The sequence below is a fragment of the Serinus canaria genome, chromosome 3 (assembly GCF_022539315.1).
Source record: "Serinus canaria isolate serCan28SL12 chromosome 3, serCan2020, whole genome shotgun sequence".
Classification (NCBI taxonomy): domain Eukaryota; kingdom Metazoa; phylum Chordata; class Aves; order Passeriformes; family Fringillidae; genus Serinus; species Serinus canaria.
In genome coordinates, this window is record NC_066316.1 from 43803313 (window position 1) to 43875401 (window position 72089).

The 72089-nt window shown below is 41.1% G+C and overlaps 2 protein-coding genes across 2 annotated transcripts; one reads left to right on the top strand and one right to left on the bottom strand.

The window, feature by feature from the left end:
• The first annotated feature begins 1033 nt into the window (after positions 1 to 1033).
• On the top strand, positions 1034 to 2919 carry LOC103818515 (cytochrome c oxidase assembly factor 6 homolog). The gene is made up of 2 exons (XM_009092852.4): positions 1034 to 1323; positions 2396 to 2919. The coding sequence occupies exons 1-2, from the start codon at positions 1180 to 1182 to the stop codon at positions 2489 to 2491; spliced, it is 240 nt and encodes a 79-aa protein (XP_009091100.1). The 5' UTR covers positions 1034 to 1179; the 3' UTR covers positions 2492 to 2919.
• A 549-nt stretch (positions 2920 to 3468) lies between these two features.
• On the bottom strand, positions 3469 to 35246 carry TARBP1 (TAR (HIV-1) RNA binding protein 1). The gene is made up of 30 exons (XM_030235544.2): positions 34409 to 35246; positions 34218 to 34315; positions 33353 to 33422; positions 32390 to 32538; positions 31636 to 31688; positions 30616 to 30713; positions 29405 to 29540; positions 28293 to 28389; positions 27359 to 27448; positions 26658 to 26796; positions 25044 to 25140; positions 24577 to 24752; positions 21472 to 21569; positions 20657 to 20818; positions 18865 to 19058; positions 17907 to 18162; positions 17634 to 17822; positions 14182 to 14381; positions 13964 to 14035; positions 12691 to 12811; positions 11764 to 11874; positions 11056 to 11205; positions 9972 to 10058; positions 9213 to 9409; positions 8633 to 8714; positions 7152 to 7320; positions 6714 to 6905; positions 5657 to 5781; positions 5044 to 5180; positions 3469 to 3866 (listed from the first exon to the last, which is right to left on the bottom strand). The coding sequence occupies exons 1-30, from the start codon at positions 35244 to 35246 to the stop codon at positions 3701 to 3703; spliced, it is 4749 nt and encodes a 1582-aa protein (XP_030091404.1). The 3' UTR covers positions 3469 to 3700.
• Between the last annotated feature and the right edge of the window lie 36843 nt (positions 35247 to 72089).

Sequence of the window (72089 nt, forward strand, 5' to 3'; positions counted from 1 at the left end):
AAATGTCACCTTTCCCAAAACTGCACTATGTTACTATGGGAACGTGTGCCATAGCTTTCAAAACTGCAAAACTGGTCCACATTTCCAGGTGGGATTGATGCATAAAAGGAGACCGCCAACTCTTCGGCAAGCAGGAAATGTCACCGAGTCCCGGATGAAATAATGAAACAGAGTGTGCCTCTGGATGCTCTCTACCAGTGCTGCAGAGAGCACCACCTGGCTGCCCCCAGGCTTCTCTTGCTCTTTTACCACCATGGCTAGGGCACATTTTCCCTTCACTTTCAGCTTGATTCCGTGACAGAGTCTGTTCCAAGAAACTTTTCTAGAGTGGTTTGTGCACGCTGAATGCAATCAATGGACCAGCTCTCAGGAGGAACCCTGCTGCAAGGAAAACTGTCAAAAATGCATTATATGGATACGCTATCTTTATCAGCCTTCCACCCAGTCACTACCTTACTGTCATGCTATTTAAAGCACGGCAAATTTCCAGTGCTGTAAGTGCTCTCAGATTCCCCCCCCCCCCAATTCATTAAATTAACAAAGCCTGAAGTAGCTCAGAGTACTTGCCATTGCTCAGCATTACTGGAACTTGCGTTCCAACTCCTGTGAGCTGGCTTTATGAACACCACATGGAAACCGGTCCCGGCCCCAAACATTTTACGCCGTGATTTTATCCAGCTGTCTTTCTCATGCGTCAAAAAGGAAAGCAGCGACACTCCGTTTCTGTGAGCAGACAATCCCCTGGGGCACTGCGCGGGACTCACGGGAAGAACAGTTCTTTATCGTGGGCTACACAACAGAGGGCGACACCGGAAAGAAATTAAGAACAGAAAAGCACATCAGGCAACTGATACTTCCGAACATCATCTGCGACAGGAGGTACAGCAGCCCTAAAGGGACGAGAACGGGGAGAACCCGACGGACGGCAGCTCTGTGCGGGATAGCGGGGTGGGACTGGCGGCAGGGCGGGACACGCCGGCACCGGCCCGCCCCGGGAAAGGGCCGGGATCGCTTCCGGAGCGCGACCTTGGCGGGCGGGAGGGTGAGTGGGGAGTGCGGGGCCGTGCGGGCTGTCCCGGGCTGTCCCAGCGGCGGCACCGGCACCGCCTTCCCCCGCAGCCGCGGCACGGCGGGCAGCGCTCGGCCTGCGCTCGGACGGCGGCCTCGGTGTGTTCAGGGATGGCGGCGCCGACGATGGCGGAGAGGAAGGCGTGCTGGGGGGCCCGGGACGAGTTCTGGCAGTGCCTGGACAGCCACGGGGAGGACGCCGCCAAGTGCGAGAAGCTGCGCCGGGCCTTCGAGTCGCGCTGCCCGCAGCAGTGGGTGAGCTCCGTGCGGGGTGCGGCGGCTGCTGCTCGGGCACGGCAGCCCGGGCTGCCCGCAGTGCCCAGCCTGGCAGCTCCAGCTGCCCGCAGTGCCCAGCCTGGCAGCTCCAGCTGCCCGCAGTGCCCAGCCTGGCAGCCTGGGCTTGCCGTGCTGCCAGGCAGAGCTCGGTTTGCACATTTCTGGCTGGCCTAGCGCGGCCCTGACTGGCCCGGGAACTAAGAAAAGCAGTGTTAAGGGTATAGTAGGAAGAGAAAGGAAAATACAGTCTCAAACTTCCAGATAAACACACAGGGTTATTGTTGTAATTAAAAAACCAAAATGTTTTAGAAGCTTGTAGAAGTACCCAGAAATTCCTGTTTAAAGGCCGCTACAGAAGGGAACTGCCTCACAGGCCGTGCAGTGCATGGCATTTTAAAACTGGCATCTGATACCTCGTGCATAAAAATGCCATTTTTTCCTGCAGTGTAATTTCACAGTAATGCACCTGCCCCACATGCAATCCATTCATGTGTTTTTTAGTCTCCTGAGCTCAAGATGTAATTCTTTTGTAACAGGCACTCTGAGGGTCTGAACAGTTCCTGTTGCAGGTGGTAGACTGAAGGCAATTAAAAAGCCTGAGTACCTTCACAGCTGCTGCACTGACTTACACTTTGAACAGCGCAGTTCTGCTCTTTGTTGTCTCTAGGGATGATGGTTTCATCTGCAGGGCTTTGCACCATGCACATCAGCAGCTCTAGACGCTGAACTCAGAGCTTACATAGGCTGTGACACCATGGAAAAGCTGCTGGACTTACCTTTGCATTACAGTTTTTGTTCAGAGCAGTGAAAAGAGAAAAGCATATAAGATCTTCATGAAGTAACAGGTATTGAACTTAAAAAGACCTGAAGTTCAATATCAAAATGGTAAAGAGCCCCCAAAAACTTAACACACCACTCTTTAGTCTTCAACAAAAGAAACTCCTAACTAGTGTATTAAAATCCTCTTTCAGTTCAGTGATCAAAGACTTTACACAAAACCCCTTCCTCTTGCTAGTTTCTTATAATAAACATTGTTTCTCTTTTTAAACAGGTTAAACACTTTGACAAAAGAAGAGACTTTTTAAAATATAAAAAGAAGCTTGAAACAGAAGGGTATAGTCCTCCAGAAGCTGCTGGAAAGTCTTAGGAACTCTGCTCTCAAATCAAGTCAGAGTAACTACAGAAGAAAGAAGCCAGAGAAAGCAACAGAAGCTACTTGAGTGCAAGAACTGGTAATGTAGCAGTCTCCCTGAAATGCAGGCTGCTCTTCTTGTTGCCAGGTCTCAGGTGTCAGCTAAAAAAAGGGGTCATGGACAGCTTTCTGATGAGTTTAAGTCAAAGAAATATGGGGCAGGGCTGTTCACAAATTTAAGGGTCTGAATGTATAATTAGTAAAATTGTTTTTTCACAGGAACAAATAATCATTTAATACTGCTGTGTACATATTCGAAAGAGAAAATGAAATTGTTTTTCAGTAAGTGAACCGTCTTTTTCCTAAATTAAAAATGTCCATTCCAACTTGCCTTTCCTGTCGAAAGCAGTGGGTTGTATAATAAAATTTGTATTTGTCATTTACCAAGTATTTCAAAGTATTTTAAAATACAGTTTAAGTCAGATATTTATTTATTTATACAACAGGGGTCACTAGAAGACCTAAAGCATCCTGTGCATATGACATGTAGTTTTCTGTTTAGAGTATGCTCATTTTTTATAAGCAATAGGAATTTCATAGGAATTTTTACACTGGTGATAGGTTTTCAGTCAGTATCTCTACTAGAAGTATGTCCAGTTATTTATGACAATTCTCACATTATGGCCTTTTGTAGAATTGAATTACCTTAGTGATGCAGCTTTATTTAAAGGTACAGACTGTTTAGAGCAAGATTAATAAATGTGACTCTAGAAGGCATTTAAACAAGGAGCAGCATTGAATGTAATTATGTAAGTGGAGTTACCTTCCAAAAATCATATAACCTAGTATATCTAAGGGCTGGAATCATTTAATACAATGGTTAAAGGTACAACTTCAATTTCAGGCATAGTCACCACAACTGAAGTTCCTGCAGTAAAAATCCTGTGTTTTGAATTTGAGCTTGTTCACAGTACTATACTGACATTCAGCAGAAAAAACACACACACCACTTGCAATATAAATAGCATTTATTTCCAATGCAACAATTTAAGGAGGTAAAGTATTAAGGCATTTAAAAGTCACTCTGAACACTAGAGAGAACAGAACATGCAAAGTTAAGAATCCTCGTTCACCCTGAGTTTGCATCTCATCTATCCAGAACCTCACGTGGTAGCACCATAGGAAGCTGTCCAGCTGTACAGTAAGGCACGAGACTCTGGGCAGTCACTGCTGCTGTTTTTGCTTGATCACTTGTTGTCTTGTGTACTCCCAGATCAGCAGAGCTCCACTCACATGGACATTGAGTGACCGGATAATGCCCTGCTGAGGAATTTCCACACAGACATCCAGGTGGTGAATCAGGTTGGCTGGGATTCCTTCATGTTCATTTCTAGTAAAGAAGAAACAGTAACTTGTATCTGAGAGAAGAGCATGTGTGTTCCAGAAAGCAAAAAACACAAATGTCAAAATAGCATCCAAATACCTCTTGACAAATGGTGCATCTGCCTGTGGGGTAACTGATGACAAGAAATGAAGTGTTTAAAAACATTAATACATTACTAAGTAAACATGGAGAGAGCTGACTTAAGTTTTGATGTGAAAAACCTGGTGGAAGACTCAGTTTTCAGTTCATTGGTCCAGCAATCGCTGAGCACCCAGTATAGAGACTCTCATGGTGAAATCACCATGGTATGAAGCTGCTGGCACAGCAGGAAAGCTCAAATGCCCACTTTACATGCAGGTCTTGGCATAAAGGAATGTCAAAACTGAGCACACCAGAGAATACTGAAGTATACTGGTAATTAAAACTATTGTTTTTAATTAGAAGAGAACAAAGTGATTACAAGCACTCCACTCTGAAGACAAGCTACGTGTAAAAAAGTTGGAAAAAATCTTTGTCCTAAGAGGATAGCCAGGCCCTTCTTCCTGCTCTCACTCAGTAGCCCTGCAATGCCAGGAGCTTTCTCACTCCTATGTGCTTTACTGCAGATTTCTTTAAGTAGCCTTCCCACCTTTGTATCACATCTGAGGCTTGTCTGCTTACAGAAACTGGTAACTGCTTTTCTCTGAAGTTGTCCCATGTTCTGCTGGTACTGCAAAAACTTGCTACTTCATCTTGTGCCTCTCATCCTGAACTCTTGAATCACCTCCCAGCCATGCACACTCAGTCTGCTCCAGCCCTCCTCACCAAGCTCAGCAGGGCAAACACAGCCTCCTCTTCACTGAGCTCACCACAGCCCACACAGACAGGGCCCCAAACAACTCAACTCGACAGATGGTGTCTTGAGCACTCCCAGAAAATACAACCCAGGCTGTTGCTACCTTCACTCACTTATTAAAAGGTGTAACAGTGTATGCATAGGTTATTAAATATGAGAAGGATCATTCAGTAGATGTCAATACTTCGTGGTCTTTAGCACACAAAGCCAAGGACTGCTCATTCCATGATTATTTTCCATTCCAGAATCACCTTTACTGGTGTCACTCGGTTTTCATGTGACCAAACTCTGACTAGAGAAAGGGATGGACTGCAAGAGTTAGGTTTACAAAACAGTGTGTGCTCTTACCCCAGCAATAACAGTGATTTCTCTGGGAAGCAATATTCTGTAAGATCAAAACTTTTAGCTGTTTGCTCCACACCAATAATAGTGTAGCCTTCTGTTTTTTTCTGCTGTAAATAATCAACAAGCTGAGATGGTTTCACCTATGCATTAAAAGTAGAGAGAAATATAAAAATATATTAATATCACCTTTTGTAAACTTCAGAAATTATTGTTTAAAAAAACAAACCATTTACTTGGACACTTTTTAAGATGAATGACTTCCATCCCCAAAGACTCTGTCCATAGATATAGCTTAACATTTTAAAAGCTCTTCAGCAGTAGCACTAAAATTTAATGGCACAAAATACCCCCACCAATACCAGGAAGAATGATGTAACAATTAAAGCTCACATAATCAGTTTATCACAGCAGTAAGAAATTGCAAGTATTTTCTAAATTCTTTTTTATAAGGTTGACCCAAAACATACAACATTAAGTGTCAGAGATAACAGCAGGAGCTTCCATTAAACAAAAAGATATTTTTTTCAAGATAAAAAATGTAAGGCTCTGAAGTATGCATCTGACAAACTAAAGATTCTGAGCACATTTTTTTAGCCATTAAAATGTTTCCATTCACCTCGACAAGGGGGAGCCACTGCTCTGCAGAAACACTCAGATGCTGAAACTGCTTATCTTGTATATAATGAAGACTGCCAACAACTAGTGCAGATGCCCCAAATATTTCACTTGTACGACATAAACCTACAAAAACAAGAAATAAAGTGATATTTGTGTAGAAAATAAACACCAAGCCAGAACACCAAGTGAAAATGACAAAGAATGCAAAAGAGAAATGGCTACTTTAGTTATCTATTTTTAATTAGTATCAGGTCTTCCAAGCCACACCTTGTTCCATTTAAATTACAGGAAAAAAGTGTTTTGTAATTTAGCAGAAAGATAAAAAATTAGACAAGCACTGTGTCTGGACAACATGCTTTTACAGTATTAATTATACAAAGTGAGGAGTTAAGTGTCCAAGCCTTAGCAAGAATGGATTGTTTGACACATCCACACACAAGCTTGAGCTTTAAACCCAGTACCTGTTAAATGAAAGAGGATGACACATAACAGCATTACAATGCAGATAGCACTAGCCTGTGGGTTTCTCATTACTCACTGCAGTTACTGAAACTGCTGACAGCAAATACAAATGGCAACAAAGTATTTGCATAATTTATTATGTCATAGCTGACACATGGGGAAGGCAGTCTTAATGGGGATATGGGACCCTGCTGTCCAACAGACATGAGAATCTTGTAGGTTTACAAGATTTGGTTTAATTGTTACAGAAAAAAATGCAAAGGCAAATAATTTCCTTTAATTGCACACACAGCTGGAAAATCAACTGCAGCAAATACAGAATTAGCAAGAAAGTGAGCATGATTTACAGCAACATTCTACTTAGTTAATGCATGCTATGTGTTAGTACTTCTTTTTGTTTCCTTAAAATGTAACTGTAGAAGGAGGTAGGATTTTCTTTGGCTACCAGTTTCTTTCAGGATAATACTGATCTATTCTTCTGAGCAGTACTTAAATAATTTTTTAATTATCAACATAAAATGAAATTAACTTCTATTCTCTAAGTGTGCTCCAAGGTCTAAAATAAAAGTTTGACTAAGTGCAATCAACCTTACCTCCTAAATTGGTAGGTTTATCAATAAGTGAAGCCACCACAATCAATCTGCTGTTTGACTTGCCAAGTTTAGCAGCACGATCCTGAAATGCCATTTCCAAGTCTAAACTAGGAGTACTGTTCTTCCAAGGTATAATCTTCTTTTGAACATCAGTCCACTCTGTCTGGCTGTCTCCTTCAGCCAAATGTGAACCTGTAACAACAAACTGCATGTTCATATGGATATGCAAGTGGGAGTGAAACCAGTGCTTCAATAAAGAAGATAATCCAAATGGTAATACTGGGGATACCATTCATGATCTACTGTTATTTTATGGGACATGTTCTGCTCACACAGATGCAAGTTTACTTCAGCTGAAAACCAGAGGTCAGACTGAAAACATGTACACAGCTACCCCACACAAATAATTACAAATACTACAGATTGGCTCTATTTTACCCATGTCTTGCTGAGACCAGTCACTTGGTTTCAAACCATGAAGCTCCGTTCGGGAATGGCACTGAAATGCTGCTGGCAAAGGAATGTCAGTGAATCTGTCAAATCTAGAGAGGGAGATCCATTCATCCTCAGCCAGCTCCGAAAGGCGGGGAAGAATGTAAAATATTGTCTGCAATGGAACACAGTGCTATCAGCAGGGAGGGAGTCACTAAAGCAAGCAAAAATAGATAATTAAGGAACATGTCCACTATCTAGCCTCCTATGCTTTTAATACTTGTTTTTTCTTGGTACTTAATACAGCTTACCAGTATATATCTCTCAATATTCATAACTTTACTTATAGTGCTATCCAAAACTTCCATTAATCTGGACTTATTCTCTAATTTAACTTTTCCTGAGGATCTGCACTGATTACTGTACTGAAATTCTAGAATACCAAAGAATTAACACTATGCTTCTCAGCACAAGGGTCTAGAGGAAATCTTGTATGTGTAACACTGAAGAGTTGTCAAACACTCTTAGAACTTTCTAGCAAAGGATGCAGATTTATTTAACGTCAAAAGAAAAACAGTTAAAAGCATTAATATCCAGTGGTAAAATCCAGCTTAGCACAACCAATACATCTAGCTAACCATGATTTATCAAGGAGGAAAAAACCCATATCCCAAGGGAAAGACTGAGTAAGTCAAAGAGTTTAAAACCCAGACTTTCTGTTTATCCCAATGTGCCCTCCAAGACAAAGGTGAAGATGCACCCTGGATACATTAAAATGCTTCACAAATATTAGTCTTTCTTTGTTGGGTTTTTTCCTCCTGTTAAGGACTTTTACTTTATACCATTTAGCATATTTGTGTTCTCAAAAATATTTCACAGAACAACAATTAAAAGAAGAAAAAAATTCTTCTGTCAAAGATGGCACTGTTTCTGCAAAAACATATACCCCATTCATATCTGTGAATATCTGTATTTTGACCTTAGTTCTTCTGTCTCTTCTATTTATCTGCATCCTTATTTTTGCCTTCCTTCCATTTTCAATGATGAAGATGTTTATTCAGCTGTTAGTTATTTGAGCTATATCAAAAAAGGTGGCTGAAAAAGGTGCTCTGGAAGTGATGGATCTCTATCCCATTCACATCAAACAATCCAGTTAAGCAACCTCAAGTAAGTTCTGGGAATAGATGCCTTAAAAATCCTAATAAATTACCTCAACTAAGTAGATGCTCTTCAGTTTACTAGAATGAACCTTTCCAGTCACAAATATAAAACCTGATTAATTCCCACAGATAGGCACATTCATCACACATACCTCCTCCTAACTGACCTGGGTTTTTGACACAGTATCGAGTCAAAAAACTAAGATGCAATCTCAGTCTAAAGCCCATCACAATCTGGGTGAAGCTATTTTGGGGATTTGATAATTTCATCCCCCATTAGAAGATACCAAAAAAGATGAAAAAACTAGACAAATAGCGTGGTCTTGCCTCTAGACTATAATCCTCAACTGGATGAAATGTTGCAAAGAAGAAGTGATCTTGGATTCGCTGCCAGTTCCTTCTGGCATTCCTGCAAATGCAGAAAGTAATGTAAGATACATTTAAAAAGCAACGTAAATTCAATTTAAAAATTCAATCATAAAATTGGCATAATTTATTTACTGTATCTTGTATAGGAAAGAAAATACTTCAACAATTAAGGAAGGGCCCATTTTTAAAAAATTACAGCATTCAGAAAATAAGCTTTACTTATATTTCAAGAAATGCCCAAAAGACAGACACATCTCCAAATTCTATTATCAAAAGGAGTGAGTTTGGCAAGAAGTATCCCATGGAAACTGGGTACTAGCCCATGGTTCAGTGTCAGGTTTTAGCTGTTAAAAAAATAAAAAATTACGTCAAGACTCTTCCCTTTGCTGCTTTTTTCTGTATCATGTCTCCCCATACCAACTTCTTTTTAAACAGAGATTAAAACCCCCATAAAAATTATCTAGTGCCATTTTAGAAAATGTAACTTGCTGCAAATGGCTCAGAAGAACAATGTTAAGCTGTAAAGAATATTACTAACCCTGTGCCGTGCATGTTTTCCACTTGTTGAAGGCTAGATTCAATAACTGGTGTCAGAGCTTCAAATTCTTCCACATGCAGCATTCTGCACATACCCCAGATTTTTTTAAGGGCAATTAATGCATAAAGTCGAACACTGAAATTATGGCTGAAGCACCACTGCAGAACAACTAGGAGGGCTTTCTTCAAAGCTGGCTTCTAAAGAAACAAAGACAAAGAAGCTTCTTTCATGTCAAGTTTTAATGTGCAATTCAGAAGTTATGAGTTGCCCAAGAAACAGTTCCTCAAAAGATACCCTTTTAGAAATCACAAAGATTTAAAATTATATTAATTTCCTTCTTTCCATCTCATCAGGACAAAACTATGGCCTCACTTGTTCTTTGAAAAGGTAATAATTTGCTTTAAAAATCATTATTTTGCCTACAAGGAAACCTCTACTTACTTCTGATTAAAAGAGCAGCAAGAAAAACAAACCCAGGTGCATCCACATGTTTACATAAAACTGGGGTAGCTATTCTAGAAAATGTCACAGGTAATCAGGCTCTATGTATCCAGAACACCTGCTAAATTAGCTCATTTTCCAAAGTCCAATATTTTACAGAGGTGACAGGAAGAGTTGGTGTTTTGCATAAGAAAGGATACCTTCGTAGGAAGTAGGTATTAAAGAGATACTTAAACATCTTGGCAGTCTGTTTTCAATTCAGAACTCTGTACAAGCACTGGAAGTTAATATAGAATGAACACTCTTAGGGAAATGTACCTTCTCTGAGGTGTTTTGAAGAATGATGTCAAAGTGGGCCAACACTGATAAAAATGTGCAGATGCTTTTTTTAAGTTTTTCTTCATCCTACAGTAAAAAAGTAGCAGTAAAAGTATGTAGTAAGTAAAAAAGAATGTAACAAGAGATATGCATATACAAAATGTTTTTATACTTTATGCATTTTCACACCATGTTCTACACATGCAATAATAATAACACCATTAAATATCTACTTGTTTCCACAGCCAAATTTCTGAAAATACAAGGTCACTATTAGGATTTCATTCTTCCTAACACCTTATTTGCTTTTTACTAACACATCAATCAGAATGAATTATATAGTGGTGTAAGTGAGCTAAAATTGAACCCAAGTTCACTGTATTCCCCCAGGAATGCAAAAGGTCAGCACCATTCCACAGCCTCTTGCCCAGGGCTCCTGCTACCCAGAGCTCAATCTGCAGCTCACACTGCAGCTGCACAGGAGCCACCTGCACTAAATGTATTCCTCAACACCAGGAGAGCCTGTGGAAGTGCAATCTGTATTCCTTTCTCATAAATCTCTGTGTTTTCTGCTTGCTCTGATGGTTTGAGTGGGTCCACTGTGATAGCACATTTGTTATTATCAGCATGAAATCACTTTGATCCAACAAATTATCATCTGCTAAAAGGACAGCAATTCCAGCAGCCCGAGCTTTTGGAAGGAACTCTGAAATAGTGAGCTCTCCTCAGTCAACCCAAGGTGGGCTGTGGAAACCACAAGTAACTTAGACCTCCAGACCCAGGGTCTAGGGCATCCTTGTGGTGCTGATGGCTTTTATATTGGACTACTCTTGACTCCCAATGCCAGCTCCACTCTGCCCAGAATAAAACATCATAAAAGGAAATCTCTCAACAGGAAGAACTGACTTTTCTTTGGCCATTTTTAGGTGTCTCAGATTATTGCTCAGACTCACAAGCTAAACTGCTCAGCAGCCCTCTGCTTTTAAAGGAAGACTGGAATACACAAAAAATAAGGAATGGGGTAACAAACTGTACAATCTTTGTTCATATTACTCTTCAAATGAATGCCAAAGGTCTTACTTACATAGCAAAAGCAGTCCCAGAATTTATCAAGGAATTGAGGATATTTATGTAGAGTCAAGATAACAATCCATTCTATGAGGTACTTCACAGATGCCTGATTATTACTGAATCCAGCCTGAAAAACTCTGTCAAGAGTTTCACACAAAAAATTCTGAGAAAACAAAATCAGGCAATCCTTTAGTATATTATTAGAGAAATTTCCTTGAAGAACAAAAAAATTAAATAAAAGAACATTCTCACCTTTATCATAGTATTAGATATATTTTTCAAGATGCAAATTAAAACATTTTAAAACCATCTAATATCTTTAATAGACTTCTCAAATATTTATTTATGAAGCAGCATTTGATGAAAGTAACACTTGTCTATTTCTTGACAGTTCATAAACTAGCAATTTAGTTTTTACTTAATGAAAAGCTTTCAATCAGATAGTCAACACAAACTTTTAGTTAGCTTTAACAGGAACAATCCAGCCTCCTAAAATTCACAAATCTAAGAATCAGTTTGCAATGACCTCTAGAAATGCACAATAAATCCATGATTTCAGACAAAGAATTAAACTACACAAAATTTCTACAACACAGAACTTTCACATCAGCCACGGGTTACATGCCTTTTATACCCTGCTGTAATTTAACATACACACCTTGCATGTCACCAAATTAGGTACTTAGTTATTTATTTAAAAATTAATTGTAAAGAGCAATACCTGGTTAAGCTTTGGGAGAAGAACTAGGAGTGTCTGCCATACCCTGTTTTTAATTCTATGCTGCAAAGAGTTTGCATAATAGCGTGTTCTAGACCTGGACACCAGTTCATCCTGAAAGAAAATTAAAAGCTTTATTGCCTATTCTTCCTTTAACTTTGAATACATGTAAATACACTTTTCTGTACTAAGAAAGCAGCATCTACTACACAACTAGGATCAGCACTGAACATAAGCTTAGGAAAATATATTTACTAAGAATTAAATTCTGAAGCTTATAATTAAACAATAAAGTAAGCAAATATCTACTAAAGCTCACTTTTCCCCACTTGGTCGATCTCACAACACAAATATTAATCATTTCTCTGCAGCACTTAATTGAGAAGAATGAGGGGCCCACCAATTCCTGCTTCTTCAGACAAAAGCAGGATTCAACAGTACCAGAACATATGGGTGATGCTCTAATAGCAGCTGCAGTAATTTACCACTGACTTTAGACTCCTGCCAATGCATAGGCAGCTATGATATAAATGGAAATTAGACCCCAACCTTCTCCATCATTTCTATCTATAAAGGTATTCTATGGAGACAGTAGCTCTCTCAATTTAAGAAAGAGTCTGCAATTGTTAAAGTGAAATGCAGTGCTTCAGAACACAGCCTAAAGGAGATTCTTAATGGAACAATGATTAAAATTTGGATAATGTTCCAGGGAGCCAAAATATCCACTAAAAAGAGAGAAATAAATACAAGATGCAATTTTTACTATTCTGGTTGAATTAACGTCTGTCTCATAACGAAGAAAAGTGTATTTCTCAGCAAATCTAGAGAGGTACACAAACAACCATAAATGCATCCTGTCAGTTGTAAATATTTTGCATTTTACTAATTGTACTAACAGTGCATTTATATACCAAGAGAAATTAATTTTACCTTATCAAGTAGTTTGATGAAAATGTCTTCCATAAATGTCTTATGCAAGATATTTGATCCATCCAACAAGCACAGAAATTTAACAGCACAAATGCGAACAAAGTGATCATCTCGATTTGTACTGTAAAATATTAATTAAAATCAAAATCAAACTCTACTTGTTTAGTCATAAAGATAATTCCTAAATTATGTAAAAAGCACCAAACATCATCTGGAACATAGAGCCATCAAGCTGTCTACAGTGAGACAACATGCAAATACCCAGAACTGGAATTTTAAAATCTGTTTGTCATTGGTGATGAAAAAAATCAGTGAGTTCAAAACCTGACCCTGAGTCTATCTAGTGTTCTTTAGTAACATCTAGGTGTTTAAAAAACTTTTCTATAGAAAAAGCTGCATCAGAAGGCTTTTTAAATTTTGTGCCTGTAAACTGTAACCTTTTAACAACTCATTTATGCTTACAGTTTGGTCAGATATGTAATCCCAAACAACACTTCATTCCTCTTAGTTAAGTACAGACATCCAGAATAATTCATGGCAAGAGTAAAATTAATGACATTATAGGTTGTGACAGCTGCAGAGCATCACAAGAAAATATATGATGACCAAAAAGCTCTTGGAGAAAATACAGGAGTAGTGAACTTTTGCAGTAGATTTTTTTTTAGAAGTTCAGGTTTTATAAACTATGGACATTTCTGAAAACAAGGTGACAGAACTTTTTCTCTGACTTTCTTCCACTGAATAAAAATGGGAGTGAAACTATAAAAAAATTCAACAATCCAGTAGCAAACATCCCCATTTCAAAGGCTGGAGGCAGAGCCTTTGGGCAGTACACACAAGAAAAAGGCTTGCAACCAATGGTAAAAAAGAGCTCAAAATCTGGCTGCATTAAAACCTGAGTTTCTTAACTGTCTTTCTTATAGTAACACAGTATATATTACCTCAGCATCCTAAAAAGTATTACTTTATTGAGGTGAGACAATGAGGAAGTAGTTATTTCAGCCACAGTCAGGTAAACAAGTGAGATGTATTTTCCTGAAAATCCATTTTTCTACAGTTTGTATTTTAATTATGAATATAATGTGATGTACAACCCTTTTACCAGTCTTTTAAAAGTTTGGAATATATTCCTTGGGTCCCTTCCAACCCATGATATCCTATCATTGTATGATAAGCAGCTGACTTCAAAATCAGCATCCTTCCTCTCAGAGCATCAACCAGGACAAAGACAATTCACACCAAATACTGCCAGATGTATCCTCAACAGCATTACCTTTCTGTAGCAACATTTGCTGCACATTTTTCTCCAAGATTTTCTATGAAGGCATGCACATCCTGAATGTGTCTTCAGAGATGAAAGAACACAAAGCAAAAAAATTAGCAGAGTAACATACAAAATCTGTTTTCAGTTTTTCAACAGTCATCTCAACGTTTAAAAGAAAAAAAAAATACAAACATTTAAAATATAAATCACAAATATTTTTAAAATACCTTTGATCTTTCCTAAATACAGTTCCAAAGACACAAGCCTCAGTGATAAGTTCACTATAATTTCCAGCATTTAAGAAAGCATTTGTCAAGGCACTTCTCTCATCAACAGTGGGAAATATCCAAGACTGACAACAATGACTAAGGACTACATTGAAGACTCCAGTCTTTGTAGTGGACAGATCTATGAGCTTGAAAATTATCTGAAAATAAGAAATAAAAGATTCAAGATCTAGTTACTAGAAGTGCCAGATCTATTACAATAAAATTGCAGTGATACTATTTTAATAGGTCTCATGGTCTTTTGCATCCTATCTCTACTCAGGTTAATGCTGTCTTCAATTTGTTTATAATTCCCTGATATAAGAGCAGGTGAATGGGCAACAATTGGCCTAGTATATACTTATAAACCAGAATTGATCTTTGCTTAAACAGATAAAATGCCAGATGCTTTCAACAAATCTCCTGGTAAGTGGAACAAATGAGCCAGGGCTTACTTCATGAGCACAAACTTAGTGTTTTAATCAATCCTTACCAATTTAGAAAAAAAAAAAATTAAACATTAAGCAAAATTTCTTACATAAGTTGCCACATCACTAGTTCTGTTCTTTAAAGAGGATTATATTCATGTCAAAGTTCATATTTAAGTTAAATGCAAAAGTGTCTTTGTACCATTTTTTTTTGTTGTTTTTAAGGAGGGCATATTTATGATATTTGAAAATGCTATCTAAAGCTTCTCCAAAAAGAAAAACAAAACAAACCAAGAAAAATGGCCCCAAGATATTTCTTTCCCTTCCTTAGGGTAAGTGCAAGAGTAAATTTCAATTCCAAAGTAATTTTTTTTTTTCTAAGAAATTGCAAGCATCTGGGAGAGGGCAAGGAGATGCAGAATGGACAGTAGGGCTTTGTAAGAATTTATTTTTTTACATCAGTTAGAGCTGTCCAAGAAAATGGTTTTTCAGAAGGTGGAACAGCTTCTAACAGACAAAGCTGCTTTGCTTCCCTGCATTGAAGTGACAGTTTGATAATGTGTAAATTCCTTGACAGTAATTTTGGTTTATAGAGAAAGTTGTTCTGAATTGCTAAGCATTAAAACACCAAGAAGCTCATGGAGAACTTAAAACTGAAATACTGCAATGCAGTCTGGAGAAACACTTGCTGGAAAGAAAGCTCTACACTAGAAGCATGTGGGGTTTTTACCAAGAATTCAAACCTATTTTCTAGAGCAAAGACAGGCATTGTAACTTTCCTAGTAATTCCAAAATTAAGTTATTGTTTCACCTGTAGGGAAGCAGCACAGCATTTACTATGCATTTCTCAACCCTGAAATTTTTTCCAACTATTTCACTAATATAATAGATGTTCAGGACACACAAAAGCAATTTAAGATATTTAAATTCTAGCATAATTAACATAAGAATAATCACAAAGAAAAAAGAAGAGTGCATCAGAAGAAATAAGGCTAAAGAACACAGTGCCCTGGGCACCTTCTGTGGAAGCCCTTCTTGGTATTACCATAGCAATATTCCCTTTTTTGACTCAAAAATACCCCTTTGTTCCACCCCTTTCAACTATTAAAAAGACAGAGTGCACTGTGGTAGACAAAATTAAAGTTGTGTTCTGTGACAAATCAACATCAGGCAGGTTCATATATTTTCTTCTCTTTAGCTCCAATTGCACAACCATTGCACAGCGGGACAATGGCAACAGTGACTGCCAAGGACTGGAATAAGAATACACATAAGTAGGCACTTGCTTGGGAACTTTATCTTCATTTTCTTATGAAGGGACAGAAGGTGGCTCGACCAGAAGCCCTTTGTTGAGTATAGGAGACCTTCATTAGCTCCTTGATGCCTGCTGTCATGGTATGTCCCACTGCAGACAATGGGATAGCTGTCACACGGACTCAACACTCTCAACATTGGCAAAACACACCTTAGACAATGCTTGAAATACTAATGCTGAAGTTAAGGCAGTAACTAAGAATTTAAACAAGTTTTAAGATGAAGAAAAATAAAATACTAACTACAGCTCTTTAGTTATTGCAACACTGAGCATACAATGAGCTGTTACAGATAGTCATTAAAAGTAAAAGCCAACCAACTTCTACAACAGAAGAGATAATTTACCATCTTTACATACATTTCTTATTTTGGCCTGGGTCCACAGGGAGACCACAAATGCAAACATTTAAAAGAGAGAATGGTAACATTCACTTGAAGCAAGTTTAAGAAAAAAAAAAAAAAGAGAGAAAATAAATAGGACTACATTTCAAGGTAATTAAGGCTAATATGGATATATCACAGCAGTTTTAAATAGCTAGGAAGTGTCCATTTTTCTGTACTTTATTAAAAACAATTTTGGCCTGTCTGGGCTGAAAATAAATTTAAGACATTTGCTATTACTTACAGTTTTGAGTGTGACACCAGGACAGGGCTACTTATGGTGACTTCAAAGGAAAAGTGCAACCCTTCCCAGTGTGATTGTTGTGCTAAGGGCAAAGCAGCACATCTGGTACTAAATCTGAGCAGACAAATATACTGGTAGATAATTCACAATGTATTACTGCCCTAATTAAAGACTTGCACTCACTGTGGACTGCACAAATATTTAATTAATGCTTAGAGAGGGAAAAAAAAAAAAAAAGAAAAAAATCCCCAAGAAAGATTATGTAAAGAGAAACAACTTTGCAGTGTATAAAGCCAGTAGGAACCAACATCCCAGTACTGAATACAGTTTTCTGGACTTAATCAAAAAAAGAACACCACAACACATGCAAGAACTCTCAAGTTCTGGCAGCTGCACAAATCTTACTAAAGAAGAATAAAGATTGTATTTTTCTTCTTAACTCTGGAAGCAGGTCTATCATGCAGTATTAAACTGAACTCTAAGGTGACTGTGTTTTTTGTTTTCTGCACCTGGACCATCAGAGGAAAAGAAGCCTTTAAAGAAGCAGTAACAATGCTTTATCCAAGAGCATCTACAAAATTTTGAACTGTTCTAGCTTTTCATCTAAGACACTGTTTTCATAAAGAGTAAACTATTTGAAAAAGGCATAATTTTCCCAAAATATTAATAGTTTATGACAGTTCAGGTGTCAAATCCTAAACAAAATAGTCAAGAGGAAGAGGAAGTTTATTTTTATGCAAAAATAAAATAAATGAAAAAAAAAATTTACTGCATGCAGAAGATTCAGATCAGTCCAAAAAAAAAAAAATCAAAGACACATTTACTTTTCATTTTCTGTGCCACAAGATGAAACAATGTATTTGTTAATCTTCAGTCTTATTCTCAGGTCTTATCTTAACACTCTCAAACCGGGACCTTTTCAGAAATGAAAAATTCACAACAGTAGCTAAAGGGAAAATAAAACATTTTATAATCAAATACATTTTTACATCCACACAAAATTTATGTTTCCTTCTCATAAAAACAGAAGAATTCTTGAAACTGACCTCTTTTATTTTGGTATATGCTTGACCTTTTGCACTTGCAGCAACAGCTAGAACCTCAGTATCAAAGATGAACTGAACAAAAGCTTTCAGATTGGCCCAAAATATTAGCTGTGTGTTGCTCAAAGAGGATATAATTTTCCAAGCCAAATCAAATGCTTCTATGCAGAGAGCCTCTGATGAGCCCAGAAGCTATAAATAAAGAGATAAAAAAGAGTTACATTTAACAAAAAAAACACCCCAAAACTGTTAATACTCTGCAGGTTAATATTTTACCTTGGGAACAAGGACTTTCATGCAGTCAAATACAGGTGAAACTTGGTCTGAAGGAAGAATAGACAGGGCTTCCAATGCAGACTGTAAAATTTCTTTTGACCTTTCAGCTGTGGACAGTGACATTGCTGAAGTTTCTTCACACCCTTGAGCCAGGGTTGCAGATGAATTTAAAACAAAACGGAGGCAAATCCACTGGTCACAAACAAAGCGCGCAACAATCTTCCCCCATCCTTGAGATGTCGTTTCTTCCTGTAAGCTGAGAAAAAAAAAATACTTTTCTGAAATAAATATTGTGTTAAGTTTATCCTGCACATTCCTACTCCACCAGGAAGTGCTTAACTGCACAAACTCACTGTACTACTCACTTGAGTGCTCACTGTACTCAAGGTGTTAAGTTTTATACAGTTCAAGGTAAGAGCAGACAAGTACACAGAAATCTAAAAATGAAGTGGTTTTTAAGAGAGAAAAATCAATTATGGGCCTAGTCAGTCTCATTAGTCAAACCCCTGTGAGAGTATTCAGTGGAAACATCACTATGTGCTGGCTGTATTTTTTTTGTTACCCAAGTATTTGGGTTTTGGCTCTCTGGCTTCCTCTGAGTTTCCCTCCCCAACAGTAAATAATTTACATTTAAACTTGCTTGTGTACATGTCATGGCTTACTGCAGTGTACATATATTTAATCTGGCCTAAGGGTAAGCAGTGTTCATAGCTAGCTCTGGCTTCACAGAACTAGAGGACTTAAAAGAACCTTTGGTCTGATCAATTATGGCTGCCCTAATGTTCCAAAACCTGGATGTTAAAACAAAAGAGCAACTGAGCGAACAGTTTGTGTACAGAATTCTTCCTTTGTATCTTGGCAAGAAGCTGTTAAAGAACAGGAAAAGCCAACACCTTAACCACTGCTTCACATTAATCAAGCTTGCTCTAGAGAATTACTGAAGCTTTAGCAGACATACCTATTTTTTTCTTCAACATAAGATGGCTTCTTTAATACTTCATTGAATTGAGAAAAGGAAATGAATTTCTTCAGAGCATCCACAGAAGGCAGAGATTCCAGGTGCACTTCCAGCTCTCCATCCATTATCTCACATACAGCTGCCAGTGAAGCCATGCCTGCTACTTTTCTAATTTGCTCCTTAACCTTCGGCTCCTAAGTAAAAAAAAATCATATGTGAACAAACACACCAACTTCTCATACAACACAAATAACTACTAATAACATACTTCAAATAATCCTCCTCTTGGCATCACCACAGACATCATAAGGTAGCAGCTCTGCATCCTTCTACTTCTGTATTTTCTTCCCCTGAGCCTAACACAGCTTGGCTTGGGCTGGGTCAGCACAAATGCTCACAAGTTACAAGCACATAAATCTTCCAAATTACAGCCACTTGGGCATGAAGTGCAGGCAGTGTGGCTGTGATGGAATACTCCTATCTTGCCAGTTCACACACATTGCTGGAGAGCAATTAGAAAAAAAGGTGTGGGTCCAGTTAATCAGAAACCCAACACAACAGCTGAAATTTGGAATACAACACACTAGCTGCTCCAAGCATGCAAAAGATCACAACCATGCCATGGTTATTTTGTGTGATAAACACATAAAAACATATATACATTCAAAAGAGGCATGAAATTAAAAGTCTCATTTAAAAAAAAGCCAAGAAGAATATAATGCTTGTACAGTAAGAAAACTTTGATGTTATTTAAATATCTCCAAGTTACACTTGGCTGTCTAGAGCACAGGAAAGACTTTTTTCATCTGTTATTACTCAGCATTTTCTTCTTCTGAAACTGAAGCAGCTAAAGAAACCATAATGAAAATATAATTCCCCTAAATTCAAAATAGGATAGTAAAGGCCCCCAGTGAACATTAAGTTTGAACCAGAAAATGTTTACTTTGAAACTACTGGAAAAAGTATATAATTCACATAAATGATAGAAAAAATAAAATTAATTAAGTATTGTTGTCTGTTCCCTTAAAACACAAACCTAGCTAATCAAATACTTACAATCTTTTAAGGTATTATTAACTGTTCTTGAACAAAACAATGATACCAAATAATAAGACCAATGTTTATACTGCCCAACAAATCTTAATTTAAATCTCCTTTTTGTCATGGATGTTATTAATGTCTCTTTACCTTTTGAAAATTTACCTATTTCAAATATAGTAGCCTAACACATAGAACTATGGGACAGTCAACATAACTATATGAAAATGCCAAAGCAATGCTGGGTTCTGGAGTTTCTTTTTCTCTGTTTGAAGCCAAACAACACTAAAGATATTTTCATTTAACAGTTACTTGATCACTAATATTGGTTCATGTTTGAGGAAAAAATCTTTGAGTACATAGTTCATGATTACAGTAAGAATTTTACTTTAGCTATAGACTTCTAAATAATGCAATAAAAAGAAATCAAAGTACCAAAAATCTTAGCTACAAATATTATACATTCATGTTACACTGCCAAATAAAGACATGTGTGTTAAGGAATATATATGCACATACACATTCACACAAACTATTTAACTTCACATTAGATATAATAATATGCATTATAACCATCACAACAGAAATAAGTAATTGTATGTTAACTTATGTTTATAGTATGTCTATATAATTATTAATAGAGAATCTAAATTTTGCATATTAGCAGAATTATTAGCATATTGGCTTGTTTTATATTAATATTTATTGGCTTGGTTTATATCATTATTTATTGTTGTAAAATGTATTAAATTACCTTTTCAGAATTTCTCTCCTGAAGATTACGAATAGATGCATTTATCAGGGATGAAAGGAAATTCTTGATAGATGACATTTTCTTCAAGTTGACTTTCAAGCACAAATTCATTATCTCTGGAATTAAAGCCAAGTACAGATCACAACGATCCAAGTCACCAACCTAAAAGTGAGGAAACAAACGCAATCCCCATCAGTAAGAGGGGGAAAATTAAACTGTAAATCAGAAAGAAAACTACTGGTAACAATGACAGCAGAAGGAAAACTACAACTGTCATTGCATTGAACAACTTTTAATTTTGGGGTTAGTTTGGGGGAGGTTATTAAATTCTAAATCTTAAAAACGGACTTTTAGATGGCATTCCATTGATGCAACTCTTTTGATTTGCTTAAAGTCTCAGGTTTCTTTGGGATAGGGACTTAGAAAACACTGGGCACAGCAATGAGAAAACAGTTTAAGTTAGTCAAGTAAGATGATAACCAGGCCAAGTACTAAAAGCCTCCAAACACCTAACAACTTACATCCACAGCTAAACTAGTAGATATTAAGTAGGACATGGCTACTCAGGATTTCTCACTATATGATTTCTTTAGATTTAAGAAGAAAAAAGAAATGCAGACTACAGACACTAAACAGTACTTGTGAAGACACTTTTTTTTTCCTTCTTACTGTGCCCAGTCAAAAAAGTTAACAGGAGTGTTTCTATGCAAATTGACTTTCTAGGTGTTCAAAGCTTTTCTATGAACTTTAGGAACACTGGTAAATCAAACTAACAAGCAAAGCCCACCAAAGTATGTCTCATAATCATTACTTACAGTGCTTAACTCATTGGTAGTAAGCCGTCGGAGAACAAATTCAAGAATGCTCTCCACGGGTGTCACAAGAGATTTCCAGATAAAGAACAGTACTTCATCTGTGTGGAGGAAAAAAAAGTATATATACAGAAACACAATTCCCTTAAGAATCTTATTCTACCATGCAGATTTACTTATGTTACAAAGTTGTACAGTAACAGTACTCAAATAGCTAAAAATAACTTGAAACACCTCTGTACTCTCACAGTGTAAGCCATAAGGCTGAAAGAATCAAACCAGATTATATTATTTCCTGAGATTCACAATGTATTAGTGAACCCAAACCCACACAAGACCAGAAGACCACAGTCCAACTTTTAAACTTTTAATGCACACTTTTGCCCTATTCCTAACCCTCTGCACAAACAGCTTATTGTTGAACTTTGACTTTAATAAATACCAAAAGCTTTCATATGCAGCAATTAACTTTACGTGAGAAAAATACACTTTTCCATTCCTAGTATTTGTTGACTTGAAAACTGCTTTTGGGGGCTTGCTGGTTGTTGGACTGGTTTTTTGATGTTAGGAAAAATTCATCTTCGGAAATACTGTAATCTTACAAGATTTTAGCTTCTAGGCTTAACATTGTAAATGAAAATACAAAATTATGAGACAAAATGTGGGATTGTCCAGAAGAAAAGGCTAGGCCACCAAGTATACCACATGTACATGGCATCCCACAAACAAAGACACAAGTTTATACACAAGGGAGGTAGGTCACTCTTGTAAAACATATTGAGCCACAAACACATTGCAGTCTGTGTTTCAAGGGTATGGGCTAGCTGAAAGCCAAGGAAATAACATGTCAGTATGAAAATAGAGTAAAATACTCTGCATGGCCATCTTATTTTAAAAATACCAGTCATTAGCTTCAGTGTTTAGGAAAATTACCCAGAGGCTACAGCTGCTGTTTCTTTCTGGAGATGACCCTAATTACCACTTCATGTAGCAAACCTATTATGAAATGGAAGGCCTTCAAAAAGTAAAAATATAAAGGAAAATATTTCCAGAAGTTCCAAATCCATATTGCATTACTTTCAACATTCCCTACTAAAATGGCTCACTGGAGTACATTTCTAATGCTTAAATTGTTTAGAACCAACAGTTCAATTATGTCAGATTATCATCATGTTTCATCATGAGTCTTAAATCACTAAAACAGCATCTGCACTTTATAGACATAAAATCTCCAGATAAGCATGTTTGACATAAAACCCAATTCATTACCAGTGGCTCTGTGACACCAGCAAAAGATAATAATTACCAAATTAAAATAATGAAATCTAACGACAATTTAAACAGCAAGAACTGTAGAAGAATGCAGATGATTTCAGCATGTGATTCAGGCATGTCTATCCCCATAAAAATATTCTTAAATAAAACACATCCCACTTGTAATTATTTTTGTTTTACAAGGTTAAATTCCTTTATTACTCCCTACCATTTTACTGTTTTGCATTTGACAAACAGGACTTTTCACCTCCCACTTAATCAACACAGAAACATAACTTGGGTACTGCACAGCATTAATCTTCCCACCCCCCACCTCAGTCAATTCACAGCTGCAGAAAAAAAAGATTTATTACTTGGTTCTCCTGCACAGAAGGAAGAAGCACAAAAACACTGTAGAAAACAATTTTAAGAAAAGCAATCCTTGCTTTAAAACTACAATGCAATTCAGAAAGCCTCTCAACAGACTGATGATGGGCTGTACTGGAGCACCTCTAGGGACATTCAAAAGGATGGGGACACTGCAGTGCTCAGCCTTGCCCTACCTTTGGAACTCTGTTAGCAGAGCTCAACCAAAATTCCCACAGCAGGAGCAATCCACTGCAGGTACATTAGCAAGCACAAGAAAAAAGGCACAAGGAACTTTATTACTGATACTAAAAAACCAGCATGCGCTGGCACGTGTCTTGTAGGGTTCTGTTCCAGGCTTGTTCTATCCTTGTGCTGTAGGCTGAATGTGCAGTGGTGGCTTAGCGGGCACTTTTTCCAGTTTAGTTCATTTCAAGGAACTCACTTCAGCAGTCAGAGAGACCATGGCTCAACATCAGCTCTAACAGCCTGCATGATTAGTGCTCAGTATTTCACACAAACAGCTAAAATTTAAGGGGGCAGGGGGTTGAATGTATACAGCACTTTTTAAATGAGGGTGGGCATTTATTTTGGGACTGCACTTAGACATGTATATGAAACCTGGACATAAAACCTAAAATTATTTTTGTTACAAATAAGAGTCTAGACATGGAACCTCCTCACTCCAAAACTACTCTTCTATTCCACGTTATAAACACCCTAAATAAAATCCCAAAATAATCTGGGAGAGCAGAAACCAAACACCAAGATCCCTCCTTTTCCCATTCAGCATCCCAAAATTCAATGAAAATAGTACTGCAATTTTTCATTTGCTCTCAGGAAAAACATGCAGGTCTATTCTGGTTACAAACAGACCAAGTTCTCTCAAAAGGAATAGTCAGGACTCCATAGTTTTTGTTAAAACTCTCCTGAAAGGTCTACAAGCTAAAGGGCTCCATCTGTGGGGGGCAACATTCCCAGACAGACAGACCACTAGGCTTTTATTTCAGAGGTCAGCTCTCAGCCTACCAGTCAACTCAGAAAACAGGATCACTTTATGCAGCAGGATCACTTTATGCACTCAGGGAAGACTCTGGCTGAAACTGTGGCATCTGAGCAGCTTAGGCTGGGTTTCTGTAGTAACTTTTTTCTGAAGTGACTAAATGATTCATGGAATCCACTCATTTGCCTATAAATACTTGCAATGCAGTCACACTCTTCAAATTTTAACTGATAATCTAATCCTAATGGACAACAATTACTTTCTCAGAACGCTTCCACATTCTCAATTCCCAGTCCTTAGGACACCTGCAACACCGGACCCACAGTGCAAGTTTTATAACAGACATGCCAGATGGCAAACTTTTGCATTTACCACTTCTAGGCTAGCATTAGTTTTGACACCATGGCCATGAAACAGTGAAGTAGCTTAGCTGCAGTTAAGACTGTAATGAACAGAAGACACAGTAGACTGAAGATGTCACTAACCATCTTGTGCATTGGAACATTTTAACCAACGGGTCTGCAATAACTTCAAGAGAAGCTGAAGGCTTTTATCTGCTCTCAGTGTTGGTATGTAAGCATTACTGCCAAGTTTCATCAAGACATCCAGAAGAGGGTTCAAGAAAGCCTCTAGTTCAATCCACTCTATGTTGCTTTTTCCACTACACAAAAACAAAAATTAAAAAGAAAGTCTTCTTCTGAGTATCTGCCTTAAGTGCTGAAGTTACTTATGGAAATAAAAAGGACACGTTTCCAAGACACTTAGGTATCTTTAGAATGTTACCCAGTATGTCTGCAGCAACAGCTGGACAAGGCCTAAGGAATGATCAGGCTGATGCAAAGTCTACAGAGAAAAGAGGACAGCTTCCCAGCTTCATCAGGCTTCACTGGATCCTTCAGGAGTGAGGGGATTGAAAAAGACAGAAACGTAAAACAAGGTATTTCATACTTACCTGTATTTATTCTTCATCTGCTCCACGTCAGCAGCCAACAGAATCATTGTTGAGACAAGCTTAGCTTCAAACCAGTCAGGCATAAAGCAATTTTCTCCTGATTAAAGATATTTTAAGGTTTCCACAGTAACTAAAAATACCTTTGCAATAATTTCTAAAACTTCTGGGTTTGTAACTTATTTTAATAAATTAATAGTAGAAAAAACAACTCTAACATAAGTATTACTACTAATTTTTGGAATTTTTTATCTAGATATAAATGTAACTCTATTGGTCTCAGTGCTCAAATAAATTTTAGGCAATATGTTACATAGCAGTTCACAACAGACTTTTCTGTTACTTTAAAAAATACATTTGCATATTCAAATTAATTTAATGAAGAACATAATTCCACTACGCTTCATCTGAAACATCAGCTGTGATTTTAACCACAGAACTAACCACATCAAGAACCAGAACTATTCTGTAAAGAGAAAATTATAAAAAATCTAAGTTTCTCTTTTTATCGATCTTTTATACAGAACTTCATCATCATAATTATAAAATGATTCTTAAATAGCAGTAAGTTGGTTTCAGGGTTTTTTTAAACTGGTGTGTTTCTGGCTTTGGGAATTTAGAAAACAAAACACACTTGGGAAGTCCAATTCAAGCAGTTGGACATGATTTTTTTTTTTTCCTCTCTAAAGATCTTCCTATAGTTAAGTTTCACATAAAACCGGAATTACAAACATCACTTTTTACAAGTGAAATGCAGATGCTTGCCATGGAACTGCAGATAACATAGACCAAGGACTAAACAAACATGTCAAGAAGAAGGCCTACCAAAATTTTTAGCACATTTATGCTGAAGCACCAACAGAGAGAATTCTCTTACTACTTCTCTAACAGTAAGACAATCCAGTCAAGTTTCCTGGTCTACAGGAAGTTTCTGGAGCTATTTATGGTCAGCAAATTCTGACCTAGCTTTTTTATCTCCTCTACATATAGTACTTCAGGGTTCAGTTTTGACTTTTTGACAATATAAAACTACGTAAAATTCACTATGACTGCGAATGCCACACAGAAGTTGAAATATTTTAAAAAATCAATTTGCCATTCTTTTCAATGTGTCTGAAAGAAGACACTAAGCTGACACTGTAAGTAACTCAAAATGTGGCAGTGATCAAGGAAGGCCCTTTTCCCTCTATAAAAACACCTGGTCATTTTACAAAGCTCTGCTGAGAAAGGTGGCAGAACCTGTGTGGGTTCAGACTCCCTTGTGCTTTCCTCTGCCCCCTGCATTCCAGAATTTTCAGACACCATCCAAAGAGAGACCAAATAAATCTAATGGACAAGCATCAGGGCAGCATTAAAACTGAATATTAAGACTTAATGTTCAATTAATACTGCAGGACTTTAATCTATGGAGGAAAGGAAATACATAAATTTTATTTACGGAATTAAAAATTAAGGTTAAAACTTAAGAACTGTGAATACACAGGTTGGGTAGACCTTGAACAGGTGCAATATTAAAAAAAAAAAAAAAACATTTTTCTAAAATTCAAGGGATTGGTGTAAATTTATTTTAAAATTCTCTTTAAAATGGTGGTTTTTATTAATACACATTTAACTTACTTTCAGGTGCAGATGCCTTAAGGTACTGTCCCACAAGACTGTGCACATACTGACATAATGATGATGTCTCCTGACGTCCCAAATCAGAGGTTACAGAGTTCCTGAAGCACCTGTCATTCACTTGCAACCAGCTGCAAAGCTGAATGAAGAACAGCATGTTACTCCTTGAGCACATCTGGCAGCTGATTTAACAGCAGCACACCAGAGCACTGCTGAACACAAACTCTCCCATCAGCAAACCCACACACTGCAGGAGGTGCTCACCTCAGCTACCACTGGTAAAAATTCCCTTATGTCAAAAGGGTTTCTTCCAATCAAGTGTTATCTGGTGAGACCAGTTTTTTTTTTTTTTAATTGTATGCCAAAAATGCACGGAGCAAGATAAAATGTACAGTATACATGACAAGAAGACACTATGCAAAAAATCACTTTACCATTATGTGGCTGTACAAGTAACCAAAAGTTATGGCTACGTGATCAGCTGGCTCTAGTACATACTACATTAAAAAAATATTTCATCTTTGAACTTTCATTCACAGCATTCTACATCTTGCAAAGACATAAAACACATATCCTGCGAAAATTTACAATCTCACTCCATGTGGTATGCATACTTTTCCCTTTGAAATTATCCTGCCAGTGATATCATTATTTCTACCAGTGATGGGCTTGATGAACATAAAACCAGCTTCAGTTCTCACCTCTGTCCATAACAAAGTATCTCTCCTTAGGGACTCCTCTGGTCTAAGGGACAGAAGAAAGCTTGAAACTTCTGGGAAGGAGACTTTCTCCTGAAGAAATTAATCAAGATACAACAGCTGCCAACAACAAATAATACCTGTATGATAACTCAAGAAGTTTGCCTTTATCTGGCAAGTTTCAGTAAAAGAAATTAATTTTCATTTTTGTGATTCAGACTCATTTCTGCCTTCTTTGGGACCAACTTATCAGTACCAAGGAACAAAACTTAATTTTCCCAAGTACTAAATAAAGTCTACCTGAAAATAAATGAATGACTGTAAGAATAGCACTATTCACTGGTGACACCTTTTAAATTAATGTAGGGAAGAGCCACTCATAAGTACTAGTTCTGCATTTCTAAAGAGAAATTGAGACAGGTTTATAGCCACACCACACAACATGAAAGACTACTTATTTACAAAGCTAGCTATAAAACAAACAGAACATTAATACTTTGATTACTAAATAAGTACAGTCCTTCTATTTCAACGTTAATGGTTGTTTTATCATTTTGGTATCACAAATACTTTTATTATTAGGAACTACAGGAAAGTCTTGTTTCTCTCTGTTAAAACCTGAGTTTATATAGTGGATGTGGAATAATATCCTGTTGTGATAACTACCACATAAAAACCCTACAATAAAACATCAACTAATAAAAACTAATGAAAAAGAATACTTATGGAAAACCAAAGGTAACAGAGCATACCATACTTACAGAGCACAATTTAAATAGTCACTAAAAAACCTGCAAATCCAGCAAAATCAGTATAAATACTGTATTTAGCATTTTTTGAATACTGTTGGCCCTGTAACAGTGTCACTGTGTTTCTATTACATCAAGGAAAAAGAAAAAACAAAAAATAAAAACAAAACACAAAGGCCCAAACTGACCACATCTGTCAAATGCATAGTTGTTTGAAGAAGATAGCACTGAGCAGCTCCACGCAACAAAATCTGATGGGTAATCATAGTACACTGGAGGACATCTCTGCAAAGAGGAAAAATACACACTGTATAAATCACACACTTCAAATGTCAACATTTTAATGTATTTTCTCACTATTAATCATTTTGAATACATTAGATTGCAGGTAACAGACATATTCTATTAAGTGTGGCACAAATATCAGGCACTGCACAAACAAACCAGAACCAAGATTACTGTCACATGTACTTTCAAAAACCGATAATAAAACTTGCATGAGCACAAACCTAAAAAACACAGAAAGGGGGAGAAGAAAGAACAAAACAAAAACTAAAGGAACAATCCCCATGATCACATCAGTTCAGACTGGTAATTTAACACTGGCAATTCTACCTGTAACAAGTTACAATGTTTGCCATCAAAATCTCACTCAAGCAAAAAACTGAATGAAACTTTCAGTGATCTTTTATCAGCAAAGGCATGTCCAACATCATCTTTTTCTCTTTGTAAACTGCTTCTATTCAGTATTCCTTCAACCACCAGTAAGATTTTATTTAAACACTCCAATTTGATTGAACTGGAATGACAACTGATTTTTAGTGGCTCTAGGAAGTGAAAGCAGACACTTAGGAAATATCAGTGGGATTAAGGTCCATAGTGAGGCCAAGAACTTTTACCTAGACTTTTATTTAGAAATCTTCCAGTTTCCAGCATTGTGATATAGCCTCAATTGCTACTAAACCAGGCTGTAATGTAACTAGAAGAAAAGGAAGTGTGGTATGTATCAACCAGGAACTAACTGTGGAAGAACAGGGAAAAATTACTCTAAAAAAGTAGAAACTATGAAGATCTAAAATGCAAAAACTCAGTGTTTTTTAACTTCATACAAAGATATAAATGCACTGGTTCTTGAATTGCTTTCCTCTGCAAATTAGACATAAAGGAGACAGAACCTTCTATTCCCATGCACAACCATCCCTTCAGAAGTAACAAACATGAATCCAATTCTGGCTCTCCAGACTGTCAGCACATTTCTTTGGAAAAAGGCTGTAAGAACACAATGCACTATATATTTTACCTTAAAGCCTGAAGTCCTTCAGCACCAAGTACTTTACATGCAGGGATAGATGCCAAAGCCATAGAAAGAAACAAAATAGGAACAGCACACCAGTGCCTACTTGTCATCTTCTGAATAAATTTTAACAGGAAGCTACCTTAAAATAAAAGCAGACAAAAGAACCCTGAGTGATTTTGTGCCCTCCAATGCTTTTAAATAACATGAACTCCAGCAGAAGAGTGTTATTGTAATTTCTGACAATTAAATGAAAGACAACAGAATAATTTCCTAATTCTTTCAGTGAAAAAAATTACATTCCAAAGAAGTCTGTCAGTAAGGTGATATGATTCAGAGACAAACAGAAACAAACTTAATTTTGACTTTGGTCATCTGCACTAATCATCATGCTCAGGAATGGAATTTTAATTTGATTATTTTGAGTGCTAAACAATGGCTTTTTCAAGTTGATAATGAGTTTGTGATATGGCTGACCATAGTGATTCAACCAGTTAAATGAATACTGGAAAGGGCAGAGCAATTCTCAACAAGCCACCACATCCAAGTTTGTGGAAGCAGGCTACCCATTTCAGGATTCCCCATCACAGACCCCTGTTTAGGGATAAAATACATGCCTTGGGACAGGGCAGAGAAATAGGGGATCTATGGCATTACAAATAAATAGCAGGATATACCTGTGCTATATAGGATATAGGGTGCTTCAGAGAGCTGATTCTACCCTGACTTGACCCCATTAGCCCAGGTATTAACTTCTGGTTGCCTTCACTTTAGCATACACTAACATCAAAACTTGGAACAGTCTCAGAAACCTTCCTTCACCCAACCTCCCAATGAAAGAATCCTTACTCTGTTTCAGCCCATGGACTGGCCCTTTTGGATGTGCCACTACACAAGTCACAACTAAAAAAGTCTGGCAGATAAAGAAAAAAGAATCGCCAAGTAGTGTTCAATTCAGATCTCAGGACCTTGTTTGGGCTTTTTACTTTTCCATTATTAAAAAGCAAATCTGCTTCATTTTGCCCCTAGAACAATTCTGCAGCTCTGTACTGCAAGATACCTTAAAGTCCCTGAAGACCTTCTCTCTGGAAACTCCACTGTCAGGACAAAAGTGGAGTTTTTTCTCTCAAGTAAACACTCACATGACATACCAAAAGCAGCTCCATAGTTTTTCTTTGGTTTATTTAAAAAAAGATAAAGGTGAAACTGAAACATACCTTTTTCTTCTTCTGGAAGAAGAGTGAGATAAGTAGCCAAAAACTTCTGTAACCTCATTCCCAAAGGAGGACAGGCTCCTATTGATTGACCAGGCATCCTGTTGGGTTTTAAAACATTAGTTACACAGCTGGCATGTTAACATCTTCAGGATTAGACATAACAGATTTCATCTAAGATCTAATAGATTTCAAATGTTTAGAACTGCCTTTAAACAAAAGTCACTCACTGACACTCCATGAGACCAAGAGAGACAACCTATGCCTCATGAGAAGTCTCAGGATCCTGGCTGTTAAGGGTGAGCATCAGTCAAGAGATTCTACAGCTTTCTCTCAGCTTGATATTAACTGCAGCAACTTTGTATATTCTTGGAATACTCAAACACGTACCCTCCTCTACACATGCCAACATGTCTCACCAGAGATGCAGAGCTAAGAGAGAAGACTAAGATTATGAAGTATTGATTCAACACAGCTTTAACATACTGAAACATTTGGCATTTGCTTCACCTTTTGAATTGCCATCCGTACATGTCCATGGAAAGATACTGCAGACTGAGAAGAGGAATGCTTAACTGATGCAAGAGCCTGCAGAGCTCACACTTCTCCTGCCATGTTTAGATGAAACAACCTATTTTGACTACACTTTAGCCATAATCACCTAATCCAAACTATCACCAGTGACAGTCAGTTTTATCCCCCCCAAAATGAACATATTAATCCACTGAACTCTTGGTTTCACGGGCTTCCCCCACCAGATGAAGCCTATGACCATCAATTTGACCAAGGAGCGTTGAAAATTGCAAAAATCAAGTCTTGTCACTAGATGCATACTTCATTTGTTCACAGCCACCCATCTTTCCTGAGAAACTCTCCCTGTCAGTAAGTTTAGCAGCACCATTCTTCATTAACGTGTTTTCCTTTGGCTTAGATTTTACCAACATACTTAAGCCAGCATTATTAGAACATTTGCAGCAAACAAAAAATTAAACAAATAAGTGATTAATTAAACCAGTGGTTTACCTGCTGTAGAGGGAACTTTCTGAGAGGGCATCCATTAGTGGTCCAATAACAAACTGAAAAAAAGAAACAAGAACAATGGTGAAATGTACAGTTCCAAGGCACTGTTACACAGAAGTTAACTAAACTTATTTCACCAGACTTCATAGGACAGAGCCAGAAATCACAGAATACTCTTGTCAGTGGTAAATAGTAGAAGCAAGGAGAGGAAGAAACTAAAGGGAAGGGGGATCAGAAAAGTGAACAAGAAAAGAGATTTTTCTACTAAATACATTTCACAGTGTATTGCAAAAGATGTAGGTAAGTAAGAAATCCTTTGGGAAACAGACAGAAAATAGATTTACACATTAAACAGAAGAACAACAAAGAGCCAACACAGCTAAAATGACTTAGTAAGGTTGACTATTTCAAGTTACTCATCAAGAGGCTGACTTAATTTGTATAAATCAGGAATTTTAACCTCCGATGGGAATGCTCCTATGAAGATTAAATCATATAATATAGATAATTCCTTACTGAAGTGTGGGCTGGATGGACAGTCAATACACATATGACAGCAAAAAAAACCCCTAAGCTTTAATATTTCTTTCCACTTAGAGAATATTTTCAAGTGTGTGGGTTTTATGGATACAAGAATACACTGATTATGCTACAGAGAAAGTATTTGTCCAATTCCAACTACTGAAGCAATTAGTGTAAAGATCTGTTACAAATTAAAACATTTGTTTCCTATGGCAAGTGACAGTACCACCCTTACCTCTGAGAACACAAATGAATTTGGAAGACGCTTTGTTTCATAAAGCTCCAGAAAATGAAGAATTCCTTCCTTTGTCAGTGTTTTATTCTCACTCTCAAACATTCGTCTGTAAATGCACACATGCCACGATGGGTGAAACAGCCAACAACCTGTTTACAAAAAAGAAATTCTTCTGAACTGACACAGAAGTGACAGAGACACACTAACACATGACATACTGACATTCTGGACAATGTTTTAGTCTATTCATATTTCAAAAAGGTGACTACAGCTATTAGTGTTATAAAAACACCCCGCTAAATCTAATTTTAAAATTATCACAGTTTTCTAAAGTTACTCTCTACTTTATAAGTTACAAATTAAAATTACTAAAAAGTGCCACATCCTCCTTCCTTTATTTATACCAATGTATTTACCCACAAAAGTTGCACATTAATTTCCACTTTACAAATCTCTAACATCTTGCACTACCTAATTACATGGGCACATATGCCCTAGACACACTGCCTCAGCACTTGTTTCATTTATCCTTTCCCTACTTCTAACAAATTAAGTTGGGGGGGTTTTGCCTCTTTTACAAAGTTGTACAGGTGAATTGTCTCCTACAACCCCAAAAATCTCTGGCTTTATTTTCACATTATCCTAAGTCAAGTAAAGTACAATGGGAAATGGCCATTTATTTGGATTTTCTGACAGAAAAAAAAAAATGTCAAGACAATATAGTATGCAATAAATGTATACTAGGATTTCTTCTCAGAGCAGAGTGGCCACTGCCTATGCATCTTTGCCAATCAACCTATGTATAAAGCAAACCCACAAAAACTGGAGCAGCCACTCAGAAAACACCAAATTTGAGAAACAAAACATTACAGAAAGCTGCCACTGAAACAGAAGAATAAAACAGAGAAGTGCAACTTAACTGACTAACATTTAAGAGATTAAGTAGAAAAAGTTCCATCTTACCTTTATCCCCTGATATGGCAAGCTCATACAAACTGTTTAGTTTTGGTAATACTGGCTTTATGACATGGATCTGAAATGCAAATCAAGTATAAATAGTTTATATCTCAAACCCAGGAGCTGTCAAGTTACTCAGACTAAAATTTACTATTAATAGCATTAATATAGCAATTGACAATAAAAGTACATTTAAAAAAACCTGCAAATCCTGTGGAATGCAACACTCAGTCGCAGTTTAGAACTGAAAAAAACATCAATGATACCATATTTTCAGAAAAATACTTACTAATAACCATTCTATTCCTCAGAATTAAAACAGCACATCTAAAATTAAACATTTAAATTAATAGTTTCTCAGTTACAGGACAATCATGTCCAAATATCATAAAATAACTACAGGGAGCTGGGCACACTACTAACAGTTAACACCACAACGCCATACAATTCTGGAAGCTTCAAGTCAACAGGACTCTTTCTGCCAAGTACACTGGACTCACAAAATGTTTTTAATCCAAGGTACTCCACCATACAGAGTCCCCTCGACCAAAGAGAGGCTATTAAGTGCAATCATAGGATTTTTCACTAAGCTGGTTACCCTGATCTTGCAATTTACCTGCACTCCAGGTTTCTGTCACTGCCTTAACCAGATGTATGACAGAGATGACAGAGAAGAGCTCTGAATTTACCCCCAATGAATAACACATACTGTGTTGTAAGAGTTGAAACAAAAGTATTTCCAGCTAATGCTGACTTAGATCTCCTCCATCACCAAAAGTAGAAATACTCTGCCTTACACAAACATTCACACATGCCACAAGTGAGGCAGCAGGCCGATCCAGGATGGACACAGATTTCACAACGCTCCTACCTGGTTTCCTTCCAAAGTTTCCATTATCAAAATGTAAGTTTCCCAAAACTGTAGGAGTTGCTCGTTCTTCTCAGCAGACCACCAAAACAGACTCGGCTCTAAGGAAAGAAGCCAAGGACACGCGTTTCTCGCGGCCCCGCACGCCGGGCCGCGCTGCCCGTCCCGCCGCCCGCCCGCCCGCCCGCCCATACCGTGTCCGCCGTCCGGGGGGCAGCGCAGCTCAGCGCGCTGCCCGCCGCTCAGGTCCAGCGCTCGCTTCAGCAGGTAGCGGGCCCGCTTACGGCACAGCCCGTCCCGCTCCGTCAGGCCCTCCTGCACCAGCCGCCAGAACCGCGGGCACAGTCGTGCGTCCAGCCCCGGAGCGGCCGGACCCCGCGGCAGGAGCGCGTCCGCCAGGGCGCTCAGCGCCAGCAGCGCCCGCCCGGCCCGCGCCGCTCCGTCCGCGCCCAGCAGCCCCTCCCAGACGCGCGGCAGCGCCGCACCGTTCGCGCCCAGCGCCGGCAGCAGCCGCCCGGCCACCAGCGCCGCCGCCGCCTCGCCTTCGCCCTCCTCCCGCACCAGCGCCAGCGCCGCCGCCGCGCACCGTGACAGCAGCTCCGGCTCCTCCAGCCGCGGCGCCGCCGCCACCAGCGCCTCCACGGCCGCCTCCTGCGCGCCCGCCCCGCCGCCCGCCGCCAGCTCGGCCAGCGCGTCGCGGGCGAGGCGCGCCGCCAGCGGCGCCCCGCAGAGCTGCACGCAGTGCCGCAGCGCGCCCCGCGCCGCCCGCGCCGCCCGCAGCCGCTCCCCGCTCCCCGCCGCGCCCTCGCCGCCCCGCAGCAGCGGCCGGCACCGCTCCAGCGCCACCTCCCAGGCCGCCCGCCGCAGCGCCTCCGCCTCGCCCGCCGCCGCCGGCCCGCCCGCCGCCAGGCGCTGCAGCAGCAGGCGCAGCGCCTCCGCCTGCTCGGCGGAGAGCGGCGCGCTGAGCGCCCGCAGCAGCGCGGCGCGGTCCCCGCAGCGGGACAGCAGCGTGTCCGCCAGCACCACCTCCATCGCGCGGGGGGAGGCGGAGGAGGAGCGGCGGCTGCGCAGGCGGGGGCGGGCGGGGCCCACGAGGGGCGGCGGGAGGCGAAAACACGGCGTGATTGACTGGTTTGGCTGCGTGTGTGAGCCTTTTAAATATTCTACATCTTTGGGTCATAACCCGCGTGCGTGAGCGTTCCTAGCCGTGGCGGCTGCTCAGCACATCTTGGCCCAGCACGGGAGGCGTAGTGCAGATATCCTAGGTGCGAACCTCTCGCTTGAGGGGGTTGTGTTCCATCCTTGTGTGCCATAAAAACACTCTCTGTTCTTCATGTGCATTACAACGCAAGATCAGGCAGCAGTAATACACAAGATGCCCAGTTTTCTCACCTGTCATATTTGTTCTAACCATGTATGCCAAAAGAAGTTGCTGAAACAAGTCCCTGCTCTCATCAGAGTGTTCCTGAGGTTTGCCTGAGGGCTTTGTGTCTGCTTCAGGTCAGAGGCATTCCTGGATGCTGGCTCCATGCTGTTGGGTTGTTAGAAGGGCCTAGGTCACCAGCAGCGAGGCCAGAGAACTACTCCTGTGCAGTTCAATGTACCAGTGCAGCCAAAACTTAAATCAGAAAATCCAGTAAGTGTAAATTCACCATGGGAGATTACAATTCACATGAAAAATAAACTTAGAGATCTACATGTCAAAAGTGGTGGCAGACGACTCTCCTAGAAGATGTGGTCATAGGAAAAGACAAAGCTGGAGTCTTCTGTTCCTGTGAAAGCAATGGATAGCCAATTCCTGGCACAGCATAACGTGCTTTCTAATGGGTGTGGGCATTACTTTGGCCAAGATGTACTTGATTAGAGTCTAATGAACAAGAAAGGCTTACTGCAAATTTTCCAAGTGTGGTTCCACTTAATCGCTCCTCTCCAAATCACATGAGTAGTCTCTCCTTTTCCTGGCTATCCATTTTCTCCAAACTTTTTTTAGAATTTTTTTTTACCTTTGAGATCCTACTGATTGCAAAGTCACTGAATTTTCTTATTAGAATTGAGCCTGTACTGTGACTATATATGCAATATATTCTGGAAAAAGAAGGTGGAAATTAATTCTTTTAAACCCTCCAGCTAAAATAGTTTCCATGAGCCTGACCACTCTGTGTTCTGTAACACATAAATTACAGAATCTGGTAAAAGCTCAACAGTTCAAATTATACATTTTACTCAAATGTAAAGTAAAACTTGGTACTTTGTTTCACACACACAGAAACATGTTTCATAGGAGGAATTGTTACAATGTGCTTTAGTAAATAGGATGCTTACAGTTGAAATCTCTTACATGCCATAATATATTTTTTCTATTTGTTCTTTAGTAATTTTTTCATTTCCACTTACAGCATGCAGTCTGATAAATTTTAGGAGTTTCTTTTATCAGGCTTGAGACAGTGCTAAGCAGGGGATCCCTTCTTACTATAGGTTTACTCTTCCCTTCCTGGCATCTGTAACTAAATGAAGAGTTAATGGTCTTCATGACAACTAGTAATCAAAACAGAATCAAATATACTGTGTTGCGCTGTTTCTTCATTATTGTCTGAATTCTGCTCTGCCTTTAGTTTTATCAGAGTGGGGAGCCAAATCTAAAGTCTTATTACACCAATCCTCTGCAGATTGTCTTATCAGACAAAAAGGGAGGCCAAGCTTGGGGAGCTTCTGAATGGAATATTAAGACAACAAAACAAAAAAAAACAAGCCAGAAAGGTGGATATGGAGTTAAGAGAGAGAAAATGAGCAAGTATTTTGTAATTTTCAGCAGAGTTTTGTAATTTTCAGGTGTCAAGAACTGCACCATTCATACCCTCATATCACGGTTGTCAAGTGCTTTGATGGTAGCACCCTAAATTTGTGCTTTCCAACTCTACAGTTCCAATACACACCCCTGCATCACCCAAGACCATGCCCTGTTCTGTTTTCTCCATTTACCAAGCTTATCCCAGCCACTTCTGCCTTGTTCCTAAGCCAGCCCTGCTCTCAGGCCCCCAGCCTGCCAGCTGCAGGCACCTGTAGGGTCCCAAAGCCCTTTCAGCCTAGGTTTGCTGTGCCAGAGTGCCTCAGCACTCAGAACATCCCACACCTGCCAATCTCTCATGTACTCTGCACTCCTCTTTCTGAGGTATCCTGTATTCCCTGACCTCTCCAGGTCCCCTCCAAACCCAGCATGCAGGCTAGATCAAAGGCTGAAATACCTTGATGTGATTTTTTTTGTTGTTTTTTTTTCTTTTTTGAGAGGACATCTTGTATATGCTTTCTTTATTTCTGTCATACCAGGTATTCTCCCTCAAACACATTAGTCTATCTTAAAAATGTAAGACTGAGGAATTGCCTAAAACATCAAAAGTAGCTCACCACAATTGCTGAAATAAATGGCCAGTCTGAACATGTCCCTCTCATGGACCACTTCTATCTATAGGCCACAAAATACTTCTCAGCTCCTTGCAACTCCAGATGTAGAGCTCACTTCACACTCTTCTTCCTTAACCAAGGTCTCTCTGTGTCATTTAATATTGTTACTGAGCCAATGAGAGGCAGGACAATGATGAGAAATGTATTATTGTGGATTTTTTTCTGAACTTTGTAACAGTACCTTTGCTGATGGCGTGGGTTTCCAGCACATGATAACAAGTTGACCAAATTTGGGCTGATTTTATAATTTAAAGGCTTTACAGTAGTAGTTTATTGGTTTTCATTGGGGCCCATAATTTTACACCAATTTAGCAATATGAGAGGACTGAAGTTCCTTCCTCAGACTTGTAGTTAAAAAACCAGCCTTTAGTTACCTGCATATTCTTTAGGACAAACGTATACTTGTTCTTATGTATTTGCTTTCCCCTGTGATCACACAAACATGCAATTTTGTACTAGGAAAAGTTTCTGGATTATCATTCTATTGGTTGGTTACCTTAGAAAAGGATTATGGACAAAACCACAGTAGAAACTACAGAAAATTACAAGTCCTGGAAATCCCCACTTACAGTTTTGGGAGGATGTGTTATGCTGTTGCCATAAAGCCACTGCTAAAGTGCTGAGGCACCATAGATTATTAGAACCCAGGCCAAGTCTATGTCTTTAAAAAGTTTTGTTTCAATGATGGTTTTAGATCACACAACATCCATTTGTTCTCATGAAAGTCCCACCTGCACATTTACAGGTAATTCTGTACAGTTCATAAAGAGGAAGGCTCACCTAACCCTGCACATGACATTTTTTTCCTTACAGGAGTCTGTGGGAGTGTGTTTGCACAGTGTAAGGTCTCTAGGGGGTCTGGATACGTAACACTTTTCTTCTCTCTCCCACTGCATGAAGGAGAAGGAAATGGGAAATTTCTGAAAGTTATGCAGAAAATCTCCCACCACATCTCTCCCACACAATAATGGTATTAAAAGCCCAGATGTGCTCCATGCAGTAAACCTTACCAGTTATTATGGTTACATATATTCATGTTTTCTTCTAGATTTCCTCAGTGCTGTTGTGCAGAAAACCAGCAGCTCCTCTCTGCCAGGAGAAAAGAAAAAAGAAATTTACAGGAGGTGAGAAAGGGAAAGAAGAAAATTGCCTAATTTTTGTCAGTTTTCCCTAAAGTCCTTGAACCCTTTTGCTAAGACAAATAGAGGCAGAAGTGTTCTAACTGAAAGAGGAAATTATTGATATGCAGCAGGAAAGCTGGTCGCAACAATTTCCACAAGGTGGTTGTGCTGTTATCTCCTCATCCTTCAGTGCTTGGTTCATTTTCCTCCCCAGCCCAACAAATGATTCTCCCAGCTCTTTCACATCACAATGCAAACATGTATTAATCTTCATCATTTTAAAATGAGATTCAGCTTGTCTCTCCAGCTAGTCTCTTCAGCCATCACCTTCTCTCCCTCCTCCCTTTCATTTCTGAACTTACTACCCACATGCAGTGAACCTGGAGTTTGTCCTCTGTGGCATCCCAGTCTGATTTGTGTATCCCAATCTGACTACCCTGTCTGCTGTTATTACAGTATATCAGCTATGATGGTTCACAAGCTACCTGTTGAGTTACTAGCTCCACATTTCTATCCCCAAACTGCTTTATGAAAGATGAATAAACCCTTTATATTTCAAAGTCTGAATGCAGAATTTTCCCAAAACAAGCACATTCCTATCTACTTACATACTTAAAAATTACTCTTTGATGTGTTGGTGTATCACATCCACATCCCCTTTCCTGGCTAAACAAAAGCAATCTTACCCTAATTAGATCTTGCTGTTGTGAAGATCTGTTTCTTAACCTGCTGTTTTGACCTTGCCACCACTCCCTTTATGTCCCTCTGCTGCTTCCCCCTTCTGTGCTACATCTAACACATGCTGTTTCTTTTCCCTTTCCATTTCCAGACCCATTAGTCTATCCTTCCTCGTCCTCTCATCTAATACCAAGACACTGACTTCACACTGACCTGCCCATGCTGCCAGTCTGAGTTGTCCATTTATTAGTCTTTTAAGTAAGACTTAATGTTTATCTTGTGCTAACTCCCACCTCATTTTCCTCTGTTATACCCCAAACAACCCTTTGTTGTCACAGTGACACAAATTTGAGGCAGCACGTGTTCTGTGACCTTCTGTGATCTATGGCCTTCTGTGTGGACTGATAAGCTGATCCCCTCTCTGTGTGCATCTTGTCACCTCTTGGTGCTGCATATTTTCACTAATTGTGACAATTAGTACAGTACTATTGGTAGAGAGCAAAGGTAACACTAATTGTGATAAATAAATGAACAAACCCAGAAACCATCAGTGTGTCAAGCTGCAGGGAAGGAGCCCAGTGTTTGCAACTGAACTTTTGTGAGGAGAGGAGTAAAAGGCAAATGTAAAGGTGCCTCACAGAGAGAAGTGCTGTGAGAACTCCTTGTTGCCTTGCATGCACACACATTGCCCCACATACATTCAGAGTTGTTCAGACATTGAAACTCGTGAAGACTTAGTTCAGATCCAGCAGTAGCTCCAGATTATTCAATCAGACTCATGTCTGAAGCACTCAGACACGAGAGGGAAGCCTTCATGATCTCTGCAGAACAGAAGATGGTGCTGTTGTCACTGACATGTGACAGCCTCTCAGGTTTTTTCCTGGTGAAAAGAAAGTGAACCATAGAAAGAAAAGGAGAGGAGAGAAACTAAAAGGAAAGGTACAGGGCGAAAAGTAACTGACATTTCTTGGATTTTTTTTACTGGAGAAATTTAGAAACACAAAGGGAAGAATGATGAATGCACAGAAAACCTGAAGGACTATCTAAAAGAGCAATTGGGAGGAGTGGAGAGGGCAGCATAGATCAGCCATGTACTGGATACACTCTTCCTCATTTCTCTGAAGATACTGTAAACTACACTTAGGAAGGTGCTGAATGCCAGCAGTTCCCAGTGACTCCATAAGGAGCTACCATTGATTGTCAGCTCTGGGATCATCAGGGTCAGCGTGTCTCAAGCCAGGTGTTTGAAAACCAAGACGTCAAAAAACAGTGGGAATTTTATAAAGTAGCATTAAGTAATGGAGTGGAGGAGAAGAAAGGGCAGGGTCAGGCAGGCAGGGAGGAGCTGTGAGTGCAGCACAGACCCTCTCACACTGAATCACAGGCTGCATGCTTCCAGCCTTATCAGGGCTGTGCTACATGGCTTCCTTGCTTCATCTGCATGGGGAAAAACCAGCACTGGAAAGAAACAGCAAGGTATCTTAAGGACACTGCTGTTAGTGTTGTGTTGTGGGATTGTGCACATCTGTGTAAGAAATTCCAAAGTGAAATTCCTCTTTGACTGAGCAGGACAGCTACATTCACCAGAAACGCTACAATATTCCTGGGCTTTTTAGGATGTTTACTTTAAAAATAAAGCCAGAGTTCAACTGTTGTAATGCTGTAAACATCCCGTGTTCAGAAGCAGCATTTAAAGACAGCTGATGAAAAGCAGTTGTGTCCAATTAAACATTCCTAATGATGGGAAGTTACAAATCTACTATGCGGTTTGTCACTGTAAGCTACAGAGGGAAAGTTAAGCTGGTAAATCTCTCCAGTTAGACTGAGTGCAGTGGAATGGTCAGGAAAAGATGAATTAGGAAAAAGAATTAAATATAATCCTTTGCCATCTGTCTTTATTTTGCAAACCTACTTGACAGGATACTACTGAAATCTGCAGATATTTTTTATCTGCTTCATGTAGCTGAAGAGCATTTGTTGTACAGTCTGGAATTAAAATGCTTCCCAATAACAGTCAGCCATCCCACTTATTGTCCTTGTTTGCTTTCCTTTTATAAAAAACCAAACATTTAGGATTTTGGCTTCAGCTTAAGCTGTGCCATTAATTTTTGACTTGTCTCCTTCACTAGGACTCAGAGCTGGGTGTTAAAGGCTAAATAGATTTCACCATTGGTTTTGCAGGGAAGCAAAAGGGCTGTTGAAATGTATGTACTACAGTCCTCTCCAGCTTTCAGCCTGAAGAGCACAAGCAGATGTGGAAGCAGTGGGACAATCAAGAGAATGTCCATATGGGATCACAGTTTCTCCATAACAGTTTTTGTCTGTAGGTCTTCATCTAGCAAACCGTGTCAGTATGAGCTTATCTCTAAGCACATGCCTGAGTATTTTGCTGCCTCTGGATTTTGGTGTACAGGGGATTCTACTGATAATGAACCAGATAAGAGGATCTACTACAGTGGGGAAAATACCTTGTAGCTTCTGCATGAAAATTTACCAGTGGCAACCCTGGGAGCCTTTAGTCTTTTTTAAGTCCTGGTGTTATTACAGAGAATAATACTGCAAGAAGGGGGATTAAAAATCCCCAAACATAAGCAAAGCACACCACAAGGACCAATCTGGTTCTTACTTACTTCCTTGGGAATACAGCAAAATGCCACCCTTTTTTTGTTGTTTTTTAGCAGTGAGGGAGGGAGGAAAGGAGGAAGGAAGGGAGGACAGAGGCAGGGAGGAAGCTTTCACTTTATTTCCGACTCCTATGTATTTTTCTTTGCAAATGTGAAGATTGGCATGTCAGTGTCCTTTCAGAATGCACAATATGAAGAGCTTTGTATCTCCTTGGCTTCAGAAAATAGAGCACTGATGATTAGCTGATTAGCTTTGCACAGATGAGCTAAAGTTAATTTGTCCCTTCTGGAAGTGTAGAGATAGCCTGCTAGGTACAAAGAAGTTATCTTTGGTTTTCAGATCAGTGGAGGAATTCGTCAGGCACTGGTTGAGACCAAGGTTATTTCTTCAGTGGGAATTCAGATTATGAAAGACCCACACCACTGCTGCCTTCCTTCTCTCACAGTCTTTCACATCAACGGGGAGCAAGGGAAAACAGCTTTAGAATATTCTCCTTCATCTTCCAGAGTACTTTAGATTACACTAGTTTAACCTCGCAAGGAAAAAAGCACAAATCTGCTGTGCTAAGATGCAATTTTCACATTTTGACTTGTGCATCTCACTTCAAAGAACTTCTTCCAAGTTTATTTTGAGTTTCCCATGCTAAAAATAAAGACACAGAACAAATCAGTTCAGTTTAGCTGAGAACAGCAGTTTTGGAAGCATTAGGCAAGAAGCAGCTCTAGTGTTTCCAAAACAGCTCTAATGCTGTTGTCTTTAATGGGGATGGCTAATCCTCCCTGTTTTCTCATATTCCAAATGATTCTCTCTAAGTGGAAGCCTGCCAGTTATTCTGCAAAACTCCTGACTCATTCCAACCTCATTTAGGGCCTTCCTAATTGATTGCAGGATATCTTCAAAGTCAGAAGAGGGCTCTTGTTTGATGCTGTAAAAGGTTTGCCAAAAGGTCACAATCTCTTCTGTTTCTGTAATGTACTTTAAAGATACTAGAATTGAAGGAAAAACTTCCAAATCAACTAATTTTTAGAAATATCTCACTTTTACAATTTTATTATAAAGACGGGGGGTGTTAGTTAAAATATTTTTCAATTATTAATGAATTATTTTACCTGGGTCCTGCAGGTTTACTTTGGGTTCTTTTCCTGCTGCCCATACAGGAACAGTAAAAATAAGCACTTGTCATATTGCCACAATGGGTTTTTTTTTCCTTCACCCCTTAAATCTCAATCTTGTAAAAAATGATAACAGTAGTCTTTTACACATTTATGAGGTCTTCCATTAAAGTCTATTTGAAGCATTTTATAGACAATAATGTATGAAGCCTCAAAACACACTGCTGAGGTATTTATTACCAGGTTTTTACACTCAGGAGAATGCACCACAACAATCACACAACTTCAAGACCACAGTAACTAGTTGCCAAGTTTTGGGCAAAAAGAAATACTTCAATGGAACCCAGTACTCAGAAGCTGAAACATTTTCTAAAAGTGTGGCTTTCCTCTGGTAGCTGCCCAAATATGAAGGCATCCAAAATAACTCTCCATCTTCAAGAATCTTGGCATTAAGATGTTTTCTTCGACCTCCGCCTCCTGTCACTGCATCTAATTAGTTCTTTTTTTTTAATGGTGTTGCATAATTCTGAAACTTTCCACTGCAGAGGCATAACACTATTTTGTAAAAACTATGCTTTCCTCAGGGGAAAAAACCAAAAAAACAGAAAAGCCATTTTCCAGAAGCATTTGGCCTTAGCTGAGACCCCCTTCCAGTTTTCACTGAAATGACTGAATATATATCAATGCTGAGCAAAGCCATGTCTTGGGAGGTTCTCTAATTTTTTTCTGGGGAAACTGGCTTTATAATACATGCTGATATTGGAGTTACATTTGTAAGCCCACTCTAGAGATCTTTGACCATCTGTGCTATTTTAAAAATGGTGTTTTCAGATCATGGTGCAAAGTTTTTCCTCACACAAACTCCCAGCTTTTGGTTAGCTCTGCAAGGAAGTTCTCAGAAAAACTGACATAATACCTGTTCTAGATTTAGCCAAAATGTGTATTCCTTCTTTATCCTTCACATGAGATCCTCTCACATACCCAAAAAGGCATATTGTTTTTGACAGGAAATGTATAAATGCTGGCTAGTTCCATATTCTGGAGAGTAAGGCATTCTAAAATGTGCTGCAAGAAAAACAAGAGAAAAACTGAGAAAAACAAGTCTAAAAATAACATGGAGGTGTGTGTATGTTTGACTTTGTGTGTGGAAAGGGAATATTGCATTTCTCATCTCTTGATTATTCTACATAAATATATCCAGTTTGTATTACAGAAATACTTTCTCCACCTAAATGGTACTGAGGCAGATTCATCCTGGACTCTTAAAAAAAGAAACATTTGTGTAGATTCTAATTTGTGAATCACTGTTAATAAATAACTTGTTGCAGGAGCTACTTGGTTAGTCATTGCTTATGGTATGAAGTCCAAGCCAAATTCCTGTTCATCCTGTTAAGATCTGTAACACAGGATTCAAGCAGAGTCTGTTCGGTACAGGAAACAACCTACTTTTGTCATCAAGATGTTCTTTCACTTTAGAAATAAAATTAACCCAAAATGTTTGGCCTTTTTTTTTTTTTAATCTTTAATAAATCAGAGGAAACCTTTCCTTTATCTTAGAAAAAAAAAAGCTCATCTGGCCATAAATCTGGTAGATGCATTTCAGTAAGGATTAGCAATACTGCTTTATTTGGGGCCTCATAAGTGACAAAATAAACATGAGAGATGAAGGATAGGGGGAAGGTTAAAATAAGTAATCTCGTTCTTAGAAAAGAATCTGACTTTTAACTCCTGCAATAGCAAAGGAGGCCCGGCAGATGGTGGAAGGAGACCACAGTGCTAAAGGAAAGCCCTTTGCATTGTGCTCATTATAGACATTAGTCCTTAAAGGAAGTTACTGACTTATTTTTCATAATGCTAGCTAAGTGTTAAAAACAAAAATAGGACCACAATTGCTTTGGCTATGCATTTTGTGTCCAAAAGTCTTGTGATTTTGATCAGCATGGAAATGTATTCTTTTTCACTATGGACCTGGGGTGGGGCTTTGTTTTAAACCAATTGACATCAATAACAAAAAAAAAATCACTTAACCAATAAAAATGCTGCTGGCTGCCTTTTTTTTTGTGTGTGTGTGTTGCAGAGGTACTGTATTTTATTGGGTGGGTTGTTTTTTTTTGGGGGGGGGTTTGTTTTGTTTTTTTTTCTGGTGGGGGGAATTTTTTATTTTGCTAGCATTTTGATTTATTATTCAGGTGCTGCTGAAGATCATATCTGCATTACCCAAAGCCATAACAAGAAGAAAAAGACATTATGCTTTTCAGACCATATTTGCACTCCGAGTGACAAGACCCTGCAGAGCTCCCTATCTGCAGCAGCTTTCTGTCATGAGTGCCAGTGAAGACCTGGAATCCAGCAATATGTCTGCTCTAATCCTAAGAATTGGAGGCTGACATCTTGTTTTATCTGGTTCATTTGTTAAATATTCTCTCTCTCTCTCTCTCTCTCTCTCTCTAACTTCTATGTCTGGCTTATGTCATATCAAGATAGACATTAAACACCTGAGATGATCCAGATCAAAGGCACCCCAAATTTTCTCTATAAATGATCAACTATTATATAAAAAAATCCCATCAGTGTTACTGCAATTTTGGTGACACTTTTAGTAATAAGAATGGGCTTCAGATATGTGAGGACAGAAATGCTAGCAATAGGGACCCCCTTTTCAGGAGTGCTAGTGCAGAAGCACTGGATGACAGGCAGTAGCTCTGTCATCAGTAACAGCACGACACACCTCTTCCCACTCATTGTTTTGGCACCTAAATCCCACAAGCACCCCAAGCATTTCTTGGCCTTAGCAGAAGACCCATAAAAATACATTCCCCAAATAGTTTTCAAACAGCCAGGCTTAATTTATTACAGCAGGTAGAAAATAAAACTGTTTAGACCCTTTTTTGATCAGTGGGCATCCTATTGTGTTTTGGGGGGCACAGGGGAGAGGGCATTTATCTCGTGCTGAGTGATGCTAAGTGGGCTTATTGTTTTGGATGCCTTTTGCAGACTTGGTGACCAGTTGCTCAAGCGCTCAAGCCTGAAAATGTTGCTGTAGGCACACTGTCTTTTAGGGTCTTCAGAATGAACAGTAGTTGCTTATTCCTGCCCTCAGTCAGTCCCCTAAAATGATGTGCTTGTAAGGTGCACTGCCAGGGCCACCAGAAATGTCACTCCTGTCCTGGGCTCTGCAGCAGGCACAGAAGCCTGACTGCCCAGGGTTGTGCTCCCCTAGGGACTGGGACTCTGCTGCTCCCTGCCTCCCCTCTGCCTCCCACCCAGACTGCAGCTGCCTGCTACCTGCAGCTCAGCTTTCCTTGCTGCAGGTTTATCCCTCCCTCCGTGCCTCCTGGGCTTCTCATTCACTGCTGGCTAAGGTGACATTATCCTCTGCCAGAATATCCAAGTCCCAAATGGGCACTTCAGTTCTGTAGCTTTAGTCACATTTGAGACCACAGCGTTAAACATGAACAGCATACATAACCTGTGAGAAGCTTTACATGTACATTCCTAATATGTCTCATTTTATAGCTAATGTACTGGGCTGGGGGTTTTGTTTGGTTTTTTTTTCTCTTCACTTCTTTTGGGAGCAAGGCTATTTTCCTCTGTGTCAGAAGAGGCTGTTCTTTCATGCCAGGGTACTGTACTGCCTTGTGTGTATGCCTGGAAGCAGCCTTCATGTCGGAGTTGGTGTATTGTTCACTTGTGAGCACAGATGACTGCATTCTGCTCAAGCTCTTCAGCAATGTATTTCTGGGGCATCACGTCTGTCCCCACAGTCACTGCTGTTTTGCTTTGATCAGTGCCCTCTCAGTCAGGTCTGCAGAGTGCATAATTCACTGGTATCTCCGTGTCTTCTGTGCATTTCAGGGAAATGCATATTTAAAAATGCTATATCACATGAAACAAGAGCTTAGGTGCTCAATTAAATCATTTGCATCCCAGAACCTGGTATGCCCAGCAGAAATAATCTGATAAAAATACCTCGTCCTGCAGGTAGTTCTGTGAAGTCTTTATTTCATCGGTCATGGGAGGCTTTGGCTTTCAGATATTTCTTCTGTTCGTGATTGCTTTCATTGCTGTTAGTCTCATTAGTGATGCCACAGCTCACGGTACCAGACGATGGAAGCAGATTGAGCTGGGTTTTCTGTGAGATTGTCTCTCCATTCAAGAACAGAGATGCTATGTGGTTTTTTTCATGTTCTTTGGCATTAATAAAATTCCAGGCATTTTAAGTGCTGATTTGACATTGCCATTTGGTGGCAATGCTGTGGTGGTAACAGAAGGGAGTCCATTTGGGGCTGGATTGCAAGGAAACAGATGTGTTCCCACTGCATAGTGTATTCTGCCCATTAAAGTACTTCATTGCTTTAAATTCACCCACTTGACTAGATGACAGAGTAGCAGCCCAAATAGCCAAATTTGGGGCTGGGAAGCAAATCTCTGTTCTCCCCATGGATGGTGGAAAGAGCCGTGTGCTTCCACTCTTCCTTGCTGGTTGCCCTAAACGTGGCACAACAGACCACCAGATGTTGGCTAGCTTCTGTCATATTTGGCCAGGACAGAGTATTTCTGGCTTCCTCTGCACAGACTGCAGATCCAGAGGAGAGCTGGACAATTCCCAAAGAAAATGTCTATTCCCTGCAATCTGGGTATTGTGCTTACCCTCAATCTGTTTTAGTAGATCCAGTACTCCTGAAAATGTAGTAATTTCCCCCTGCTCTCTGGCCTTTCCAGTAGGAAAAAAAAAAGTTTGTTTGGAGCTATCTCCCTGTTGTGCTGGAGATACTAATATTAAGCTGAAGGTTAGCAAGAGGAACACGTTTCTTTTAAAGGTGTAGAACTACTCACTAGCAATATGTTATGTATGCGCCTCTTTATTAAAAGTGAGATAATTACATGCCTGTTTTTTCACATGAGTAAATGGTGTATTCTCCGATGATACCAGTTGTCCATATTGCATCTCTGTTCAGGAGCTGTATCAATGACTCGCACATATGTGAAAGCTGTGGGAGAAAAGTAGTCAGATAGGCTGCAAATCCCAACAGACTGTGGATGGAGTGTGTGCATCTGGGAGCAGGAGGCTTCGGTACGCTCTAAATTGCTGAGGCTGGTCCCGGCTCTTGGGAGATCAACAGATGTGTCATACAGGATACTGTAAACAGTCCCCACACCAGGATGGTTTAATTCAGCTCTAGGTCTGTTTCCTGACTCTTTCTACCTGACAGATGAAGGTGGGATCATGGTACACGATCTCTGTGTCCATCCCCAGAACGCAGCAACCATTGCACTGATCCCTCAGAGTCCTTTGGTGCATCCTGCTGACAGCACAGACACTCCTCCACCTCACATCTGATCCCAGCACTGCTCACTACCATTTGCATATGCTCTTCTCCTGGATGTGGCAAGGTAGTTTCTTTTTTTCTTTCCCCAAAAGTTTTTGTCAATACCCTATGTACCTTTAATATCTTTGTTCTCACCAAGCTGGATATGCCCTCATTTGTAGGAATTCAGCTGAACAGCCTTTTCCTGCTTGTTGAAGGTGCTTCAGGTTTCAGAAAGGGGTAGGTTGTCTGGAGTCTCAGCATCCATACTGCTTGACTTGCTACTTAACATTACTTAAAAATGTCTTTCTTTTCTGTTCCCTCTACTGCTCCAATTATTTTTTCTTCTTTTTTTTTTCTGTAGTCACTCCTGGAGGCACAAATTGAAAAGATAGAAATAGATGAAGGCAATTGCACGCCTGGAAGACATCCTCCCCTTTGAACACTTCTTGATATGCCTCCCAACACCTTCATTGCAAGGAGGTTAGTGAATATTGCCAGCTTGGCACATGTAATTATTTTTTTTTAATTTGTTCTGCCTCCATTGCCTGCATAAGTTTGCTTCAAACTTAAAGCCCTTGTGTGGTGGCAACTTACTGGGTGCAGCCAGAAGTAGTAGGATTTGTTGTTGCCAGCATCACTGATTCAACCTGCAATTTACTTTGCCTAATGGCATGGGGTCATTGCATGGTTACAATTCCTTTCCCTCCTTGGCATAGCTGCAAGGAAGCCCTTGCATCCTAACACATTTAGTAATGTCCCACTGTCTCCGTGGCATTCATTTTTCCAACTAAGTGCTGCTGCTCTCTCTTGGCACATGGCTCAGAGTTTTGTTTTTGCCCTTTTGCACCATATTAATGTCATTGCTGTGCATTCTATCTTGCACATTTTTCTCACAGCACTAAAGGTCTTCCCTGATGTCTTTTGATTCATATTTATGCATTTGCTTTTGATATTATTTTATGCTTCTCAGTTCTACCTTCTGAACTAACCATGTCTTCCCCACCTACACTCTTCTATAGTATACTATCAGTGAGGACAGCTTTTCTTTCAGCAGTCTCATTGCACTTTTTTCCTACTTATGAATCTAACGCTAATTATTTCAGGTTTAAGATTGCGTACTCGCATGAGTCAGCCATTTTCTGCACAGTTTGGCAGCATACCAACATATTGTTTCTCCAGCTTCTTGATTACACAACTGTGGGGAAGATACCTTCCCTATGTGCCATTTTTCTGAGGACTGGAAGTGCTTCTGAGACATTTCTAGGATTTTGCATGGAGTTCTTCCAGGCTGCAGTTGGTATGCATACAGATACTGCAGAAACACATGGGAGTTATAGCCCAGTGCAGCTAACAGCAGGAATGGGCTTCTTTTGGCTTCCTGTTCACCTAGCCCCACTGCAATGGGTTACACACCCTGTGTCACTCTAAGAAAGGGCCAGCAGAGATAATGCCAATACTTCTTCTTTTATTTTCTGCAGCTTAGGGGCAAGACCCTGCTATGAACCCATGATGTCTTCTCTGTACTTCTGAGTTTTGGGGAAGTATAGCCTTGCCTCTTTTTTTCCAATCTTCACAGCTGTCTGTGACACATGGCTGTCTCTTTTGCCACAATATCCAGTGTCCACTCTGGCACTGAATATGAACCTGAGGGAGAACCAGGGAGCCAGTGCTGGTTGATGGTTCTTCTCCCCTTTCCCTCCTGCTCTGGGAGTGCTTTGATGGCAAGCAGCTCCCCTGCTTTCCAGCAGAGCTGCCTTCTCTTCTGGAGCTCACACAGCCTGTCCCAAAAGGAAATTGCTGGGTCTTCCTTTGTTGTGCCAGGACAGACTTAAGTAGTCAACTAGGGAAGGACTGCTGTAATGGAGACTGTGGATTTTGTACAGGAGTCAAAGTAAGAGACAGCTGTGCAGCCTGAAAGATGATCAGAAGATAAAATGACAAAGACTGAATCTCTAAAGACATTATACTGCCAATTAAAAGTCTGAAATCTTCCTGGCTTGCTCTGCCCCAGAAATTCAGATCAAATCATTCACTGAGCTGTTCCCACAAAAGGAACTGGAAATTCAATAGGTCAGATTGTCAGCTAGAATAAGTCCACTGACTCCAGGGGAACTACTCCACTTTCTGTCATCAGAGAACCCGGCCCCATGACCATGAGCTTCAGATTTTCCACATGGCTGTTTCCTTGGGACTTACATCATCACCCTGCACAACAAGGGGAGGTCAAGGTCACAGTGATGAAGGATTTTTAAGGAAGCAAAACAAGAGACCCAAAAAAAGCTCAAGTTCATGCTGTGCCTCCATAATGCCACCTGGTTTAGTAGACCTGTGGATCAGTATTTTCCTCAGGTTCCATGTGATTGGTGCCACATGTCAGTCCTGAGTCTGACTCAGGACTATAAATGGTGGAGGTCAAGGACCCACAGGGCAGCTGTGCTATAACTTTGCTTCTTGCCAGTGCCATCCCATCTATGATACAATACTTGTGGCATCAGGGTACAGATAAGGAATGCCTTCAAAGTGTTTGTTTCCCTTACTGTTTTCTCCTAACCTGCTGTTCACTAATACAGAACGGAATATCTTTTATTTCAGTCTTACAGTAAGAACCCAAATCATAAAATAACATGTAGGATTTCTAGGATGAGCAATGCCAGTGAAAACAAGCTTTAAAAATTCTGCCTGAAATTTCCAAAGCATGACATTCGCCCCCAGGCAGAAAGCCTGCAGACAGTTCTGTGTATCAATTAAGAGGTGCTAAGTCACTTCTTCAGCCTCACATGGGCTGCTCCACCAGTGAGATTCAGCTAAGAATCAGTTAGGAAGAACAACTCAGTGCTGCTATGAAAAAGAATGATCATTACCTAACACACTTTTCCTTGCACAGGCATGAGTTCAGTAAATTATAGGTTCTTTCCCATTTCTGACTACCGTGATCTTACATGCTGTATATCATCTTAACAAAATAAGAGCTTTGGTGTTATCCCTTCCTGTCCTCTGCTGTCACCCCAAACCTTTTATGTGAGGACTGAAAATCTAAACTGTTTGCTTCAAAATTGTCAGAACAGCAGGGGTAAAAACTCTTTAAAATGAGATACTAATTATTAATGTGAATGCTTTTCACATCCATCTCCTACTCAATGGAATGATTCAGTTGAACATTGCTCAGTGAGAAGATCCATTTCTCATACTTCTTTAATTTTTTATCCATTTGTAAAGTTTCCCAAGACCTAGACAGCAATAAGACAGCAAAGAAATTGCCCAAGGCATCCTCTTAAAGAAGCAGTATGGGCTGAGTTCTGTTCTGCCACAAGATTAGTCTAAATTGGTAGTTATTCCATGATGTCAGTGAAACTGAACTGCTGAAATGCAGAGGCGAATCTGGCCCCATGATCTAATTCCATGATGAAATTGCTAGTGTAAATAAATGACTGCTGCTGTTCAGTGCTTCCCCCCTCACTCCCCAAAGTGCCCTAATGAATAATGAGTTTTATGAATAAGCTTTAATGAATGACTGAACACATTTTAACTGTAAGTTAGAACACTTTCCTTCGCACTTTCCTCCGCTGCCTTCCTTTGCTTCCTTGAACCAAAGAATTGCCCTCTTAAACTACCTGTCAATCACACATACAATTACCACATCCCAAATGGTGTTATCAAGCAGCAAAAGTGTCCAGTTTTTAATTCCAGGAAAAACATTTCCATATTTGTTTTAAACACCTAACTCAGGTTTCAAAATACAAGTGCTGAAACAGAGCAAACCTCTAAGCATTTATTCCTTCCTTCCCTCCGCCCCCCCAAGATTACAATCCATTCATTTCAATCAAGTCATTCAGAGGAAGGCTGTAAAATGAATGACATAATTAGCCACTTAATATGCTGCATATGGAATTTTAATTTCAGATGAAAATCAGAGAGGCTTTTCAAAAGCTCTTCACTGAGAGAAAAAATAGTGGTATGTGAAGACAGCTAATGTTTTACAGTTCGGTGCTACTTTTTTGTCTGAGTTCCCTAATACTCTCAGCATTACTTAATAAATTAACCAAATTTACTCAGGTTTACTCAATAAACCTTCTTGAGTTCCATCAGAAGGGGCTAATACGCCTTTACAGAGTGAAAAATTCAGAAGACAGCGAGACTAAGGACCTAATTTTGCCAGGTTACAATGCAATCACAAAAGAATGAAGTGACTGCTTCCTCTGACTGAATCCTGTGGGAACCAGTTTGGGGACAATTTACTGAAATGTATTCCAAGAGGCTGAAGCACAAAATTCAAAAATTAAGGCACCTCCAAATGGGTCTGTACTTCTGAAAACACTCAGTCTCATACTCCCGAAGTCATATGAATAATATGTATCTGATCCAGAAACAGTTTTAACCAAACTTCTGCTGACCAACACAGTGGGATTTTATGGCTACAGCCTAAATATGAATCAGGATTATCAAAAGAAATCAATATTAAGGAAAAAAAAAAAAAAACCAAACAACCACCCCACAGGAGAGCTAGAAGGCAATTGGACAGTTCACTATCTGATGAACTTCACTGTCTCTGTAACCAGTCCATCCTGTTCAATCCTGTTGGCCACTCATTTCTGTCCTGCTTGTATTGACATATTCTGCAGGCTTTTAACCACGTTACTGAGTCAGGCAACACCAGAAGATGAACCATTAGCCTATTAGATTAAACAAGAAACACAAAACAGGAGATAATAGTCAAAGGGGAGGGTATGGGAACAAGTCAACATTACTCAAGGGTTAGAAAGATGTTCCAAAATGTAATCTGTGTTCATCACCTTGAGTAAATATACCGTCAAACTCCATTTGCACAAGCCTTGATCACATGAAGTAATAATTTCAGGGAGAAAAAAACCACATTCTACCAGTGTGGAATTTGTGCAACGAAATACTCTTCCCCACATGTGTTCCTCCCAGACTTTGGGAGCAATTTCATTTACCTGCATTACTTTCACTGCTCACTGATGACTTTCAGATCCATCTGCCCATACCACAGGGAATGCAGCAAGAAGTACAATGGCTCTGCTGTGGAAAAAAAAAAGCCCCAAGAAAATTCTGGAGACAGAAGGAAATGTTATAAAACTTGTGATTAAAGTACTGAAATCCTCTGGCATTGATCTACATCCCAGATTACCTCAATTGTACTACCCTCTTTCTTTTTTTGTTTTGTTTTGTTTGGTTCTTTTTGTGAAAGTCAAAACAACTGTATTAAAAATATGCTTATCAGTATAAGTCCATAATATTTCTGTTCTTTTTTTTTATTTGGATTTTTTTTTCAAGGATTGAACTAAACTTTCTAAACCTCATTTGCTCTTTGGGCTGTATGTGAGAGTTTTTTCTTATTTTGGTCTGAGAGAGAGGCTAAGGAGGAACCTCCTGATCCTAATGGAAACCTTTGAGGGTTCCCTCATACCACATCATGCCAATCCCTTGCACTTTACTAGATGCATAATTCAAGTCACTGCAACATTATTGTCAGCCTAGGCTGGCATTCATCACTGATGGTGAAAAAATCACAAGTGAACCTGCCCAAGAAAGCAGAAGAAAACCTTTATGGAAATTTGCAGCATCTAAACACTAAAAGGTTGTGGGGCTGTTTTTCTGAAGAATTGTTCTTGTTGAACAGGAGGAGCATGAAGTCTTGTACCACAACTGGCACAGACGAGATGAAGACGTGCAACAAAATCTTGGGTCTTTCTTCCATGTCTCATTGGCCGTTAGAAACAACAGGGCTGTCACCTCTTTGGGGAGAAGGTACGGGCCTTGCTAGACCACTGGAAGCCCCTTCCCAGAGCACTTGGCAAGGAGCCTAGGCCAGCAGCTTAGAGTCACATGCCATTCTTTCACTTTGATTGCTACAGAGGATTGATTGGGAAAGAGAAGGGATCTGTCCGGTTTTTCCAGTATTCCGGCTCTCGGCCTCCTGGGGACCTACTGCTGAGGCAAGAGCCATAGCTCTGATCCTTTGTGTAACCAGGCTGCTGGCCTCGGACCCTGGCACCCTGTAAAACTCTGGAGCCCCACCACCTCTCACCTGGCAGCTCTGCAGTACAGTCCTCAGATGTTAACCATCAGACCTCACACTGAAATGCAAATGTTTCATTTTCAGATGTTTATGAAGGTCCCCTCACAACACCTCTGGCTTCAGATAATGCTCAGCAAAGCACAATGGCAAAGGCCTGCAGATAGTTAAGTCATCTCACTGCAGAGTTAAGTTGCATAAGACCTCCAAAATCATCTTTTCCAGCCTGAGCCGACACAGAACCTCGCATTGCACTCCAACAGCCAGCATATTTGGAAGCAAATTAAGGACCCAACACCAATGCCTGGCAATTTTGGAAGTGTAATATTACAAAAACTTATTAAAATCTATCTCAGAGTGTCTTGCTTCCAGGCAACATTTTTTTTCTCCTTTAATTATTTGATGTTCTCAGCCGCAGGAAACACCCCCCTGCCCTTGGAACTAGAGCAACTGTGTCACAGAGATCACGGTGCCTTTAAAGTTCATGTGGTTACAACACTGCTGTCCCACTTCTATCACCCACAGTGTCACTGCACATCTGGTCTGGCTGTGCCTGTTTTCTGCATGCCCTTTCCTGCCTAGGGATCACCTTGAGCAGATGTCGCCCTCCATCCAGCGGCTGGTGAGCAGCCATGGTGGCACCAGTCCAATGGAGGAAACTGATGAGCCATCATGTTTCCCCATCCAATGCCAGCAGGGTCCTGGCTTGATTGCCCTCTTTAAAATGCTGCTTCCAGATGGAAATTCCCACTTGGAGAAAACTCTCTAAAATGCACGTACCCATAGGACATTACCAGGCAAAAACAAGAAGAGGAGTTTGTTTATGTCTCTAAAGCCTGCGTCCGCACTAATCTGACTCCAGGCCTCGTTATTCCTGTTGTGCTCACTGCAATAGCTTACTTACACTGTCAACGGGAGGATATATCAGGGCAGCAAAGCACTGACTGAGTCAGCACAGTCAGAGCTTAAGAATTCCCTGAGGATGGATGGACAGAAGTCAGCATGGAGGACAGAGTCACCAGTGTTCAGCTCAAAATGGCTGCAGGGGGAAGCTCTCCTACAAAATACAATACAGCAGCAAGGCAATTTAAACTCCTTTTCCCAGCTACAACCTTTCTCTCCTTCTAGACAAAGATTAGAGGCTGTTTCAGTCTGACTAGTGCTTAATACTCCCTGGCCCACGGTGTGAGATGCAAGAGACATGCACCATGGCAACACAAAGGTTCAACGAGCTGCTTTCCCACAGTACCGAGTCTTGAACTACAGACCACATTTGCATTTCCACATTTGCAACACATTTTCTGCATGGGTCAGACACACAGACTTTCCCTGCTCCCCTCCACACTACAGACCTGCAACAATGCCCTAATGCTCCTGCTGAATAAGTCAACAAATAAAAGACTTGTGGCATATCCTTTAAAATAAACACACTTCTCATAATGGCAGGTGTAGAGAAAAGATGTGGAGAATGTGGATGAAGTTCTTTGAACACTGCTTAGCTGGGAGGACATTATTTCTGCATATTTTCCTGAGCTGTCAGTTCTAAGATGATGCTTTGAGTGGGATTTGTCTCACTCTGCTTTAGATATCTACATCTGAGCAAGGCACCTTTCATATTCAATGCAGAGAAATAGGCATGTCTGGGGTGTGAATCATCTGATTTACTTTATACATCTCCTTTAGACTAAGATGAATCACAGCCCAGAAGTGCTTATTTTTCTCTATTGACTATAAAGGGAATCAAGATGAATACTCAGATAGAGTATAGACACCTACATTTGGTCAGATGACTCTTACCCTGCACCTGCTGAGACACATCTTCAGGTAACATCCTCCACACAGGCACTCGTTACTCTCACTCTATCACTCAGCCATGCCAAAGCCTACAACCAAGACAGCAGTGCACTTAAGATCCCTCTCCAAAATCTGCTACACGTCCAGAGCCAGTACAGGAATCTGAACATCACTCTGCTACAGAAATTAATAAGGGAAATAAGTGGGAAATGTATTACTGTATTGAAGGAAGCCCCAGAATGGAAGGTAGAATTGGAGTTACTTGCCTGGAAGGAATTACTGTTATTGGCATAGAAAATGGGATCCCATTAAAGACACTTAGTTCAGGGTGGAGTCTGGGGAACATAATCATCTCCACTGGCAACGGCAACAGCAGGAATCACAAATTAAAAAAAAAAAAGACAGAAATTATGAACTATGAGTAGCTATTGATTTTTTCATAAAATCCAAGAAACAAGCAAGTTGGTTGGAAGATTTCATTGAGAACCAGCTTGTCTCATGAACATGACACCCTGCACATACTGTGGTTTGTCAGTGAAATCAGTTAGAAACATTACCTTGCTTGACAGAACACTCATTACCCACATGTTTCCTTGACCCACCAGGACAAGTTCATAGACATCCTATCTGGATGTCCTCAAGGTTCAGAAATCTTGTCCTGCTCACATCCATGCCCCCAAGAGCACTCATGGCTGTCAGAGGTGTCCAAAAATACAGCATACAGGTCTCACATGAGGCACATTCTAGCCAGAAATAACCAGTGTTTCCATTCAGCATGGCTATCTGCCCTTTGGTCTCCCAAGCATTCACTATACCCACATTCTGCATCTATGCAAGGAAACATTCATTTGCTCTTTGTCCTGGCCCAAGTCTCCAGCAAGAGATTTCCTAAGTCAGGGCATGGGAGGACAAGCTGGGTTTCTGCAATTGACATGTGGAGTCATAGCACTGTTGATATCCATTAGCACAGACCTATGAAATGTCCAGGACAAACATGAATTTTGGATAAACACAAACAGAGCAGATTTTTATAACATGGATGAAGTATTAAAAGATTCTTTTATTTTTATAAAGACAATTCAAAACATCTGGAATCTCAAAGAAGTCTCTGTACACACTGTTTTAACTCAAACTCCCTGATAGTTATGGAATTTCCCTTGCACTGCACTCTGAACAGGGCTGACTGGCTGAGTTGAACCAGGCTTCTTTCCTGTGTTAGGAGAAACAGCTGAACACAGAGCACCTGCTTTGGGTGGACAAACACAGTTAGCCAACAAGCCATTTTTTAATGGGAATATTTGGCTGAGTATCCATCCCAAAACCAGGCTTGAGTTTCTAAATACTCTGGCATCCCAAAAGGACATGTGATTCCTTTCTTTATGGGCCCGGCATAGCTCCTCCCCTGCTACCACAGCATCGGTCACCCTCTCCAAGCAGCTTCTGAGTTGACTCACCTGTAGGTGACTCATTTCAAACTCTGCTCTGAAAACAAAAGGCTCAGTGCTGGGACTTTAGATATTCTAGTTGTGCTATCTTTCCATAACAGAGGAAAACAAGTAAAGCCAAAGCAACAATGTCCTTCAGATTGCAACCTGAGGACCTGTGTTTACCACCAGAAAGCCACACTTTCCTAACTCAGTATTTCCTCGGGCTGCCACTGACTTTCTCTGCTTACCACAGCAGGAAGTTGCACCATATGACACCTGCCCAGAATACTGAGCATTTGGCTTAAAAAGCACAAAGTCATGGGGAAACAATGATTAACTGTAAATCGCCGTGGAATACAGTCCCCAGGGGAATACCTGCAGACAGCCTAGCAAATTGGTATGGATGTACATCGGCTTGCCAGACTGCATCCAGGGCTAATTTAATGGAGTATTGCTGCAGCACAAACAGAGGCAAGATACTGCCTAGTCCTCCAGCAAGTTTCAGTGCTCTGTTTCAGAATATCATGGATCAAAACTACTCCTATTAAGTTGGCATGCTTAAATGAGGCAAAAGAACATGATGTGTCAAATCTGTGCCGGCCTCTGAGGATGGCTTTCTTCAGACAGATATAAAAGCTGGTCAGCACAGCCTCTGAAGCTTTCATCCTGGGTCTTGCATGGGAAGAGGACAAAAAGTTGAACTTATGTGGGGCTTTGTAGATCATTATCAGTGCCATGAGGGTACTTCTACATTCACTGAGGCCAATGGCAAGGTTCCCACTGCCTTCTTTGGGTGCATAGGCAGGGAGTGTTGAACTGCACCCAGAAACAGGGAGGAAATGGTATTGGAAAGCTGATAGAAAGTGCAGAGCTCAAGGGCGAGCTGGCACCCACCTCCTTCAGCTGCAGCTGCTTGGTGACTGTAAGTACTCTTGAGGGACAGAAGTTTTAGGGATTCAGATATCACTGGTACTATCAAAGCCTAGCTCTCAGTAGTACAAAAGACCTCAGCTTGTAGCTTTCTGGGACTAGGAGAAAGTTAATTCACAAAATCATAACAATTCAAACCTGTTCAAGAGCTGACCTTCATTCAACAATCTTTTTGAGTAACACACAAGCAGTCAGGATAGACCAATTGTGCTTTCAAGGCTCTGTTTCTAAAGGTTTTGCTATGTATTTAACTTTACCTCAGAAACACCCCTTGCAGCAGACAGGAGCCTTGCGTTATATATAGAAATATGTGATAGCAATAGACAGAGAGGAGCCACAGGGCTGACAGTAGGAAGGGTCAGGGCTTTGAAGTCAGATCTGGGGCTCATCTCTCTCGGTAAGAAATCTGGGGTCCATAGAGGAGAATGGAGGCAAGGAGGCAATTCTTGGAGGGGTGAATTACAAGCTCTGTCTCAGAGAAGGAAATTTTTCTCTGTCCTTTGCCCTCCCCACAGTGCCGATCCTGCTGTGGGAGCTTCTTCTACCTCAGCCTCTCGTCCCTGAAGCACAAAGGCAACCTCCCTCAAGAAAGCAACCACAGACCTGTACACAGACCTCTCTGCAGCAGCCAAGAGGCAAAAGCAGCTACAGCTGGGATCAGTTCTGCTTCTGGCATCTGTGTTCAAGCCCAGCTGCTCAGCTGGGGCCTTGCTCCTGCCTCTTGCCAGGCTGGTAACCTACAGCCAAACACCCCCGGGTCTGAACATCAGCACTCACCACCTGCCTCCAACTGTCCCAGTTCTGGATCACCCTCGTGAGTCACATTTTTCCTACCTCCCTCTTCCAGCTCTCCCAGCGGAGTGGCAGCGTGGGGCCAAGAGTAGAACCCATCATTATCTGCTCCAACCCAATGAGCACCAGGCTCTGTGAGGGAAGCTGGGGTGCAGACCAAGCAGCTGAGCTCGGTTATCTCTGTGTGGGATTCAGGTGTCCCGGGGTTGAGGGGAAAGCCTGTTCTGCCGGCACTCTGAGACTGCGGAAGGCATGGCCGCTCCCCCGAGGGATGCTGCTGCAGCGGGCACTCCATGTTCTCCCACTGAACTGAGTCACTCATCACCTGCCTGTCAAGGGTAAAGTTGGCCACCAGAATTGGAGAGCGGGGAGGTGGCAAAGTGTAAGGACAAACAGGCACAGGGCGCAGGCAGGAGCATCAGTTCCCTCCCAAGTCTCTGTGCAGGGGCGTCTGCGAGCGCCCCACCTGAAGGGCTCAGTCCCATCCTCGCTGCTACACAGGCTGTCGGGCCAGGGTGCTCGGGATTCCCCCTCCTGCCCTGCCTGTCTCCAACCCCACCTAAAGGGCTCAGTCCCATCCTCGCTGCTAACACAGGCGGCCGGGCCGGGGTGCCCGGGATTCCCCCTCCTGCCCTGCCTGTCTCCAACCCCAGCGAGCGCCTCCCTCCCAGCGCCGCCTGCCCACGGCTGCCGAAGGAAACTGCTCGCCGTGGGGGCGACGCAGGAGACGAATTCCAGCGCAGGGGTCAAATTCCTCAAGCAAGGAATCTGGAAGTCCTTCAGTACTGGCTAAAGACTGCAGACTGACAGAGCTCTCTGTCCCCTTGGCAGAACTGAGTTTCAACCAGCAGAGTGTTTTCCTGCTCGGTCAGTGGGTTGCGTGAAATGCATACAACAGCGATAAATTATCATGAGCGCTTTGTAGTGCTCCTTGACCAAGCTTAAGCTACTCACGAAGTGATTTCTTCGAATTACTTCTTTGCTCTCTCTTCCCGAACTATTAAATTACAAGTCTGTGAATAATTACTACAGCAAACTTTAAACTGTCACCTAAGAACAAAAGGTCTGTTTGATAGCGGATGTTTACTTTCAGCTGAAAGGGCACATGCTCAAATTTTGTGCAGTGTATCTTACTTGCATTTCTAATTCTTCAAGATGAAAATATCATTTGGCTCCACGGAGAAGCAGAAAGGTGAAAATGTCAGGATAAAACCTCGAACTTTTTCTCAAAATTGGCACTTACAAATGTCTTCCGGAAGCTAGAGGTCACTGCGCACACAGTCCCACAGCTTTCGGGCATTAACCTGAAGTTATTGTGCGGAACTGGAATTCCTACAGCAAGGTCAGATAGTTTATCCCAAATGTTAGCAAATTCCAGCAACTGATCTAACACAGATGCTTTCACTCCCTCCAGTGGGATGCTCCGCAGGCAGAGAAGGAGTGGTTTTGAACAGGGCTGCCGCTTCCTCTGTGCATCCAAACGGCAATCCCGCTGCAGATGGGCTTTGTGCTTCACCCAGATCTGACTGCAACTGCTGTGACCCTCCCCCAAAAGGTATTAAGCCTCATCTACATAGGTATACAATTTTTTAATACATAGGGCAGCAGGAGACACTAGCTGCGCTGTCACCTAAGTGTTTCTGGAAGAGGAAAAAGAGCTATTCAGCATTAAAGATTCAGGAATGTCTGTTGACATATTAAGGAAACAACCTCGGGGGACAGCTGACACGGCTCCAAGAAGCATTACCAAGGGAACAGTGACGCAAATGTCTTCCATTTTTACAGGCTGGCAGCTCGCCAGGTTCCCTCGCCTGATGGCTGATGTAATGCTAATCCCTATCTGGGTTAGCGCTCGGATATCAACCACAGCAGCTCACTGAGCTGCAATCAATATAGCACACTTTTTATAGAAGAACGTATAAAAAAAATTCTGCTCTAATCTACTAGGAATATGTACAGTAGAGTAATAGCAGGGGAAATCTAATGGCTAGCCTGGAGCTCACCCAGCGTGTGCTTTTGCCAGCGTGCACGTGTGTGCGCAGTCTTGTACACAAACCCATCTACACCTCAAATAATGGCAAGTCCAGGCGAGGGCCACACATTGAGAAAGGGCTGGCTGTTCATCACGTACAAGAAGAGCCTTCCAATTCCTTTACTAAGTGAGGTATTGGCAGAGGAAAAAAAGCAAAATGGGACCGGAAAAAAACACGGGTTATCAGTCATAGCATGGAATGAAATGGATGTTTCTGTTTTAATGACAACATTTTGTAGTTCTGAGTACCAGAGGGTACTGTGGGGATTAAAGTAGCTTTACAGAACACCTCTGCAGGAAAGGCAGCACTGAGTCAGAGTGAAGGATGCACAGTGGGTCAGTAGCTGTCAAAACCCACCAGCCCTTCAGTCAGTGTGTCAATTCCTTCATAGTGCCACCAACACCAAAACAAGAAATGAGCAGGAAAGGAGTCCAGAGATCCTGAATTACCATGCAATTATCTGAGGAGCAATCTGGCTTCCTCATAAAAGAAGAATGTTGAAATACTGAGTAATTTCCAGTTAATATAGTCCTGGCTCTATACCATCTACCATGGAAAACCTTTCCACTGCTTGACTGCACCTAAACCTCTCAAGAGCACTGGTTTGCTGCAAGCTGATAGAGCAGTTTCCTGCTTCAGTACACCATTTCCTGTAAGGGATAAACCCCTGTCAGTTTATTTCACAGGATACTGGTGTCATAGCTGGGAAAGTACCTAAGGGTGTTCTCGTCTCAGATAAAATTTTAAGATAAAATCCATGTGTAACAAAGTAGATGAATTCCAGTCTAATCCCAGCTTAACTAATGTGATGAGGAATTATGAAGGACAATAAACTGTTTCCTTCTGTTCCCCCTTTATCAGGTAATATTTAAGGGAAAATTTAGAAAACCATTTCTTAAAAGTAGAAGCTGATATTCCAGTAATATTTTTGGTCCTTGGGTTAGCTCCTGGCAGATGTGAGAAGAATATTAACCACATCATTCTGGGTTTCCAAAGAGGGTCAACTTCACAGAACAGCCCAAGAGCTGGGTTGGTATTTTGGGAAAATCCAGTTACATGGCCTATGGAGATTAAAAAGACAATACTCTCAACCGCATCTTTCCCCAGGCAATCAAGGCAATCTTTCTACAGCAGTTGGTGTTGACAGGACTGAATAACTGACCCTTCTTTTCACTGCAGCAAAAATGGAGGAAATTCATGTCCATTCATGTTAGTCCATACCTATTCAAGCAGCCACATGGCATAAAGCTCCCCTGAGATGCTCACCAGTACCCAGCTGAGCCTTGCATATCTGTCAGGTGTTCCCTTGTATTCCTGCCTCCCTTCTGCCAGGAGCTGCCAGGGCACAGTGCTGCTTGTGGCCATCCCTCCCTCCTCTGCCCTTTACTTCCCACCAGCAGGTCCTAGACACAGCAGCAGTAGCTTCAGGAAGGGCTGATGGTGGCAGGGACATGCAGGTGGTTGTCTGCAAAAGGGTTTTCTGGATTCCTCCAGCAGGCCAAAAGAACGGCTCAAGGAGCAAAACAGGGAAGAAGAATGAGGCGGGAATTACAAAAAAAACCAGGCAAAACAAAAGCAAGAAGAGGACAGCATTTGGCTTCATAACTTCTTCCTTCATTTCTACACCTTTGGTCACCAGAAGCCATGGCCCTCTTCCATCCACCCATCCCGCTCCATGCTTTCTGGCCCAACATTGGCTCCTCTGCCTTTAGTAACCAAAATTCACTAAACAAATGGATAGTCTTGTTGCAACAGCCTCATAAGACAGACTAGTTAAGAGCGTTAATAAAATCATATTACCCTCTCTCTGATTTGTGAAGAGGTAAAATGTTTGACCACCAAAGACCGCTGTTCTCCTGCAAAGGATTTAGCTGAGGTTGCTCACGTGTCAGTACAGGAGGAGAAAGCATACTTCCCTTCCAAATAAAAAAGAGTAAGGAAGAGGCAATAGCTCACACAAAGATACATTTCAACACAATTTATACATTTCAGTGCTCCAGACTTGCCCTCCCTTTGCAGCACATACACATGTAACAGGGAGGGAACTATAAGCCCAGTCCTTCTTGCAGACAAAGATCACCTCATGGAATTATGATGCAATACCAATGTAAAAGGAAACTCCAAGTTCTTCCTATGCAATCTATAGGACATTGGCACAATTTTTTAACATATGTGTTTACGTTTTCTTAATATTTAAAGAAATGCTTAAGAAAAACATGTTCTAAAAATTTTGATGTAAATGAAGGTTGTTGTGCTTGAGTTCTGAGTGGAAAACAGTTTCCATTATTTTTTCCACATGCTCATACTACATTACATTAAAAGCATACTCTGCTCTGACAGATGTGTTTTGTGCTTTATAAACAGTTTGCACAGTTGGAAACATTGATGCATAGCAAAAATCCCCGTGCCAGCAAATGCAATGTGGAGAACCTCCTTTGTAGCAAATGGTCTGCACTCTGACCATGGGAGGTCATCTCCAGATCATGCATGAAGGACCTACTCTGTATCTCCAGGCAGCTCAGCGGGGCTCCTCAGGGTCCAGCACTGCTCCAGTGGAGCACTCACCTCTCTGGACGACACAAACCCAAGTGAGAAGACTCCAGACAAGCCAATAGTCTGGTCAAGGTGGAGTTTGAAATATTGTATTTTAAAATACAAGACACATATCAGTTAGCACCAATGCCCTGCAAGGTTCATTGCCTTCCCAGCTTCTCTCACACTTATGGAGGAGTCCAGTAGTCTCTGACAATCCAGTTGATGTGACTCAGGCATTATCACACAATCTTTCTGACTCTAAACACCCTACTTCATTGCAGTACTCCTAGAAATAGTCAGAGAGCTCCAAAAAGATCATTCTGGTATTTTGTTTTAAAATGTCAATGCAAGGCTGATATTTATAATCTCCTGTGACCAATCAGTAAAACTGGGTGGTTTTCAGGGCAGAGCATGAGACAAAATTCACAGGAATGAGAAAATGTCATCTTTTCATAGGCAGAGCAAATATGGTTCTGTGTTTTCAGTGCAAGAATCATTCTTATCCGGGCCAGCAGCATCTGGGGATTTCCACATTTTTCCTATATATAAACAAAATAAACTTGGGGTGTGGATCAGTCTCAAGTTCCAAAAACCTCTGATTCCCAGCCAAAATGAAGGGTCAGGTTAAAAACTGACTCCAGTACCAGCTGGAATAATACACACACCCCTGTGTACAGGGCCGGAGTCAGTGTGTTCGTGGATGGATTTGTGTCCATCCCATATTAATGGCAGGGTCAGAAGGAATATCTTAATGAACAATGCATTTTACACAGTTTCTCTTTATGATGCCTCATCCTGTACCACGTCAATATACATTGGCAGCAAGTGAGAGACACAAGCCAGTTCTTAGGCTTTAATGCCCGATGGCATCTTGATGGGATGAAAACATAGTTGAACAACATGCAGGAAACGCTATTAATGGAAAAAGGCGTTTGGAAAAGAAAAAGCAAACATTTCTTTGCCTGAGAAACACTGAAATTGAGCATTCTTTCCTGAATTAATGACAACACATTTCTTTTATTCACGTTAACAACTGTGCGACACAATTTATGGTAATTTTCCTCATGGTTTTCATGTTATACTCTCTTTTTTGATATGTTGTTCCCTGTCTAAGGCACACACTGTTCAGGGGCAAGGCTGAAATCTGTGAACCCTCCTAGCAGCCCTGTGAAAAGCTGGACTGTGCTCCCATTCAGGTGATGTGAGGACCGCAGAACACAAAAATTCTGTTCCTAAAGGCAGAGGAGAATCTGCTTTAGCCCAGAGCACAGAGGCTTGGGTTTCTTCTCACACTCCTGCACAAGCATGAATTAGCACGAAAGGGACTTGCCTGTTCTAACAAGTGTAACACAAAAGTAGATGAACAATAACCTTGGTCTTACCAGCAGCATCTGCCTTTGAAGACGCATTTCTTAGTGGCAAGACACCCATCAAAGGTGAACATTTGGCCTTCTGCCTTAAAGCGAAAGCCCAGCCGGCTGAAGAGCTGAGCTGAGACCTGGCCTGGTGAACATTGCCCAGTGGTAAGTTTGGGGAGGCCAAAGAGAATGACACTTCTTTGTCCGACCCATTAGGCACTCGTGCTCTGTCCGGCTGCGTGCAACCGCGCCACTGAGTCTGTGACCATCAGAGGAGCCGTGCTCGGATCTGAGTAGCTGGAATCGCTTCACCCCCGGGTCATTACGATATTCAATTATGGCTCTGTACTTAAGTGACACAATAGGTACGGGAATTGAAAGCACAAGAACTCCTAACCTCTGATCCCAACTCTATAACAGAATCCCTCGCTGGCTTTAGGCAAGGTACTTAACATCTCCGCCTCGGTTTTCCCATTTGCAGAAGGGGGCTAATAATACTCAGCTACCTACTCCACAGGGAAGTCCTGAGGATTCATTACTTAATGTAAAGCGGCTAGAAGATGAAAACCTGCATGTAAGTGCCAAGCATTATTACAGTTACCAGGTTTAGCTTCAATTTTTTCAGACTTGCTTTCCTCTTTGAAATGAGAAAAAGTGTTCCTTTTAGTTGACCAAGATGAGTGTTCTGCACTACATTTCCTATAGAAGTGCGAAGGCGCCCTGGGAATATGAAAGGAAAGGAGAAAAGTGCGTCTCTTTGGATCCCAAACTACCTTTCACATCCTCTCAGGAAATTGTTTTGAAAGTGTCCAACACTTGGTGCAATATGCTGCAATCACAAGGCAAAAATTTTACTCTTTCAAGAATGTTTTATGAGCCCCAGGAATAAATCATCTCTACCAGGGACAGTGAAGCATAATGTTAAGAGTCTGTGATTTTCCTCAGAGGTAAAGAAATTATTCTAAGCTTTTTCCCAATTTGTTCATGAAACTTTAACAAGAAAATACCGAGAGCCATTCTGGCACATCACTGGGATATGTACATCAAGAAAAACCAAGGGGAGTGTTTCAATTGACCATATTATTTCCTTCAGTCTCAAATGATTTAAATGTTTGATTTTAAGCAACAGTTCTGGTATGGCAAACTGCTTTCATGGCAAGACAGTCAACATAATGCTTGGTCAGCATCTTTAAACAGACTGGCATAATTGTGTGATGGAAGGCGGGGGGCCTGGTCATCCTAACATGAGCTGTACTGAAACTACAATCTGCAATAAATGGACACAGCAAACAAAAGGACCAATTCAGTATTTTCAAATGCTGAGATTATTGGAAACAAAGGAAACAATTTTGTCACCCCAGGATAAAAAAGAAAGTCCTTTTATGATTGTTCTGAAAAAGCCCCCTGCCATGAACGGCTGCCACTCCTAAGAATTCAAAACATGCAGCTAATGCACATGGCTCTGCTTCCAGCTTCATTAATATGAGATTTTGGCACTGCAGGAGCACCTCCTGTGTGTACTGGATCTGTATCTGGCATAAGCACACCAGTATGTTTCTGTTGAATTAGTCAGAGCACATGATGTGGTGTTTGTGCCAGTTTTATGCTGACTGGAGGACAGACATTACCTGATTCGGTTCAGTGTCTACCAGAGTGTGTCAAACATATCTGAACCAGCATAGTAAGTTTGTGCTTGTCCAATGCTTGGCTGCACATGGCTATGATGTCCTGGTCCAGCACAGAATGCTTTTTAGGCCAGATTTTTATTTTTTAGATGAAGCTATGATTTCAGATATACAGTGCAGTTACATGCCTTGCTTATATTAGCAAAGATGTTCTGCCCCTTTACTGCAAGGTGTTGTTTAGTCACCATATTACCATAACAGAGATTATATAATTCTAGAGAAAAAGCTCTCCTTTGATTTTCACTCCCAGTCTTCAGGTTCCTTGGTGAATGCAGGAATTGTCAGGTGCCTCCTGAATGTAAAACACTTATGTGTCTCTTCAATTAGTAAATGAAAGTCACCAAGTTATTGTGAGCAAAGCATGTAAAGAAAAGGAGTATTAGATCAGAAGAGAAATCTACAATCTGCTTCTGCTTTTCTCACTTCCCATTGACTGGGGACTAGGACCAACCACCCGGCACTCTGAGTTGCTCCACTTTCAACAAATATTGGTCAAATCCTGCAGGATCAGAGCCAGCTTTGAGACATGCTGGCAAGAGGATTCTGCTAGGATCCTCCCTTCCTCATCATCCCTCCCAAGCAGAACAGAGTAATTTGCAGCAAAGTGGGTGGGGAGGGCTCAGAAATCTTTGAGCCCCTACAGCTTACCCAGGCGACACAGAGGCCAGCCACATATACACTGGGGATGTCAGCATCCCAGCTATTTTCTAGAAACAATTCCCTCTGAAGGGAGCAGTCCTTCAGACAAAGCCTCATGACACATCCGGGTGACTTTTAGGCTCTTTTTCCTTTTCTTCTAATTACTTAGTCATGGAACCCAGAATAATTAGCATAAGTGGTCAAAAGAGCCACAGAAACAAAATGCCTCTTGGGACATTGCAAAACAACGCTGAACTAGTAAAAAGAAACTTCATTAACCTAAGAACAGTGTGAGGCTCTTTGTTTCACCTGCTTTTTCCCCATGCCTCTGTCTTACTATTCCTCCTTCCACCTCCGACTTTTTCTGTTTTCTCCACACAATTCTCTCATGTTTTGGTTTGCATTCCCTCTTTCAAAAACAATTTTCTTCTCTTGTTCATTATGCCATGCCTTTTCTTTACACTACAGATTTACCTACATCTCTCATTTTTCTCTGATCATTCCCATTTATTCCTGGCCATTGTCAGCCTCACTTTCTTTGGTCTGGCTCTTTAGGTCTCAACTGCTCTTCTCTTCACTTCACCTCTCCCTGTCTGATGTTTTCTCTTCTTTCATATTTGCATCCCTGAGGAAATGAAGTGCTTTCACCTTGAATTTTACACATTCTTATTCCCCATTCTTGCAGTCCTTCCCTTTCTTACACTCTATGTTATTCTTATTTCCTCACACCCCACTGCCCTGCAAACCTTCTGTATCTTTACCCATTAGCTACTTGGCAAAACGTCATTGACAAGCTATGGATATCACTACAGCCACAGGAGCCACAGCCATGGGAGTGATGTTTACAGAAGCAAGACTGGGCTGAAAAGAAACTCTGCTTGTGCACAAGCTAACACATGGAGAGTTATTAGTTTGGCTTATCAGAGGGTGGGTCAGCAGACAGGAAAATCCCAAGCTTATCTGTTTGTCCTTTGCATAGCTATGCCTGTTTTGTCATTGTTACTAATCCTTCCCCACTTTCCCGAAGAATGTTGTGGGTGCTGCACAGATCAAGAGCTGCTGGTTGCCCCTTCCCTTGTCCCTCTTGGAAGTGGGGAGGGTTACTGTGGCCAAAAGCATGCAGCAGCAGAGCCAGATCCCCCTCTACCACTTATGTTGGTATGCAGCTTGGAGTCGCGTCATCTCTTTGGATGAGATGTTCTTTCTGTGGCTGGAAATTGCATCAGAAGTTCATTGCAGAGGACAGCTGAGACACCAGGCAGCATGCAGCAGTGCCTGTTAGGGTGCTTTTGCACTCCCTTTCTGAGCTTTACCCCGGTAGTTCCCTGCTGCACTGCCAGCTGATCCACAGGAAGGACAGCCATGAAAAATCTGGGTGCTAGAGCTGGTCACTGGCCATGTAGAAATAGTGCACAACGTGCTTTTAAGTTGCTGTGATGAATCCCCTCTGCTCGTGGCCAGCCTTCACACTAAATTCCCTCTGCACAGTGAAAAAGTCTAGAAACTACCCGGACTAACTCCTTCCCAAGGGTACCATCACTAAGTCAACAAAGTTGCAGTATAAATGCATGTGTCCCATTGTTAGGGGTGGGAGAGGCAAAGCTGACAGGGGTTTGTCAGGAACACCCACAAAGATCCCTAGACACAAAGCAACCAAGTTTAAAGATCCAAAGGCCAGCGTCTTGCAACAGCAGCAGCCAAGCGCAGTCAAGCAACAAACGAACATTTGCTTTTCTGCTTCACATCCTTCCCAGCTCTTTCCTTAAGAAACGTGGAGGATTAATAATTTTGGCCGCGGAGCCTGAGTTCGCAGAAGCACACATGAAACCGGCAAACAATACCCCCATTAAACGCATCGAGAAGCTCAGAGACTGGAACAACTCACCTCCAAGAGCTTCACCCAAGTCCCACAGGAAGGCTACAGCGGAGCCAGAAATAGAGCCCAGACCTCCTGACTCCAAGCCCTGGGCCCTAACAAAAACACCAGCTTCCCTCCACCAACCCTCTCTTCATACACTACATTGACCAGACTGGAAAAGGCATTCAAAATAAATAAAACCTGCTTCTTGCGCCAAGTTTTAAAAAACATTTTCTTGTCATGGCTGGTTGTTTTTCTCCTGCTAGACATTAGGCAGTCTCCACGAGTGAGACAGCTCTCCTTTCTTCTCCAGGAAACACAGTTGTCTCCCACATGTTGCACTCAATGTAGCTCAAAGAAATGTTTTAGGAAATTCCCCCTAATACGGTGAAATTGTTAGCTTGGCAGTGGCATGCTGGAAACAGGACTGAAAGGTTGTCTTGGAGCTTTTTTTTCATTTTTCCTTTTTAAAGTGTACAGGATAGCTCAGGCTTCAGACGGGCTGCTGAGGAAGACAGAAACTCATGTTACATAGGAAGGATTTGGCAGGCCTGAACAGAGAAATTTCCAGAAGTGTTTGCGTGGCAAGAGCTCTGTGCCAATCCACATTTTTTAGCTATTCTGGCTGCATGCCCAGCCGAAAAGAAAGTCTTGTATCTCCACGCAGTTCACTGGCTTCCCGGAGGAGTTTCCATACTGCATGGCAACGTTGGATAATCTCATTTGCAGGCCAGAAAAACTCCTGCTACTTACACTGTTACTAAATACCAGATGTGCTTAATAAAGAGTAAGTGGAGCCAAACCTAGGGTAATCACATAACCTATCATTAACATTTTCTAAAAACAAAAAAAATGCCTTTGGAACAGCAGATTACTGTTTTGCTTTGTTTGCTTTACGCCCTGTTACGGGAACCCCTGGGGTGCTGGGAAGGGAGCACGGCAGGAGCAGACAGCTCTGGCACGGCCGATGACATTGTTTACAATCACACCCCTGCACATCTGAAACATGTGTGAGAAAGTAAAGGCTAAGCAGATTTTGCTGTGCTGGCGAGGGAGAGGAGGATTGCAACAGGAAGTCTACGCCACCAAGAAAGTGCTGGAGTCTCATGTTTCTTCATTCCGGGGAGGTGCCTGGGAAGGGGGGATGCAGCAAGGGCAGCGTGAGTTTGGTCTTTCAGGATACATACATCCCCAGGTCCCTGGTGCACAGCAATACAGGAGTGGACCTTGTTCCTTGAAATTTAACGACGGCCCAAATCCTCCAAGCCCATTTAAAATACATTTTTGTGTGAGTCAGGGGGCCAGTCACCACGCAAAATGTGTGTGCACATTTATTATGGATTTAAATGGATGTTGCACATGTGCATATCTGATGCTGAGCAGACCCCCTAGGGAAAGAGCTAAATCTCAGCGATGGCGAGTGAATTCTGCTGTGGCAGGCTGTTAAGAGGAGGGAGATGCACCGTGGTATTGGGAGCCCCATGTGCCCTGGGCAGTGGAGGTACAGAGAGCAGGGAGTCACCCAGGAGTGAGACAGGCAAGCCTGTCCCAAAATGAGACATGGGTGAAAATTCTTGCTTCTCCCACAGCTGTCTCTGCAACTGACAGGGGAGAATGGACTTAAATGACTAGAAAAGGGGCTTTTTTCTTTTTTTCAGTGTCCACTAAATGGAAGAGAAGCCTGGCAAAGGGGTGCAAACCAGGTCCTGGCAAGGCTGCCCTTCACAGGTTGGCTTGCTCAGGCTGGGTGGAAAGCAAGATAAGGGGATGGAAACAGGGACAAGTCCAGGCCTTGCTTGTTTTGTAAGTGAAGGGAAAGGCAGGGAGCGGGAGCAGTGAGTCACTCTCATCACACAACAGCCCCGAGCAGTGCCACTGCTCTAGGCCCTCCAGGTAAACTCTGACCCAAGTCAGTAGGAGTTGCAACCATGCAAAGCTGGGATATCTGATGCCAGGAGCTGTGCCAAGTGCACGGGGTGAGGAGGTCACCGTAGGTATCAGCCTGCCACAGTGCAGGAGCAGGAGGGCGGTCACAGCCCAGTGCTCACATGGCTCCCAGTGTGACTGAGCCCCAGTGTTTTCCAAAGCCTGGATACAAGGAGAGAAAAGCCAGCAGGCCAGGGAAATACAGTGGGCTTGCTGCTGCGAGCCCACTGCTTGTGCAGTCCCTGCTTGGCCCCGTTCATTGCACCCCCTGTGCAAGGTGGTGCCCACACCACACGTGTCCCCAGGAGCCCAGCAGCGCTGTCCCAAAGGCTGTGCCGAGTGTCAGCGAGTAGCACGGCTGCCTGTGCTGCCCCTGGGCCAAACAGATGGCACAGTCCTGCTTCCCAGCACAGGAGCCAGCTGCACAGTGGTGGTGATGGAGCAGCTGGTCATGCTCAGGCCAGGCTGAGCCTTGGCTGGCCCTTAGGGCAGCAGATGACTCAGGGCACCAAAACAGCCATATCCCCACCAGCTATTCTGTCTGCTCCACAGTCCTG

Coding starts and splice junctions, on each gene's coding strand:
- LOC103818515 (XM_009092852.4), top strand. CDS start 1,180: ATGGCGGCGCCGACGATGGCGGAGAGGAAGGCGTGCTGGGGGGCCCGG. Junction 1,324..2,395: donor CGCGCTGCCCGCAGCAGTGG/GTGAGCTCCGTG, acceptor CTTTTTAAACAG/GTTAAACACTTTGACAAAAG.
- TARBP1 (XM_030235544.2), bottom strand. CDS start 35,246: ATGGAGGTGGTGCTGGCGGACACGCTGCTGTCCCGCTGCGGGGACCGC. Junction 21,570..24,576: donor ATGTTCCAATGCACAAGATG/GTTAGTGACATC, acceptor TCCTCCACACAG/ATGAAGTACTGTTCTTTATC. Junction 7,321..8,632: donor TTGAGGATTATAGTCTAGAG/GCAAGACCACGC, acceptor GTTCCATTGCAG/ACAATATTTTACATTCTTCC.